Genomic DNA, 50,511 nt, shown 5'->3' with positions numbered 1-50,511 from the left:
AGGAAACAATTCAGTCTTTCGTCATTAAGTATGATCTTAGCTGTAGGTTTCTCATAGAGGCAATTTATCAGTTTGAGAAAGCTCATTACTATTCTTGTTTTGCTGAGTAGGAGAACCTCATGAGAATTCACTCCATTTCCTGGCCTAGAATCATTCTCTTTAGCAAGAAGCATGATAGAACTTATAGTGGAATTTTTCCTTTTCCCAATGTTTGATCTTTTTTTTAGCATAGTCTTAGTGATACCTGTCATACTCCAATGGATGTCTCATGACATGGGAGGGAAAGATAAAGGACAAAGAGGCACATATGTGGCCTGTTGTGAAGCTGATGCTTCCAGTACCTTTTTGTACTGATGGGGAGGGGGATGAAAGTCTACCACGAGAACTTGGTAGACAGTGCAAGGGAGAGGCTGAGAACTTGGGGTTGAGAGCCAGATCACCTGGTTAAAAGGAAAAACATGAGTTTGGAATTAAACCATTATTGTTGGTCAAATTGTGCTTATTTTTTCCCACAGAAGAGGAGAAAGAAACAATTTACAAATTAAAAGCCTAGAAGCTCTGGGAAAAAATCATTGACAATCTTCAAAGAGCTTTAGGTAAATGCAACTTGGGACCATCTTGGTGATAAGTAAATGTGGAAGATGGCTCCTCGTGCTGAGACTTCTTTTTCCCCATGGTATGAAGAAAACTAAAATGTCTACTTGAGGGATATGCGTGCCTGTGAACAGCTCTCTGAAAGAGCAGATAACTCAGTCCCTGGGTAGACCAGCTGTGAATCCCACAGGAGTTTCCTGGCGATTGTCAATTTGGGGACACCTGACTCATCAAGTCCAAACTTGGAGTCATGGGCCATGTATAGGCATCTCTTCTCCCTGCTCAGCCAAACATAGTAAGGGGCTGTTTCTCTCTTCAGGGAATAACTGTGACACTTGAGGCTGCTGTCACACACACACACACACACACATACACACACGTTGTGATGATTGCCTGCCCCTCGTGACCAGGTCCAGGAAGGTCCCCAAACTGCCCATCAGACCAGTCTCTCACTGCAGGCAGCCTGCCACGTAGGGCTGAGTCTCACATTGGTGGGGGCCCTTTTCAGACGTGACTTCCTAACTACTGAAGTTGGTCCACACATATCTCTCATGGCTTCTGTCCCTGGTCCCACACTTCTCCCCAGAACTTTCTAGAACACCTCTGAGCCTCTTCTCCAGACCAGTCCTTCTTCTGTCCTTCCAGCCTTTCTGAGGTAGACTTCATAGTCACATTAATGGTTCTAATCAACAACCTCCAGCATTCTACATACAACACATCTGTCCACACACCCTAAGACTGCATTGGTTCTGGGACACATCACACCATTAATTTGAAGCTAATATTAATGAAAACTTCTAACACTTGATAAATGGGCTTTTGCCATGCCACATGCAGTTGGCTTTTTGTAGATCCAAGTGCAGGACTAAACATTTAAACCTGGTCACCTTCATTCAACCTATAATGTTTACTTAGTACCCACCATTCACCAGGCCCTGTTCTAAGTTCTCGGGATTCATCACCATAGACACAGACAGCCCTGCCCTCCTGGAGCTCACATTCTAGGCGAGGGTCAGATGGGCCTCACTGTTCCCACCTGTTGGGAAATTCCTGGGTCCTGACTCTTCATATTCACTGATCCTCAAACCCCTGGTCATCCTCAATGAGGCAAGCCTGCCATCTTGTCCTTTGCTTAAATGCCGACAACGATGGAATCACAGACATGTCACTAGAGACCTCCCAGTTGTACAAGCTGTCGTCAAGCACAGGCCAGGAAATGCTCTGAAGAGGGACCTTCCCCACGTCAGACTTTGTGGAGCCAGAGTCAGTCCTGGGGCCTTGAAACCCCAGGCCCCGTGGCCTGCACCTCCTCCCACAGTAGGACCAGTTCAACACGATCAGACACGGAAAGGAGGGGGCTCAACCAGCAAATGTACCAACCTGTGCTGTCATCCAGCCAATTCTGCTGCTTTAGATGCAGATTTTAAGAGAGATTTCACCAAATTTCCAGTTCCTTTGGACTTGAGTATTCTGACATGAAAACAATAAACTTGCCCGTAACTCAAATGTCTAAAGACAGGGGCCTCTCCACTTAATGAAATTCCTGTAAGTTAGCCCAGCACCTATATGTTTAGGGAACTGGCGATGGAAGCTCCTTGAAGGGCAGTACAGAGCTTGAGTCCCCAGCAATGCTTGGACAGGAAAGACCAAAAATCCCTGACCTCTCCAATATGACATCACAGGAATGGCACCCCAGCAGGCTCCTCTGAGAGGAGAAGGAGATCACTCAGCCCAGCAAAGCTAAGAGAGCACCCCCAGCAGGTTTCGAGGCAGAATGAAGTAGAAATGAGACATTAAATGGAACAGACTACCTGGGGAGAACAGATTGCAGCCAGGCTGGCCAGATTTCTCTCCCCCCCACCATGTCCTCTTGTCCCTGTGACCACCTCTGCAAGGGTCCTCCCACCTCCTTGCTGGCTCCTCCTCCACCTGGACCTCTTGTTCCCCCAAGAACCTGCCAGTTCTCTCTTCTCTACCTCGCTCACTGCCAACCTCACTTAAACCCACATTTCCATTTTTCCCTCCATGCAGATAACAGCCGTGTGCGCCCTGGCCGTTCTGAGGTTTCCACCTTTCATCTTCAGCACCCTCTGCTGTCCAGCACCTTAAACCTGGAATGCCCTTCACCAGTGTCATTCCCCTACTCAAGACTCTCTCTTCTTCCATCTCCTTCCAGTCACCTGGCTCCTCTGGGGAAACTGAGAAGGTGACTGCCAGTCACTGAGCTTCTCATCTACATGTAGAACAAAAGGGCCTGACTCAGTGTGGGTGGAAGCTGAGTAGTGGCTCAGAGTGCAGAATTTGGCCTGACCTGGGTTCAAATCCCGATCCAGCCACGAATGAGTTGTATGACATTGAGGTGACCTTGGGCAATGACAGCAAACCCCTCTGAAGCCTCAGCTTCTTCATCTATAAAGCAGGATACGCAGAGCACCAGCCTCATTGGGGTGCAGGGGACAAGAGGTGTTTGCTGAGTGCCTAGCACCATGCCTGCACCCATACCTGTCCCTGGATCTGTGGGAGCGCCACACCTGAATTGACCAGAAGAACGCATTTGCTTTGAGTCAGGGACAGCAAAGGAGGGATTCCAACGCTGCCCCTACAGCATGGCCCGTTGGGGTGTACTCTTCACTCCCACCACCCCATCATCCATCTCAGTGATCACAGATATGGGTGAACCACAGGAGCGTCTGAAATGCAGGCTCGTGGGAACACCTAGAATTTCTCATGAAAATCTCTTCTTCCCAAACACGGAAGCATCTCAAGCAAAGAAGAATAAAGCATAAAAGTGTGTTCAAAGGAGCCAAACACCACTAGAGGAAAGAGAGCTTAAACTGAGAAACCAAGACTGCCTGAGGGGCCATCCACTCTCTCCCACACCAAGGAATAAAAACAAAACAGAATTACTAACCATTCTGTGTAAAGGAGAATCATTTTATTCCAGGAGTGCCACATAAAATGAACATATTTAAATATTAAGTTAGAGGCAATGTGTTTTTTTTCTTAAACAAACAAACAAAAAAAGGAAATGCAAATATAATTGAGCCTGAAAAATAAGAGTGTCCAAAGCTTGCTGTTGTCTAACAGGATGAGTTTTGAGGAAACATAACCTCAGACCCTGTCTAGTCATCCTCCAAAGAAACAGAACCAACAGGATGTACACATAAATATAGAAAGAGATTTATTGTAAAGAATTGGCTCACACGGTTATGGAGGCTGACAAGTCCCAAGATCTGCAGTCAGCAAGCTGGAGACTCAGGGGAGTTCATGGTGTAGTTTCAGTCCGAATCTGAAGCCTGACAGGCTTGAGACCCAGGAAGAGCTAATGTTTCAGGTCAAGACCTCAGGCGGGAAAAGATTGGTGTCCCCGCTGGAAGGCCCTCTGGAAGGAGGAATTCCCTCTTATTTGGGGGATTTTGGGTCTTATTTGGGCCTTTTGTTCTAGGGAGGCCTTCAACTGATGAGCTGAGGCCCGCCTGCATCAAGGTGGGCAATCTGCTGTGCTTCTTCTACTCATTGCAATGTCAATCTTATCCAGAACTAATCTCATAGAAACACCCAGAGCTATGTTTGACCAAGTAGCAGGGCACCCCGTGGCCCAGTCAAAATGACACAAAAGTAACCATCACATCCTGTGAATAATTCTATCCTGAACAGCCAGAGCCTACGAAGGCTCATAGTCAGCCCGCCAGTGCCTTCCTCCTGCTGCAACACCAGCAACATACACACACACTCACACACACACAAATACAAAGTATGCACACACACAGAATAAATTTCATTGCCTCGTGAAGGCTCCAAACACACGCTGTCATGCAGGGTGGCATGCGGTCTCTGGTCCCACTCCCCACATAAGAACACAGGACATGGTGAGGCCAAACAGGAACCCCCACGGAGCCATAGGTAGGGGAGTCATACCACTATAGTCTCGCTGGCGGCTGGGTTGGAGACACAGGAAACAGGAGCCACACGATCCGCAACCTGCCATCTGCTTCTCTATCAACCAACCAACCCCACTTGATAGCTGCAATCTGCCATGCTAACTGCAATCCACGCTTGCTAGCTCAGCCACCATTTTCTTGCTAGCCCCCATTTGCTGCTAGAGTAGCCACGGCAGTTATATTAGTGGCCAATGGCTCACTGGTTACAGCTGACGGTCAACGAGCCACAGCTGATGGCCATACGATCACAGTTGATGGCCGTTTACTACCTGAGCCAGCACCTTTCCACGTGAGGCGAAGAGCCTGGAAACTGCACTCCTGGCTCTGTCCCCACACACGCACATTGGGTTTCTGTGGTATGGAGACGGAACAGCACTCCAGGGAACACAAGTTGCTGACTCAGATGGAAAGCCAGGGCTGCCATCCCACCTCAGCATGACCAGGCTATTTACAGCCGGTATCTAACCTTAAGAGTGGTTAAATATTTTGAATATCATTGCTGATTTAAATCAAGGTCTCTACAGAGAAAAAAAGTTTTCCAATCCCTTGGAAATGACCCAATTTCAAGTAATTTTCAATGCATAGAAATTCTGGTTTAGCGAAATGAAGTAGGCTATGGCTCAGAGAAAATGGAAAGTGCTTTGGGGGCTGGCTCAGCCCTTGTACGAGTGAACTTTGTTACCAACAGTATTTTCATTGCAAAGCACCTTACCCATCAGCATTTTTTAGGGGGTGACAAGAACCTTTCTTTGAGCCACTGTCAGGGTTTCTTCCAAGTTTTCATATCCAAACTGGTTCTGGCTGTGGACAAGCGCTATCTCTGCTCAACCCACTGAGGAAGGAAAGTGTTATTTGGTTTAAACTGTAGGATTGCCCCATTTCTCCAGAAAGGCAGGTTTGGGGAAGTTCATGAATCTTAGAAACAACCATGGATAGATAACTTCTGTTTCTTTTACACAGTCTTAGGGATGGATTGGTATTCTTTCTAGAACACCATTTTTAAAGGCAGTTGGAGATTTAATTAAACTGTATATTTTATTTGTAATTGCTGGCTGTACACTCTTCTCAAGAGACACAAAAGTCCTACCCCCCCTTTCCCTTATGTCATCAAGTCATCTGTTAATTAGAGGACTGGGGGATTGGAATCAGAGAATATTTGTGCTGGAATGGCCTTGTGAGGGTTTTCATCCAACTCTGAAATCCCAGGAAAGTGAGGCAGAGAGGACACACAACTCACTAATCACTGAGTAAGTCAGTAGAGGAACAAGACGCAGAAATCTCCGATTCCCAACCCAATCTTATTTATACGAAACCATTCTGGAGTCCCTCTACCAATAAATGGATATTTCAGTGTTGTTATTTTGTTTTTATTTCTGACTTTACTCTTTTATTTGCAAACTATACATCTGAGAAAAGTCTTAAATCTAGTAGTTACATATTCTTTTGTTTTTGTTTTGGCTTGAGATTTGTTTCTATTGTGTTTTAAAATTATTTTTTTCAGTTACAGTTGACATTCAATATTATTTTATATTAATTTCAGGTGTACAGCATAGTGGTTATACATTTATATAATTTATGCAACAATTCTCCCAATTAGTCTAATACCTGTGATATACATTCTTTTAATGCTTGCCTTCACTATTCCTCTCTTACTAGACTCTGAAATACATCAGTACTTTTACTTCTGCATAGACAATGAAAACTCAATGGAATAGTTAACCCTTATTCTCTTTTCTACATTTGCCACCCTTTCTTCTCTTTGGCCTCTAATCTGGATGTGGCAAATTTGAAAAGGAACCCTTCCCCCAGTGACCACCCCTCACCCGGTGCATGGCGGGACAAGCAGTGGGAGCTGGGTCTCAGGCCCCAGTTGTGTCCTTGGACAGGTGATCTTGTCCAGCGTATAACATGAACAGACACATGTGGGGGCCCCAGATCAAGAGCTCAGTGACGACTGGTCAGCCTTGGCAAGGAGGCGAAGACATTCCATCTTCTGAGTAATCAGTGAAGGAAGAGAGAATGAAGATAAGACTCGAGGCAAAGGACGGTTTAGGGTCTGATGTGGAATTCCAGAGACACAGCTTCTGCTACCTTGCCCCTGTCCCTGTTCTCTGCAGAATGGAGGGAGATACTCTTCTCATTCCAAATCAGACTTAGCAGGTTTTATGCTTTGAGCTGTGTTGGCATATAGTTTCGCAAATTAAAATATGTAATCATGACATGTATTTTGTGCTGGCTTCTGAGTACAAGAGGCATAGTTTGTTTGGGAAGATGCTCAATCTTATAGGTGATAATCCTAACTACAATGTAATTTCAAGTTATTTCCTTTTTGCTTCTGAAACAAGTTAGAATTTTTAATTTTCCAAGAGGTTAGTGTTTTCTATTGTTATTTAAAATTTTTGTTATGGACATAGATTATCTAATATTTGGGGGGAAAGGGAGTTAAACATGATTGTTGAAATTTTCTTTTGGAAAAAATATGAAAAGGAGTTTCAATTGTATTTTGAAGTGTATTATAAAGCTACAGGGTATAAAACAGTATGGCACAAGAATAGACAGAACATCAGTGGAATGGAATAAAGTGTCCTAAAATTCTGATAGTCATGATGTTTAGTATATAAAAAAGGGTCATTTCAGATCTATATGGGAGGTTTAGGGGCAAAGGGTAAACTACTGGGAAAACATTAAATTTTATTAGAGCTTTAATACATACCACACAGGAAAACAAATTGAGATGAGTTAAATATTTAAATATCAAGAATACAAGCATTACAACAATGGAAAGAAAATATAAGGGAATTGTACCAGCCTGGGTCCAGTCAGTAATTTAAACAGGAGAACTTTAATATCAAGAATTACTAAGTGTGGGGGGCTGGCCCGGTGGCTCAGGCGGTTAGAGCTCCACGCTCCTAACTCTGAAGGCTGCCGGTTCAATTCCCACATGGGCCAGTGGGCTCTCAACCAAAAGGTTGCCAGTGCAATCACTCGAGTCTCGCAAGGGACGGTGGGCTCCACCACCTGCAACTACTAAGATTGAACACGGCACCTGGAGCTGAGCTGCTGCTGAGCTCCTGGATGGCTCAGTAAGTTGGAGCGTGTCCTCTTAACTACTAGGTTGCCGGGTTCGACTTCCGCAAGGGATGGTGGGCTGCACCCCCTGAAACTAGCAGGGGCAACTGGACCTGGAGCTGAGCTGCGCCCTCCACAGCTAAGACTGAAAAGACAACAAGTTGAAGCTGAACAGCACCCTCCACAACTAAGATTGAAAGGACAACAACTTGACTTGGAAAAAAGGCCTGGAAGTACACACGGTTCCCCAATAAAGTCCTGTTCCCTTTCTCAATAAAAAAAAAAAAAAAAAAAAAGTGAAAAGGTAATCTCCAGAAGAGGAGAAAATATTAAAAAAAAAAAAAAAAGAATTACTAAGTGTGATAGGACAGTAATGATAAGAATGGAGAGAGAACACTGAAGGGTACCTTAGGGCTGAGGGAGAATGCCCATGGAGGACAAACTTGGAAGGGGTCCTGTTCCTGAGTCCAGCATCCAGACTCTATGGAGAATATCTACCTGCAGGCCACCAGGTGGTGAAGTTTCACAGCCAGAGCTGGTCCCTAGTCGCAGGGCAGCAAGAAACAGCCCCTGGAATGGTGGTCCCCAAGCTGGGCTGCAAGAGGATGAGAGGCTGCACCCTTTCCTCACCACATGTCCCCACCACCTTGCACCACCAACAGAGCTCACAGAAGGAACAAGAAAGAGAACAAACAAAGCACTCTCAGACTAGGAGAGGAAGGTGCTGTCTTCCTGCCATATTCCTCCAGCATCTCCTGCTGCTGAAATTCAACACCGTACCTGCGACAAAGGAGAAATGCTTTATGGTACAGTGCACCATTATGGTACAGTGCATACCAAAGCTGACGCAATAAAGTGGTAAACTAGCACAGAAGTATTTCTACAATCTCAGTGTACTTTTCTTAGCAGGACTCCAAGGACAGAAACTATAAAGAAAAACACGATGCAAGATTTGACTACGTAAAACAGACAACTTTGGCAAAGTAAAAGGAGCCATACAATAGTTAAGACAATTCTTTGCAGCATAACAGAATTGATATTCTTAACTATGAAAGGCTCTTTAAAATTAACATTTACAAATAATCAAAGCATACCAATTGGCAACTCACAGCAGCAATACACAATATATAGGAACATAAAACACATAGATAGATGGTCAGTAGCAGCCTCATTAATAATTTTAGAAGTTAAAAAGGGCATGTCGGGCCAGCCTGGTGGCTCAGGCTGTTAGAGCTCCATGCTCCTAACTCCGAAGGCTGCCGGTTTGATTCCCACATGGGCCAGTGGGCTCTCAACCACAAGGTTGCCAGTTCGATTCCTCGACTCCCTCAAGGGTTGGTGGGCTGTGCCCCCTGCAACTAGAAAACAGCAACTAGACCTGGAGCTGAGCTGCGCCCTCCACAACTAAGACTGAAAAGACAACAACTTGTAGCTGAACGGCACGCTCCACAACTCAGATTGAAAGGACAACAACTTGACTTGGAAAAAAAGGCCTGGAAGTACACACTGTTCCCCAATAAAGTCCTGTTCCCCTTCCCCAATAAAATTTAAAAAAAAAGGGCATATGGCAGGAGCTTGATTGATGCTTGTTGAATGAATCATTTTTTCATATCAGATTCTCTAAACTTAAAAATATTACTAATACCCAGTATTGGCCAGGGTGTGGGGAAACGGGCACTCTCAAACATCGCTGATGGGAATGTAAATTATCCCAAATTTTCTGAATGGTAACTTGGAAATGTATGAAAAACAATTAACATGTGCATAAAATTGACCCAGAGATTCTACCTCAGAAAATTGGGCAAATATGCCAAGAAATATATTTAAGTATATTCATTGCACCATTACTTATAATTCCAAAAAATTCATTCGTCAATAAAGGATGGGTAAATAAATTATGCTACAGACACGCATTGGCATACTACATAGCTATTAAAAGAATAGTAGTGATTTCTATTACCAGCATGGAAAGTTGCCTAAACTTTAGTGAGTAATGACTGTGGTGAAGTGTGTGTAACATGATTCCGTTTTACCTGGAAAATCGTGGGTAGATTAATGTATAACTATACTTAGATATTTTGTGTGTGTGTGTGTGTGTGTGTGTGTGTGTGTAAATACATACAACATGCACTCTGAGTGATGCCACTTTCTGACAACAATGCCTCCGGAGGCCTTGACAACTGTAATTTTGCCTTCAAGAGAAACAAAACATCTCACAGCGATACCTCATACCAGGAAAAACTGGTAGCTGAAATTGTTATTCATTGCTGGTGGCAGGCTTAAAAATGAAGATGCTTTGCAGAACATTTAATAACCTATGTCTTCACAATCTAAAAATTCTTTTCACATCCACAATCTTGCCTGACCCTGACAACCGCCATTTTGCCAAGATAGGGTAATTTTTGTTTTCCTTTCATGAATGAGGAGACTAAGCTAGAGAGGCTGAGAGACACTGAAGGATAGATCATCCGGCCCTCAGACATGGAGAAAGGGGAAAAGATTGGCATAATGAGAGGGTGAGGTGCCCAGCGGCCGAGTCCTGGGCCACCCCTGCAGGATGGCACATGCACTGGGGTCTCCATCCTGCTCTGGCTGCTCTTGCCCTTGCTCCACAGTCACCTACAAACATTGCTCTCATGTTTGAAAGAACCAAGAAGGGGGTGTGAGCTTCTAGTGGAGTGAGATAAAAAGACAAATGCTCACACGTTTGTCTTCCAGTCAGAGACCATCTTGGGACCCAAGTGACAAGACCTTTTCGCCCCCACATCACCCCCTAGTAGTCTCTATGTTCCTGACCCGCACAGCCTCTCCACACAGCCTCAGTGCTCCTGCATCCGCTCACGTAAGGTCTAGTCTGTTAGACAGTGATGGGCAAGAGGAGTTTGAATTTGACAGCTTACTCATAATTCCTGTTATTTCATCAGCTGGTTAGGATTATGTTATCCTCAATAACAGAGAGTCCTGTCAGGCTAAAAGCTCTTGTTTCTGGAACGCTTCTTAAGGAGTAAATTCAACGTGGGCATTTCAGGAAGGGTGAGGAAGATGTTATAAACTTTAACCCTACCAGGTACGTGAGTCTGGTCCAGTGAGCCTGAAGACTGGCTCTGTCTGGAGGGAAGTGGGCCTCAGGGAGGCAACGTGGGGATTTCCTGGCCTGCTCTGTGGAGGGAGGTCCCCAACCCTGCCCGTGGGACCGCTGAAGTACACGTTAATAATAGTGATGACTCACTAGGGACTTTTCTCTCTGGTAATAACACTGGGAAATTAAGAAACCCGATGAAACATTTGAAAGGACTGCATGTTTGCCAAGTTAAAGGTCAAGGGGTCAGGGGATCACATGTCTCCAGGAGATCTCAGGAAGATAATCCTCAGGGGCCAGCAGGACCGTCCTTACCAGCAGCCCCAACCCTGGTGCCTCTGTCTTCAGGGTGGCAGGTACCAGACCAGCCTGCTTGGTTTCCTTTTTCTTCTTCAGGACTTCAACCCTTCCATCCCCAAATATGCTGCTATCACAAATATGCTTCTGAGTGGAACACAAGTCCTTTGTTTTTATTTTATTTTAAGGGCATTTGTACTCATGAAATAATAAGAAATATATATATTGGTCTCTGCCCTCAGTTCCCGGCAGACCTCCTAAAACCCTTGTAATTTCCTAAGTGATAAGAGCATCTCTTATGCTAAACCTCCACACATTTGGTGACCAGAAGTGTCAGAAGTGAATACTCTCTGTTAGGGTAAAGGAGACATACAGGGAAAAAACACACAGTAGGGAAGAACTGAGTTTTTCCCTACACAGGAAGGAAAATAATTTGAGATTTTTTTCCATTATAGTGCTAATCACTTTTTAACAAAATGTATAAGTAAGACACAGGACAATGACAATCCGTAAGATTCCAGAATCTAGGTGTTCTTTATAACCAAGATTCCTGGTCTATAGCAGGTCTCCCCTTTCTGAAAAGGAGCTGCCAAGTGCTCTCAGTTTCAGCCTGTGGTTTCATGTCAGTCAACAAATTTGTATTAAGGGCTTAATATGGATGGGGCTTTGTCCTGGTGCAAGGGGTACAGTAACAATGGAGAGAGAGTGAGAGAGAGAGAGAGAGAGAGAGAGAAGACAGGTAGAAAAAGAGAGGGAAAAACACAGAGAGACACAGAGAGAGCGAGGGAGAGATAGAGACAGAGATGAAGAAACATGAAGGACAGAGAGACAGACAGATAAATAGAGAGGGCAAGAGAGGGAGAGAAAGAGACAGAGTCAGAGAGAAAGACAGAAAGGGAGAGAGAAGGAGAGAGACACAGAGATGGAGAGAGGGAGAGAGATGGAGACAGAGAGAGACAATGAGGCAGAAAGAGGGAGAGAGACAGAGACAGATGGAGAGAGAGACATCCATCCCTTACTTTATTCAATAGAACACCTGACACTAAGTGGGAAGCACAGTATTTTCAGAGAAAGCTCTTCGACCTGCCTGGGGGTCAGAGCAGAGAGGCAACCTCTGAAGACAACTATGTCTGCTTTCACACTTAGAGCCACGGGAAGCAAGCTTCCGGCATGTTTGAAATCATCAAGAGATCTACGAATGTGGAGAAGCAGTCTCAGGACATGCTTCCTCACAAGCAAGATTTTTATCTTTCTTTCTTTCATGATTAAAAATGAGTAGCATTTACTTGCCAGGTTTTTTCATTTGGGGGTGTCAGGAAACTAAAATTCTAGACATCTGGAAACTCTCCTCCTAAAAGTCTCAAAGGGAGGAAAGCTCCTGTTGTTACCACAGTCATGGCTTTTGAAAGAAGTCCGAAGAGTCAGGTGCATTCGAATGGGTCTGAGTGGGGTGCTAAGGGAGCCTCCCCAGTCATGAGTGTCTACAGATTAAACCAGGACAGGGGTAGGGTGTCGCTGTCCTAGCGCCATAACAAGTATCACAAATAGGGGGCTTGAACGACAGGAAGTTATCTTCTCCCAGTCTACAGACCAGAAGTCCAAGATGAAGGCGCCGGCAGATTGGTTCCTCCCGTGGTCTCTCTGCAGCTTCTGGTGGTTGCTGGCGCTCCTTGGCATTCTTTGGCTTTTGCTCCATCACCACAATCTCTGACTTCATCTTCCCATGGCGCTCTCCCCGTGTGTGAGCATCTGTGTCCAAATTTCCCCTTTTTTTAAGGACACCAGTCACATTGGGTTAGAAGCCCATCCTGCTCCACTGTGACCTCATCTTAACTAATTGCATCTGCAATGACCCCATTTCCAAATGTCACATTCTGAGGTACTGGGGGTTAGAACTTCAACACACGAATTTTGGGGGGACACAACTCAACCTAAAACAGAGGGAATATGTGCCATGGGTGGGGTGAGAGAACCCTCTCGCAGAAGTACCCTTGGTTTCAAGAACTGAGTGGACAGCTTTGTGACAAGTCCAGAGAGGTGGGCAGGCCCCAGCTATAGGTACAGATTTTATTGCCCAGAGCAGAATTTCCAAAGCAAGGTGTGAGTACCACTAATGGTGGGAGCAAATTTGGAAAGCACTTGAACAAACTTTATTTTGTCATGTATTTGTTTAAATGGATAGGGAGAAAATGTAACTAGCACCGCAAATTCATGGATTTTTTTGTCAATGAAGAGGGCGTGAATAAGTTGGTAAGTTTTTAAAACTGAACTATTTTAAGAAAAATATTAATAGCACAGATCCTACATGGATATAAAATTCCAGATTGATGTGGTAAAAATCCACATGGAGATGGTATCTGAATGATCAAAGTTTGAGAATTTGTTTGCTATGGACTGAATGTTTGTGTCTTCCCCAAATTCATACCGATATGATGCTATTTGGAGGTGGGGCCTTATAGAGGTGATTAGGGTTAGATGAGGTCATGTGGGTGGGGCCCCCATGATGCCATTAGTGCCCTTATAAGAAGAGATATGAGAGAGATCATACTCCCTCCACCAAGTGAGGACACAGCAAGAAGGCAACCATGGAAAAGGGTTCTCACCAGAACCCGACTCTCCTGATGAAGAGACCCTGATATCAGACTTCCAGCCTCCAGGGGTCTGAGAATTACATTTCTGTTGTTTAAGCTAACCACTCTATGGTACTTTGTTATGGCTGCCTGAATAGACCAAGACATTCTTTTTATGTCCAATTTTAAGCAGATTTGCCTTCTTAAAAGATGGATCTGGCAGTATGGTGAGAGATGGATGGGAAGGGAGAAGGGACAAAGAGAACAGCAAGACTCTGGCCCCACTTTTATGCCAGAGTGAGGGTACCATCAGAGTGGGCTTTCCCAAACCCAGAAGCAGCTGTGAGTTGAATCCAGTTCTCCCTCCAAGTCTCACACCCTCCCCTTGCCTGGCAGCACAGCAAAGCCCCTCATTGGTCCTACTTTCAGGAATTAAGGACAGCTCCTTACTAAGGTGTACAAGTATAACCTGGGGCCCTGCCTTTCTCTCCGATTTCATCTCCCACGACACGCTGTTCACTGTGTCCCAAGTGTAAAAACAGCACTCAGAAGAGGCCCATCAATGTCTACCAAGTGTGTGGACACTTCTGTGCATTTCTGATTGGGACATTCCTTCAACTGAACCCTGCCCCATTTAAGTAATTCCTCACATAACACAATCCTTTTCTGGAAAAACACAATGCCAGTCCTGAACACAGGGTTTTTTGTTTTGTTTTGATATATTGAGTTTTGAGTCTTCCTGTTTTCTTTCATGTGTATGAATCATATCTTCAAATGCCCAACTTTGATAGGTTAAAGCGAAAAATTATAATTCAAACAATTGAAGAAAATTATTCAGTGACACTTGTTAAGGCATGGTAAGGCCGATTTTATTCAAGGGAAGCCATCACGATGGGTGTAGGGACCACCGCAATGGATAAGATCCCATTTTTTTGCAGTAGAGAGATCGAACTCAGTTCTGAATACAGCATGGGCAAGTTGGAATGTATAGCCACAGAGCAAGGTGGGTGTCCATGGATGGAAAATCACTAAAATCAATCAAAATAAAAAACATCAGCTAAACATCAGGGGTTCTGGCTAAACCGACCTGACAGGATTCTTGCTGAAGGCAGCCCAGGTGAGCAGACATCACCTGAGGGATGTGGGGGGATGAGGAACTTGATTAGATATCAAGGGTGGTCAAATACGGTGGGTGGGAAATTCAAGCTAAACCAACTTAGCAGGATTCTTGTTAAAACTGGACAGTGCAGAGATGAATGCCCACGTCCATAAATCGAGGCCTAGTTGAAATTCAGAGGAGCCAGATAGAGTTTGGTCAAGCAGAGAATCTTTGTCACTTATTTATGGTTGCTTTGTCAAATAAAATCAAAGGATGTGAGCTATGAATCTACTTTTTTTTTTTTCATTTTCTCTAAACTTTTTAGAAATAAGAGTCCTAAAGAAAATCTGAAGTTATTAATAAGAGTTGGGCAAAAGTTGGGACCAACCAATTGGAACACTGGCATTTGGAAGCACTCAGTTGATGCCCCCTGATAATTCTTATATCCACAATTATCATGAAACATATCTTAGGGATCCATCATCATATATATGTCGGTCTATTTCTGTACAGATACTTAAATATGTATATAGTCCAAGTAACCCTAAAAAAACAGAAAGTCATATTAATTGAAGAAGGATGCTCTCTAAAAATTCTATCACTATAACCTACTTTATTTTCTTAGGCCTTGAAACTGTGCAAAATAAATTCCAGGGTTAAAAAAAATTTAACAGTGGGTTGGAAACTAGGTCTGGATATTATTCTCAGCTCTGCCACAGGCATGCAGTTTGTCCTTGGGCAAGTTCCTTAGCTTATCTGTTCTCAGTTTCATCATTTGCAGAATGCAGGGTAAGGAAGGGTTAAGCCTTCCCTCTCATTACGGCTCAGAAGGCATGCTTTTGTCCTTTGGCAAAATGGGATACCACTTTCCTAGGAAAGGTGGAAGTCATTACCAGGGAGTAATATCTTAAATAGATAATTAAAATTAGCATGGTTTATACAAAGAAAAATGATTGAATTCTGCAGTGGACCAAGCTTGAAATGAGTTTATAGCATATTTTTACCTTTTTGGTCCAAACAAAAAAGTACTGCTTGAACTATTGAAATATTTTTTTTGCCTCATCTAATAGATTATAAACTACTGGAGAGAAGACATATTCTAAATATCATTCATTTTCCCATTCATTAATAATTGCTCACTGAATTAAGTACTTGCTACTTTTTCTATTATCTAGAGCATTTCCCAATGTGTTTCATTCACCATTGTACCCAACATGTTTGCTGTATGAATAGACGACTGTGTTATATGTTTGTACCGTAAGTTAATTTCCTTTTATTAGGCATTAGGTTTTTAATTTGTTTTACTCAAATTAACTAATGCTGCAATGTGCGATGTTATGCATATTTTCCTAGACATCTGGTTATCTACTTACAGTTGATTTACTGATTTAAAATTTTGTAAAAGAAAATAAAGCAACATACACAAGGAAAATAATATATACAAATCAAAGTATATGGTTAAAAAAGTACTATAAGTAAATATCCATAAACATGTGGACAAAAAAAGGGGGGTTCTATGGAAAGTAACCCCACAGGGTGATCTGATCACAAATTCCTAACTGGGCAGGTCATGGTGCATAGTCCAGCTCCCGGCCTATAACTTCTTTAGTGAAAGGTTTTAAGCCAGCCCTGTCCATCCGTTTTGTGCATCTAGGTTAACATCCCTTTGAAGTGCCACAAGAAATACCCCTGGAAGGGGATATTAACCCTCAAGAAGGCACATAATTTGTAATCCAATCCCCTGACTTATTTTTCCCATCTCCATGTAATCTTCCTTATGTTCCCTCCTTAGTTTCAAATGCATAAAGGAAACCGCAAAACTGTTATTATGAGGAGCCTTTGAGATCTTGCTCCCTGGCACATGTCAGCAATTTGGTTCAAAGTCTTGTAAAAATTCTCCACAGGTTTGGACGTTTCTTAGGGTGACAAGCGTTAATAGTGGTTATTCCTCCATAGTGAAAATGTTTATGATTTTCATGTATTACTCATAATCAGAAAAGATCTATTTTTTAAAAAAAAATGATTCTTGGTCATTAAAGGAGAATTTAGTATTTATTTCCTTACATGCAGCGATGTTTCTTTCTCAGTATTTTAGCTGTCTGTTCTGGCATACGTGCAGCCCACCTCCCCAACTATCAGGCACCCAAATTAGGGCAGAAAGTGGGAACTGATCCTCGCTCCGCAAAGAGGCGGGACTGGGGCCTCAGATCTTAAGGAGCAGCCGTCTCCCCCATAGGATTAACTTGAATTACAGGCACGTGGCCGAAACCGCCGGGGCATCCGGAATCCCGCGTGGGGGTAGATCACAAAACCCCAAACCTGAGGCTCCGGGCGCTTTTAATTAAGGGTTAGGGGTTTCTCCCCGGAGTTCACCGCCTCTGGACCGCCCCCGCGGGATGGTCAGGACACGAGGGGTCTGGGCAGGATCGCAGCCGGGAGCCCACTGGTTCCGCCCGCCCAGGGAAGCGCCTCCGCAAGGGCCCCCGGCTCCAGATCCGGCCTTTTCAGCCCAGCCGCCCCAGGCGTCTGCCCCATACCCGGCCTCACCAGGCCCTTCACCCTACTCCCGGCCCCACCCCCAGCTGCAGGCCCCACCCCGGCCGCCTCAGCACTGCCTCCAGCTCTTGGCTTCATCCCCCGCCCCCCGCACGCCCTCTGCCCCCGCCGCTCCAGGCGACTGCCGCAACTCGGGCCCCGCCAGGCCCCGCCTCCACTGCTCCAGCCTCCCTCCAGACCCCAGGTCTCCCGGCGCCAGCCTCCGGCCCGGCTGCCATAGGCCCCGCCCCGCCCCCGCCTGGTCTTTAGGACCGGCCGCAGCAGGCCCCGCCCCCCAATCCCGCCTCCTGTGCGCGCACCGCTCGGCAGCCGGCGGGACGCGGCGGCAGTGGCGGCGGCGGCAGCGGCAGCGGCGCTGCTCTAGCTCCTTTGTGCTCTGGCGACCGCGGCCTCTCGTGTCCTCAGCCGCGCGTTCTCTCTGCTCGCCAGTTCGCGCTCTTAGGTGACGGGCCATGTCGGCGGCGGGAGTGGGCCCGGGCGTGGAAGCCGGCTTCTCTAGCGAGGAGCTGCTGTCGCTCCGCTTCCCGCTGCACCGCGCCTGCCGCGACGGGGACCTGGCCGCGCTCTGCTCGCTGCTGCAGCAGACGCCGCGCGCCCACCTTGCCGCGGAGGACTCCTTCTATGGCTGGACACCGGTGCACTGGGCCGCGCACTTCGGCAAGGTGGGCTCGGGCACTTTAAGGCGCCATTTTCCGCGGCTTTTCTCTGGGGGGTCGGGGAAAATGGGGGCTGAGGCGCAGGGGGCGCGGGGCGTAATTGGGGTTGGCAGCGATTGTGCCCCGAAGGTTTCGGCGCGCAAGTACCGCGGCACAGGCGGTCGGGGCCGCGAGAGGAACCCGGGGGGGGGTGCCACGAGCGCGGGGCGGAAGCGGGCCCAGCGGCGCCCCGAGGGGCTTGGGGCGCATGTGCGGCGGCCTGAGTTTCAAATGGGTGGCCTCCCAGAGGCACCGGTTTTCCCGAGACTCCGCCCCTGGCCGAGTGAGGATTAGCGCCTACAGTTGGGCGGGAGGTTCGCGCCCACCCTTGGTCGCCTCCAGCGGCCGGCCGACTTGGGTGATGGTGAGGAGATGAGGCCTTCAGGGCGCGCGCGCTGCCCGAGTCCTGGTGGCTCGGGGAAGTGGCGAGGCGACGGGCTCGCGGGGGCCCTATGCAATTGCGAGGACGCTGTGTGACTGGTGGGCCTAGGAGGACTTTGCGATCGTTCCCTCTCTGACAGCAGACAGCCGTTGGAGGATTACAGGCACTGAGCGAAACCTCGCGAAATGCGGCTGATGGGGTGGGTGGGGTCAACCTCCCTAAATGCCGAGGGTTGCGGGAGCCCGAGGGGTTGTGCGCGTCTGCGGCCGTGGGAACCCCTGCCTTCTTGCCTCTCCCGAGGCGCCGGCTCCTCCCCTGTCCCCTCCTCCGCGGCCCATCTGCGCCCTGGTCCCATTTGACCGAGCGTGTCCACGAATTTTCCGGGGCCAGCTACACTGTTAGGTATTCCAGATGATTTCGGTGGTGGGAATAATCTGATGGAATTGTGAAGTCATTAGACCGTGGTGTAAGATGAATAGTAGTGACACTTTAAAAAAAAATGCTTTTAGGCGGTTTTGTGTAGAATGTTGTCTGTATGCTTTTCAGACTCTTCTTGCCCAGATATAGTAAAATCAGTAAGGGTTGTACTGTCTTGCATCTAAATCACTGTAAAGGTGTTAGGTAGAATTATCGTCTAGATTACCTGTCTCTGTTATCATTTTAAAAAGAACAGAGTACTGCTTTAAAATTTTAAAAGGTTAGATAACATTTTCCTCATTTATGCAGTAAATGGGAGTTATTTATTTTATCAGGGAAGTTAATCATAAAGTGAGATTCATGGCGCATTTCAGAAATGATTAAGATTTATATACCAAAACTTAAGGACATTTAAACATGTTTTCCTTCTGAAATGGTGAGATTAGGTTGAAATAGAGAGATGCTTTTGCAGAAATATGTGTAGGGTAACGTAAAAGAAATATCATTTCAAGAAGACCTGAACATATTAATGTTCTTATTACCAGCTGATGAAATTGCTTTATTTTGCTTTTATTGGTGCTGCATTCACAATATGGTTGTATCTTTTAGGAAAGTTTCTGATTCCCCTCATAAAACAATCAGATTTATTTTACTGAAAGAAATGAAAGGGAGTTATGACAGTGGAGGTGTGGCAAGTAAGTTAATTACCCATGGGCTGAGAGATCCCATGGTAGCAGTGTCTAAGGTTGTGCTACTATAGACGTTCAAAATGAGTCTCCATGGACAGTCAGTCTCTTAACGAACAAAAGTTAGAACCCTCTTTCCTGCCCTTCTCCCTTTAACCTTGAATGTAGATTTCCCAAGGCAATCAGTAATCTGAGGCATTATTTCCCTCCTGAGGCATCTTGTTCTGTTTTGTTGTTGTTGTTGTTTAAACTGTAGGTAACTCTCAAAGCATTGATTCTCAACATTTTTCATCCCTATGTGTTTTGGGGAAAGACACCCTTGTAACAGGCAAGGACAGCTTTTTTGAAAAAGCTTCGGTGTTGATTTGGATCCTCCCTACTCTGGTTTAGTATTTATTGTATGACAGTTGAGTACATTCTGTAGATTGCTTAAACCTCATTACAAGTGGTCATTTAAAATACATATTTACCAACCCAAGGGTGCCTTCAGATATCTCTAGGAATTAATAATGGTCATAACTGCTTTACAATGCTTAATATGGTAAATTTCATGTGTATTTTATGACGATTAAAAATAATACCAACTTTTTGAAAATCTCTACTTTTGTAGAGCACGAGTAGTAGATTAACATCAGAGGCCAAATGTTGTAACTAGAGGCATTTACTTTCGTATTTTCAGCTGTCATTAATGATTATGCTTGCATAGTCTTAGGTACAGAAAGGGCCATAGAAAGCATCATTCAGTCTGTGAGAAAAAGCCATTAGTGCAGAAATTAGGCCAGGTTTCAGGGCTACAGATTCCCAACGCAGCCCCCTACCTCTTGCAAACAGCTTCCCTTCCTTTATATACATAACCAATAGTTAACCGATTTAAGTCCAGGGGTCTCTCAATTTGATTTTAAGATTGACTGCTTCTGGCATGCCAGGTGATTTTCATCCTTGTTTCATTTTTGTTGGATTTGACACTTGTTCATCTTAACACTAATATTGGCATTTTGATTTTTCATTCAGTACATTAATACAGGTAATATATAAAAATATATCAAAGTTATCTCTTAATCAGCCATCACTCCCAGGTTCCAGTTCCTTGAAGACAGAGATCAGGTTTTAAATCAGTGTACTCCCAACTGTGAGAGTTCATCTCACAAAAATGTTGATTGCAGTAATCTGGCCTTTGCAAGGACAGGCTTAAGTTGCTGAAAGAGGATAAGAGACCTCCGGTTGAGATGGGTGTATAGCTGTTTGTTCGTCATTTGAGGTCTGTCCTCTGGAAGAAAAAGATTGTTGGCAGTTAGAGCTCTTTCACTAACTGCATTGCGCTTTGTGAGGGGAAACGGACAGTTTGGGATCCAGGATCTGAGGACACACCCGTTTGAACCTTGTAAGTCTTTGAGAACGCCGGGACTTCTTGAACAGTGCTTGACATATGGTAGGCACTTGCTAAATGTTTGTTCAGTGTGATGAATTCTTTTACCCAGAGGCTAGTATGATATCAGTACCTGGCGACAAAGTCATGTCTTGACTCTCCTGTCTTCCTTTTAGACACCTGCTACGTGCAGAGCTCAGCTATGCTCTACGCCTTTTTTTTTTTTTTTTTTTGCATTCCTGTACGATTTTAAAAAATCTAAGTCCTGCCCTCTCACTTACTCCACTTACTTTCTTTTCCCTAAGAAAATAATCTGGAGGGTGGGCCTCAATTGGGTATTCATCAAATGCGTTGTATAAAGCTGTAGAGTACAGTTGTGCAGACTGCAGGAAATAGTCTTTGACTATGAACAGTTGACTGTAGCTACACAAACTTTTTTTAACCCACCAATCACTTTAACATTTTTATTCTTTAGAATAGTTTGTGAAAGTGGCAAAACCTAGTTTTGACAGAAGTCTGAATACAATCTAGTCTTTATTTTGTCTTTTTCAACGGTAGGAAAAACAAAAGATTTAAATTTCTGTAGTGTCAATCTTTTTGACTATATATTTCTATGTGCCAACTTTTTTATAAAGAAAAATTTTCTTTCAGATGCCTTTTAAAATTTGTATGGTGTTGGGAAGGAATGACTTCCTTTGTTCCTTTGAACATAAAATTAGTAACAAAGAATACCACTTATCTCCATTATAGAATTTAGATTATTTGTGTAATATTTAATAGTATACCAATATTTATGCATGTTTCATCCCCTTCCTGCTGTTTTCGAAGTTGGAGTGCTTAATACAGTTGGTCAGAGCTGGAGCCACACTTGATGTCTGCACTACGCGTTATGCGCAGACCCCAGCCCACATTGCCGCTTTCGGGGGACATCCTCAGTGCCTCATCTGGTTGATTCAAGCAGGAGCCAGCATTAACAAACCGGTAAGCGTGTGCCAGTGATTGACTTGGTTTGTTTGGTTTTCCTTTTCCAGTTATAATTACATGGTGTTGAGTTTTAAATTGAGGCCTTAGAGTTTGATATTTGCACCTGTGGGCTAACTGGAATTTATATTTATTGAGTTAGGGCCTTTACATAGCAATGCTTCCTGTTTACAGAGTCCTCTCACCTCGTAGTGACTTTCGGTGATCCACAGTTAGCCAAGGTAATTTGCCCAAGGTTACAGACAGCTGGTAACTGAAACCTGGCCTCCAGCCCTGGTTTCCTGGCTCCCCTGCTCACAGCTGCCTTAGCTTCATTTCCACTGATAACTGTGAAAACAGCCATGCCAGCAAAAGAATGGCTATTAAATCATCTGTGGTTAAGTTAGCCTTAGCAGATTGACCAATATGAATTAATATTGCTTCAGATACAAGTTGGGGGTGATGACTAGATGCAGATAAGTAGCCAAGTGTCATGTAGCGAGTGACTCCTGGACACCAGATGCAAAGATTTTGTATTTAAGCATACAAACATGAACGTGAGAGGGCCAGTTTTTTCATGTTTTCAGTACTCTTTTCACTTAAGTGGACACACACACGCACCACACACAAAGAGTGCTTAGCTTAGTGGGAACTTGTTTGTATGGACAGGCTTTTGGTTGTAAGAGACCCCACGAATAGTCTGACTAGAGTGTCCCCAGACTTAGTACCCCGCAGCAGGATAGAGTTGGCTAAGGGACTTGTTGCCACAAGCTTTGTAGCTACACTTTATGCCTGTCTACTTTTCTCTTTTCCCTTTTTCCTATTTTTATATGCTTTTTCTACTAATAATGAAGGGCCTACTATGCAAAGGAACTGTATTTTCTCCTTTCTGCTTTTTGCCTTAAGATTTATCCCTTGATGAGAACAGGTATAAAGTAGTTGCGAGCCCCTCTCCTAAAGAAAAGTCAGCTACTCCACCTACTAAGCAAGTAATTGTGGAAAGGTGTTTTAGCAGGGATTTTTTTTTTTTTTAAGATTTTATTGGGGAAGGGGAACAGCACTTTATTGGGGAACAGTGTGTGCTTCCACGACTTTTTCCAAGTCAAGTTGTTGTCCATTTAGTCTTAGTTTTTCCATATTAATTGTGACGGGCGCAGCTCAGCTCCAGATCCAGTTGCCGTTGCTAGTTGCAGGGGGCACAGCCCACCATCCCTTGCGGGAGTCGAACCGGCAACCTTGTGGTTGAGAGGATGCACTCCAACCAACTGAGCCATCTGGGAGCTCAGCGGCAGCTCAGCTCCAGGTGCCGTGTTCAATCTTAGTTACAGGGGGCACAGCCTACCATCCCTTGTGGGACTCGAGGAATCGAGCTGGCAACAAGGTTCAGAGCCCACTGGCCCCTGTGGGAATCAAACCGGCAGCCTTTGCAGTTAGGAGCACGGAGCTCCAACCGCCTGAGCCACCAGGCCGGCCCCCGTTAGCAGTGATTTAAGTGGGAAAGTGGAGCAAGCAATAGAAGGGTAATTTTTCTCCACAAGAGACTAAGTAGAGAGGGTGGTAAAGGGAGAGTCCTGGATTTTGGGTCTGTTTCTGTTACTAAACCGGAACTCAGGAATTGACACAATATTTAGACTTGTGCTACTCCTTTCTCTTCCCTCCATCATCTCCATGCATGGATGCCTTTATGGATACAGACTTCTCTATAGCTTTGTTACTTTTATCCACCTATTTAGGAGTCATGAATTGGCAACTGTATACCATTATTGCATAGGTATTGCCTGTCTCTCCATTTGTGTCATTCCTGGTCCTGCATTTCCTCTCCTCCTCCTAGCTCCCAGTAGAAAGGGCACTGGGGCTTGATTCCACACTGCTTTCTCAGCTCTCTGGCCTTGGGCGAGTCATTTATTTGGTCTGTAGCCTTCAATCTCCTTATCAATAAAGTTTAGGTCATGCATGAATGGCAGTAATTAGTATTTAGTATTAATATGGAATTTAAGTACAGAATATTCTGTATGTTAGTTTTCACTAAATGGTTGCATAGCATCTAATTGACAGCTAAAGAAATAATCTAATGCTTCTTTTCAGACCTTTTAAAATCTAGCAGCCCCTTTTTCTTACAGCGTTTTCAGCAGCTCAGTATTTTCCACAGATAAAAGGTTTGCCCCCTCCCTTCCTCTGAGCTGCTCTAGGTAGGTAGCGCTGTGTGGAAATCTGTCCTGAACTCTGCTCCCAGGGCAAGGCTCGCCAGGTCCCTGTCTCTCCGCATCCTCCCTGTGTTTTAACTGACCACCTGGCTCAGTACCCCAAGTCCTCTCATGTAAGAGGGTGTGGCTTGGGTTTCTTGAGCATCCTGGCCTTGCTCCTGGAAGGAGCGCAGTCGGCTGTGGTCTCGTGAGCTTCGGTCTGAATTCCGTCATCTTGCTGTGAGGTAATGAGTGGGCGGCTGTGACAGGTACCCAGTGACCCCTGAGGCCCAGTAGCCCTTCTGTTGGCTTTTCCAACATACTGTGGACTCATCTTGAGGTAGACAGTTTTTCTCATTTCCCAGATGCACTGTTAGAAAACCAGATCTAGGTTTTTCTTGTGCTTTTTTGTGTGAATGTAATTTTTTTGAGCCTAGCATAGCATTTCTTAATAATATTTTGTTCGTTTTAACCCACCTTCTAGTTTTAGTCTTTGGCATTTTAGTGACTGTTGGGTTGATACAAAAGTAATTGCGGTTTTTGCAATTTTTTTTAACCTTTTAAACTGCAGTTACTTTTGTACCAACCTAATAATTGTTCTAAGTTTGTTTTCCTCAAGCTTTATAGACACTTTCTCTGCCATCTTTAAGGTTGGCATAAGGGGTTTTGGAAACTTAGAAGCTCAGTGTCTGAGTTTACACAAAGAGGAAGTGAAGTTAGTTTTCAAGTGATTAATTTTTGTTATAGTGACTACCCATGGGCATTACTTTTTGTGTTTGCAAGTCATCTCTTTAATATCCCTTCCAGAATTTTACTGGCACTTGATGTTGTCTTTATAGTTTCTTGTAACTACATTAGAAATAAGATTTTTCTTAAAATTCAGGGTGACTTGTCTGTCATCAAATTTCTGGTAACCTCTCCCCCCCAACTTTCTTATTCAGTTTGCCAACAGTATTTCTAGAATTATGCTACAAACTATTTGGTATTGTTAAAACGTGACTGGTCTGAGCTCGAGATGTGCGTAACCGTAAAATGGCTCTTTCCTCTTACTCTCTTAGCTTCAGTTTTCTTTTAATAGTGTTTATTCGTCCCTTCCCAGCCTGAAGATGTTCTTGTGTAACACAAAACAGGAGCAGCATAGTTCTGCTTTTCCTCTGTCACCTGTTACGGTCCCACCATCTTTTTGAAACAGTAGCAAAAACCCTTTATTTTATTCCAAAGATCACTTTAGAAAACCTTTTTTCTTCTTGAAGGTTGTTTTTTTTTTGGGGTTCTTTTTTTTTTTTTTTTTTTTTTTTTTTTTTTGAGAAACCTTACCTAAATCTCAGTTTTTCTTGGCAATAGTCATACGTAATTTTTATTTGTCTTTATTATGTACCTCCTCTGTCTCCCCCCATTTGGGGGGAGGTTTTTGTTTTTTTAAAAATCTGAGTTCACTAGATAGTTCCCTGTATAGACATGGTTTTCTGTGTCTTTCTTTAAAAATGGGATTATTCTGTTTAGAACTTTACATCACTTTTGAGCGTATTTTTAAATCAATGTACACACTTTTACCTCCACCAAGCAGTCAAGTCTTTCATATTTTTCTATAAAATAATCTACTACTGCTTTTATTTTAGCTCTCACCTCAGTTTTTCCCCCTGTGAGTTAATACGCATTGGTAAAGGAGCTCAACTATAGATGGAATTTAGGAACTGTTTTCCTAAGTACCACACGCTTTGAGCAGTTGCCCCACTCCTGCTTTATATCTTTCTGTCTTAATTATGTGGTAGTTTTTTTCTGCCAAGTTCAGCTTCCAGTGACGTTGAAGAGTGATTAATTCAGGAACTGTTGCTGCTTAGCCACGCGGAATTTCCCAGCAAAAGGTCCTAAATCAATTTTCTAACAGAAATGACTTCCTTCTCTTGATTGCTTTTTCTTTCTTTACCTCTTACTTACCTGAGAGCTTGTAAATGACACTGTATTTCAGATTTTTTTCCATTCACAGACAGGTAAATTAATTCATCTTTTTTTGGATGACGGCATTAATCTTCAAAGTCCTTTCCCTGCTGACTCGTTCTGCCTCTTAGCCACCTGGGATGCACATGCTGTCATTGCCGGAGATGCCCCATGACTTTTTTGTTCTTGACCTAAGAATTCAGGCGAATGGGCCCCTTTCCTGGGCTGCTTTTTGTTTTCTCTTCACACCTACATTTCTTCATGTTCTGCTTCAAATTTGGCTCACCCTACTGTTTTACTTCAAAGATGAATGCGGTGGTGCATGGTCTGTATTAATGATTTACTTTAAAACGTGGAGGTCTTGTTGGATCTGAATATTTGCGTGCTGCCTTCTGTTGTTTCAGGACTGTGAGGGCGAGACTCCCATTCACAAAGCAGCTCGCTCTGGGAGCCTGGACTGCATCCGTGCCCTGCTGGCTAACGGGGCTCACATCCAGTAAGTGTCTTTGTTTAGTTTTCCCAACCGACATGTAGTCAAGGATGTAGAGACAGCATTTAGAACTTTGTTTTGAATATTAGTAATATGATTTTGCTTTTTAGATCAGCTAGTGTTAGTGAGCAAAATTGTTGTGTGGGTAAAATTGACCACTAGCAGAAGGGGCTTTAATTTCACAGCACTATTAGAATTCTTGCCATGAGAAGAGAGGATAGTAGGGTGGAAAGAACAGTTAATGAATTAAATTTGGAACCTGGCATCATTGACTTTGCCACTAACTAGTTGCATCACCGTGGGCAAGTCTTCAAACTTTTCTTTGCCAAGTTGTAATTGGAAACGAGGGCCTTTGATTGGATTAGAATATTTTTTCAGGCCTCTCTGGCTCAAAAAAAAAAAATTTGCAGTTAGCTTTTCTAAATTTTTATCTCCTCATCTTTTAGCATTATGCTTTAAAGCCTATTGTGAGTTAATGATTTATAACTCCTTGTGAAATGTAAATATATACATTAAATACTTCAAACTCTTTCTGAGCTTTTGATACTGATGGCATTATTTTAGCATATCCTTGTTTTAGTCCAGTTTACATCAACTATAGCTTATTTATAGTTTGGTAGAACAGTATTGATATTTAAGTGTATTAATTAAAACATGTTATTTTGTATACAAATCATTAGTTAGCCATGCCATTGTACATTTATTTTAGGTATTAAATTCATTTGTATTAACTTTCTCTTAAAGATTTATATTATAAAAATTTTTCTTCTGCAGTTCACAGCATTAACAAAATGGATGCGGTTTTCACCCTTAAATGTTGAGTGTAAGCTATAGAGCTGGAATAACCAAAATAACTATGATAATACCAACTTTTTTGTTTTACCTTGAGTGTCTTGAGTATTTCATAAACATTAATTACAAACCACTTTAATTGGAAATGTGAAATTTTAGACTTCGGGAGAAATAAAACCCACAGAACTAATTTAGTTTAACCCTTTGGTTTCCACTTCATTGTTTTGACTCTGTATATAACAAATATTGAAAATAGATCCTGGACAGCAAAACCATATATGTTAATGCAAGGCCTATCTAATTCCAGGGGCTGTCATTAGGCTCTTAATATCTTAGCTTCTGTTTTATTAAGTATTATTAAGATTAGTCATTAGTTCCGGCTTTGATCATTTACTTATGTAGCAATTTAGTATTATAAATATGACCTGACCTGATTAACTGTTACATTACAGGGAACCATGTGACTTCATTTGTAGTTATGACTTAAGGTAATGTAAAAACAATTGAATATGTATTATACAATGTTAAAAGCATTGAGATGATTCTCAATGGATTGCTTTAAAGCAAAGTTATATATATATATATATATATATGCAGTTTTCTTAACTGTATTTAGATTAAAAACTCAAATCTTTAATAACAGAAGCTTTGATTATAAAATACAGAGTCATATAAAATAATTGATTAAATCACCTAATTGCCATTTATTGAAATAATAATTAGAAGTTGATCTTTTTAATGACTTATTTTTCAATAATATTTAAACAATACTGTTAATTGGTCCTGAACATTTTATTACTAAGATGTGAGTTTTATTCATTTTAATGGATAGCTTAATCCTTTAAGCCAGTAAATATCTATTGCTATGTCCTTTTAATAGGTGTCTTTTTAAAAAATGAGATCATTTTATTTACAATTCTGTCCTTGGTTACAGGACCCTCCAGTGTCTCTTTTCCACCAAGTGTGACTGAGCATGGCCTCGAGGGCCAGTCTGTTTTTCCTTCTCAGTATAAGAGCCACTCCCTCGAGACCCTGCATTATGGTGATTTCCCTTGACTGAACTTTGAGATATTTTGTAGAAGTATTTAGCCTGAGCCACCTAGCCAAAAGCGACTTAAAATTATAAGTCTTTGGCCTGGAGATGGAGCACAAGTAATCATTATTTATTGCAATTGTATATTGTGTTATTTATTTAGTTTTAACATCTAGATAAAATGTCAGTTTTGCCAGTAAGCTAAATTGTAAATTGCTTTTTGATATCTGTGTTTAACAGTTTTAGTGTACCCAACAGTTTGAGTCCCCCAAATTATGATACTTAGATCTATTTTACTTGTTTCCTATAATGCTGTTCATATGGGAAAGTGTAGTCCTAGCAAATAAATGCCTTTTTTTTTTTTAGGAGTATTAGGGGGCACATAATTGACTTACTTAAAGTTATTTTTTCCCACTTCAGAATGGGCCAAATTAGTAATTCCTACATATTACATGCTCTAATACTTAGGAGATAATATAAATTTTTCCTTTTCCCATGAATAGATTAAAAAGTGTCTCATATCAGTATTTTATCACACTTGGTGGTATTTAATAATTTTGTTATTAATTCCTATTTTGACTTTTATTTATCTGCTGCATAAAGTGGCCAAAGTCTTAAGTTGCTGCTTTTTGGTCGTTGGGTAGATAATGGTGAGGGCACGTGTCCCACACATCTGTGGGTAGAATGGTTTGTTATATAACTAACTTGTCAATGTAGGCTGCATCTGTAAGATAACGCATGTCAGCTGCTGGGCATCGTATTACATTTTCTAGCACCACACGTGAGTATATTGATGGAGTTTTTTTTTTCCCTCTTACTTTACGTCTTGAATTTTGGTGCCAAGTTTTCTTTTTCATGTGAGGTTTTATTTCTACTTACATGATGGTCATTTTATTATTTGCCATTATTTACATCTAAAAATAAAAATACACAAGATTAATTGTCAGTTCTGTGACCAGAATAAATGTTTGTATACTTTAAATGAACTAAACTTCTATAGATGCTTCTCATTTTTTCTCAAGTGTGTCAAGTGTGGAGTTTCTGTTACTTTAAATTGTCATCATCCTTTATTTTCTTGTATGGAAGTTCAGTTTTTCATTGCAGCCAACATTCGAATGCTGCTTGCTTCACACTTAGGATATTTGGTTGGAAGAAAGGTTTTTACTAACAGAAAAGTTGTTGCCTCATTTTTCTTTTGGTAATAATATAAGATTGTTTTAATGTGATTTCAGAAAGAGGCTTTTGAAAATTTGCTATCTGCTGATAATTAAGATATTTTTACTACTAACGTTGTAAAGTGCAGATTTTGAGCCTTGGATTATCTTTACTTGTAGTATTTTGGCACCAATTCATTTTGGTTACTTTGTATTTATTTTCTTGAGAGATTAAAGTAGAGAATGTTTCCATATCAACCAAATATTAAAGTAGCTTTTTGTATGCCTCAGTAAAAATAAAGGGATTTAGTGGGACTTAGAGTGAAACCAGAATTATTAATAATTGTATCTCAGGCAGATTTGCTAGTCCATTTTAATACCACATTATACAGGTGGTATTAAACACAGGTGCCTGTGTTTAATTAGGTTATGACATTATACAGGTGGTATTAAACACAGGTGCCTGTGTTTAATCAGGTTATGACAAAGTCTCGGCTTTCTATAGGAGAGCATTCCTGTAGAAGCCATTAATTCTGTTGTAACCAGATATTTAAATGGTATGTATTTTAACTTAATTATTTTTAACCCAAGAACTTAACTACATATGATCATCAAATAGCTAGAGAAGCATCTGTAGCCTTATATAAACAAGTTCAGTGACTCACTCTAAAGCTATCTTTCTTGCCTAATTTAGAAAACAGGCGCAGTTGGCTGTAATAACAAAAGTCTAAAATGTGATCTGAATAGACTTTAATGTTGCAAAAATATATTGCTGAACTTTTAGGAATTTTTCATTGAAATGGATTTGGTTTAGTTTGGTTCATAATTGGTGGCCATGTTTATAACCCATCATTGTTTACTCATAGGGCCCTATCTGGAAGTAGGATTTCCATTAGGGAAAACCATGTGATGAGTGTGTTTTTGATATTAGTTCAAGATGTTTGTTTGCAGCTTTTGCCCTTGGCAAAATGTAACCCAGATTTACTTTATTAGCCATTCATTCATGTTTGAAATTTATAGTTTCTTTGCATTTGTTCACTTTTTTGCCTTTCAGAATAATAGTCCAACTGTGAAATTTATTAGAATCATAACTGAATTAGCAGTTTCTGATTTTGGATCCTCTGCATTCCAGTCATTCTATCTCCTAGTGTTGCCTCCCTTACCTAATTGTCACTATGGCAGACTTGTCTGATCTTGCTATTTCCTGACTCTTTTTTTCCTTTTTATTAAAGTGTTAAAGCAAGGTAGAGGAATTGCTTCATGAAATAGTTGTTCAAGTTCTGCCTGCTGAGCAGGAGCAGATGGTGGACTGATAATATTCCAGAGTTGTTGACAAATTTAGTTTAGAATTTTGATTATTTTTTTATGCTTGAATAATATATAGGTTTTAATATTTGTTTAACTACTGTTTTTATAAATAGTGCTTTCAAATAAAACCAGTGATTTTTTTTTTTTTTTTGTATTTTATTGGGGAATGTTAGGGAGCAGTGTGTTTCTCCAGGGCCCATCAGCTCCAAGTCGTTTTCCTCCAATCTAGTTGTGGAGGGTGCAGCTCAGCTCCAAGTCCAGTCGCCGTTTTCAATCTTAGTTGCAAGGGGTGCAGCCCACCATCTCATGCAGGAATTGAACCAGCAGCCTTGTTAAGAGCTTGCGCTCTAACCAACTCAGCCATCTGGCGGCCCCAAAAACCAGTGCTTTCTAGATCCACATTTTTTCCTTTGCTAAATTATAGTGGGAGCATGTTAAGTATTTCATAAGACTATTTGAATGATGCACTTATATTTTAATGTATGCAAACATAATTGGGGTTCAATTGCAGCATAAAACTATCCTCACTAATGTTGAACTTGAAATGAAAACTTGGCACCAAATTTATACAGGTAGAAACTTTAAAAAATAGTTTCTTCCTATTGTTACCTAATGAATATAAGAAAATCTTCATAATTATTTAAGAGTTTGGATACCAAAGGGTTAAAAATACACGTTTTTCTTTTAGTAAAGAAAATTTGGATGTTTGCTAATGTTTTGTTTGTACAAATGGACATTTAGTAATGTTTTTTATCTTTTTTTTTTTTTAATGATTCCATGTATTTGCTTATTTCCATCTAGGAATAGTTACTAATGTATTTGAGATACAGCATACCAAATTTTAAAGTAACCAGAATCGTGAGTTAATGGTTTTTAGTCCATACTGTTAAATTTTGTTGAAATATTGACATAATTAAATTGGCTTCATGCTAAAAATTACTAGAAGTGATTGAGAAGGCAGTGTTTTAGAGCAATAGCTCTTGGTCAAGGAGGTCACATGACAATGGCTTACGCTCAATAAATGTGCTTCTGCACCTCATGTATGTATATGTATTTTTAATCCAAATGTTGCCTGCAAATATGTGATCCCTTATTATTTAAGTTTCCTGTTTTATGAACCATTGCCCGTTTTAAATCACATAGAAGATTCTGAATCTGTAAAAACTACACATGTCAATGTTTTACAGCTACGTAATTCGAATTGACTTGATTTTTTCAAGTAATCCTAGAAAGGGGGAGCATTCCATATAGAAACTGCTGAAACTGCCACAGGTGCTTCTCCGAAAACCTTACAGTTGTGGCATTGAATGTTCAGTATGGCTTCCTTTCTCCACACGAGGCATACTGTTGAGGTATTTGTTGCGGTGATTGGTTTTAATGCTAATCTAGGAATTCAGATATAGATTCTTATAGATTTGCATGCTTTGCTTACCCTAATTTATGATATCTACCTTTTTATTTGTAAACTAACAATAGTTAAGTTGAGATCAGAATTTTAACAGAAATATCATTTATATAAAATTGTGGTTATCTTTTATTGTCACATGGCATTAACAAAAATAAAACATCCTGAAAGTGATGTGACAACTCAGATTCTAAAAATTATATTTCAGGTATTTCCTGATCCGTGGTTTTTCAAATTGGAAAAAAAACAAAAACAAAAAACTGTCCTTATTAGAATGGCTTCTCATGTATTCTTATGTGACACTGTAAGTGGAAAATAGATGGGGGATTGGCTGGCAGCAGTGTGGATTTTTAAAGTTCTTTGGGGAGACATTCTTAGGTATAATAAATTTTAATATTCTATGTAGAATTTTATTACAGAAAATACATAAGCATTAACTTCAGTAAAGTTAAAGTACAAGTTTGATTTATTTTGTCAGTTATTCATCAGAACAAATATTTCATAGTAAAGATTATTCTATGCCTTCCCATGTTTTCATACTCCAATTTTGAAAGGATACTAGGTACTATTGGGAGAAAATGGGGGCCTGCTCAATGATGGCTTTTCAGGTTCTTGATGACTGTTACAGGAACTAGAACCTACAGATATAAGCACAGTCATCATAGCTTCCGTAATAAATGGTAGCAAATTGATCTTACCAACCTAAAAATATGATCATACCAACTTTCTTTTAGAGAAAATCCATTTTAAAACTTAAACTAGACCCCATTTGAACACCAAGTTGATTAATGTCTAATTTTTTAAAAATTTCTTCCCATTTTCAAAGCTTTTTAAAGTGGATATTAGAAAGGACCAGAGAGGGTGAACTAAAAGCTTTAGGATGACTTAGTCCGACGTGGGACTTATCTTGTTTTCAGAAATGGACAAAGGAAAATTTTACATCAGGTGTAGTCAGTGTTTGCCCAAGTGTATCAAACTGAAGATGCTAAATTCAAAAGTTTATGTTTTTAAAAGATTTAGTCTAAAAATAGTTTGCACTTTGATTACTACCCTAATTTTCATGCAAAATATTGTTATTGAGAGTAATTTTGAACATTTTATTCCAGGCACTGTAAAGTACCACATTCGAATGTGATGTTATTATAGAAACTGTAAATCCTAAGTCACATTCATGTGTCCAGCTCCCATTGAATTAGGAAAATAATGGAGGTAGCTTAGGTTTAATATCTACTTAAATGTGGAACACCAAATAGAGTTTGATGGTTTAATAAATTGATCATAACATTTTAACCAGAATTACTGTTTCAACTCTAAATTAAAACAAAATTAAAATTTAAAAAATCAAAATTGAAACATGTCTAACAAATAGAAAAGCTTACATGAAAAAATAATTTAAAGACCTGAGCCTCTTTTGTTAAAAATTAGTGTTTTGAGAATGGTACCATTTAATGATTATACTAGGTTTTACTTGGAAACCCATGTGATTTTCAACCTCTCTAATACATGTGAAAGTCCTCTCTACTTATTAAATATTAAAAAGTGGTCTGAGAAATGAATATCTATAAAGATAGTTTTCACCTTGTTCATATTAAACACATTGCCTTATTCAGTTGTAAGACTCTTAGAACTTATAACAGAAAGCACTCAAATGAAATAGGAAAGATTGTATTCTACGTGTTCTCTCAAGGTCTTTCATTTTACATTCTTCTAAAGTTTACCCTTAGATATTTTTCTTAGTATTTAACATTTTGTGATCTAACAGATTTGGCAACTTTTTGAAAGTTATTTTTTTGTTTGAATTTAGTAGTGCATAAAATTACTAGAGAAACTTTTTCAGGAACCCATAGACATCTGTTACTAAGAGTAGAGGACTAGTTACTGGTATCGCCTGTTGGTTGACTGTTACTCAATGTCTCCAGCCTGCTGCTTGCTTTTGAATGGCCCATAAACTAAGAATGATTTTTACAATTTTACATGGTTGAACAAAAATCAAAAGAATATTTCATGACACAAAAGTATATGAAATCCTAATTTCAATGTTCATAAATAAAGGTTTGTTAGTGCATAGCCAAGCTTAATTGTTTACATATTGTCTGAGGCTGCTTTCAGACTACAACGACAGAGTAGATCAGTTGTGATTGAGACTGTGGTCTGTAAGACCTAAGATACTTTCTAGCCCTTTACAGAAAAGGTGCCTACCCCTGGATTAGACACTCCTTTCCGGCCAACTTCTATAATATACACTCTATTGAACTAATTGATTGAGCAGCCACTTGCAAGTTTTTAAATGTGAGCACAGCAGAATTAGGAGTGAAACATTTCGCAGGGGCAGGATATGGAGGCGTGAATATAGGTAGGTAGGAGAGGAGATGGAAAGGAGAACCTTTGGAGGCAGGAGAGGGAAATGGTGGCTTGGTTGTTGTGTACCAGAGTCAGGTATTAACAGATCGTTTGCTTGAGAGGAGTATAAGTGCTATTAAAGTGAACTATATATTGTATGCATTCAGTCCTTAGTAACATGAAAAATAATGTAGTTGAAATCTTCTATATCTCATTAGAAGCAGAGAAGGGATACTTTATGTCTCTAGTTCCGATAATACTATAGGGATAGTGCCAAAATCATAATCTCCCAATTCTTCCAGTCATATGTCCGAAATTCTGATATCTGATATTTTCTAGAATGTTTAGATCTCTCTTTTGGGTCATTCTAACTACTGGTCCCCCAAAGTTATGTGAGGAATCAGTAGAAGTTCAGTTTGACTTGTGATTTTCTGTCTTACTTGCTTAGTCCATACATGGGGAGTACATGGCATGAGTTGGCTATAGTTCTTTTTTTGAGTTTTGAAGATAATATCTTACACAACTTGGACATATGGTTGGCTCTTTGTAAGCTGAGTGATGTGCAAGTGTTTGACTCCTTTTGGTAGGAGAGGAGGCAGGGCAAGGAGACGTTGGCAGTATTAGGTCTAGGCATGTACTCCCAGTCTAACATTTACAACCTCTGGTCTCCAGATATTGGCTCTAATTTGTTGCTTATTTTTCTTTAAGGCTATATTTCCTTGGAAGAACAGTAAACTTGCTGTTCTAACCAGAATTCAGTCTACTGTTCAGTTTCTGAATGAAGAGAAAAGGAATTGAGTGTATTTTGAATGTTATTCTTTTCAGCAACTTCAGAATGTTGGGATGCTCCTTACGCATCTCAGTTTTCCTTGGTGAACTGGCATTCATGGTGGTGAATGCCCTGTAAAAAGTCTATTGCTATTCCTTTTGTTCTCTGATCCACTAAGAGTAATCTTTACTGTCAACTTTATTTCTCCTTATTTTAAGCAGCAGCTTCTCATTTCTATATTCTTTGATATTTACCTGTAGAAATGATCATTTTATAAATTTTGCTTATGTTCTGGGTTTTCATCTTTTCAAATTTTGAAGACTTAGATTTTGTTTCAATTTTCATGTGGCAATTTTTATTTTTTTGTTCACATTTTTGACAGAGGAGACCTTTTTGGACCATTTTCACTTGTGATTATCTTCTGAAAATGAAATAACACCATTTAAAAATCTTCCATCTATACACTCACTTGAACATGTTTATAATTAAAAATCAAATATATGATCATTTTGTATACTCATAATTTGTTCTGCCCAAACTTTGGTGTTTCCTTTTCATCTAATTCATGTATCAAAATAAAAATACTAAGAAATTCTAAAATAATATTCATCAGAATTCACAGCCATGAGGTAAAATTAAAATGTCAACTTTAGTCCCCAGTGGTACCACACACAACTGCCTTATATATTTAAGAAAATATTGTTGGTTTCTGGGATTCTCAAGTCTTGTCTCTCTTGTATCTGATCAAATTGAGTTTGGGCTTTTGTTTTTCTTTGAAATGTATAACACATTTCTTTATCTCATGCTTTAAGAAATGAAGATATCTTTAGTGGTTGTCCAAAAATACATAGATTTTTCATTTCTGAAGTTGGAGCTATATGAGTATGATGGCAGGAAATGTGAACTCAAGGCTTATTGTTGTCTTTGAAATGAAAAACTCCTATTTGTCCCTGCTTCTGTAGTTTTCATTCTGAAAGAGTCCCCACCCCCTTTTTTTTTGCATTAACATTAACCTGGGAAACAAGTATCAAACATTCTGCATTGGTTATTTTACTTACACAAAATAAGGCCTGCATTTGATCATACCTTTGCTCTGTCCATAGACATAGCTTGCTGAGTAGGTATGGGAGGTATCTTTGCTGTTTAATACTTCTCCAATTTCAGTTTACCAAGTAGCTAACAATCTGTTTTGCTTTTTTTTTACAGATTTATTTCACACAGCAGAGTATTTTCTTGTGTTTCAGGGGTACTTCAACATGGACTTGCTTTTGTTCCTAAATTTTCATTGTTTCTTAAGGTTTACAAGCTCAACTGATTCTGTTATATTCGTCTTAATTCAGATCCTTCACTTAGGTTCTGCCACCACTTCCTCCTTTAATTTGACTCTAAGCTACTGTAGAAGACATTAGACCTTTACTCATCAGTGTTATTAGCCACATAAGATGTTGATTCTTTTCAGGGTTAGGGTACAAGTTCCTATAATGGTATTAGAAGGCTTTCACAGGAAACAGCCACTCAAATGCTCTAGAATGCTGAAATGTAACATTCCTACTAGTTTTCCTAGGCAAGGCCAAAAAATAAAAGAAAAAACTCAGCTTTTCAGATCTCCAGTCTAATGATAAATTATTTTAATATCCTTCCAAACCTCCACTTATAGTGTCACATGTTAGCATCTGGCTTGTCAATAAGCCAATTACTTTTGTTTTTAGGAAGCCGATTGTTAATGAATGCCATGGACAATTTCAGTACATGTTTGTTTGTTATGATTTTACTCAAGCTAAAGGAATGGATTATTAAAATTAAGTGCAGATAATATAGAATTCAGGTTAAGTCTGAAGTTAGCATAAATTTAGGTTCTTCAGACTTACAAAAATGATTTTGAGAAGTTAAATAGGAAGATGCCTTTTTTTTAATTTTAGTATATTGAATTTTAAATTACTATCTCCCAAATCTTGCTTCGTAATCAAATGTACATAAGAGAGAAGTTAGTTACAGAGCTAGGATGAGTAACTCCTTCTTTAATGAAGACTTGCTGTAAATCTGTATACTCTTTCATAACACCTTCAGATAGTTAGTCAGTTCAGCAGCAGAGACCAGATGAAAATGCTAATGGGATGTAATTCAGTGTTTTTGTATCGTACAGCCTGAGAAATGCCAGTGGCCTGACAGCAGCAGACATTGCTCAAACCCAGGGTTTCCAAGAATGTGCCCAGTTTCTCTTGAACCTCCAGAATTGTCATCTGAATCGTTTCTATAATAATGGCACCTTAAATGGGGGCCATCAGAATATATTTCCTAATCATGTTAGTATGGGAACAAATCGCAAGAGATGCTTGGAAGATTTGGAACCCTTTGGAGTGAAGAAAGCTAGAACTGAAGGTGAGACTACTTTGTGGGTGGGAAAGAGCGGACTTGTTTCCTTTCTTTAACATGTTTTCTTTTTTATGGCTGAAAGCACCTTCAAGATGAGACCTTCACTAAGGTGGTACTGTGCCCGGAGAACTCTGGTGCAGGGATGGTGGAGTTTTTCCTGTATTGCCACTTTGAAGATTGGCCATTTAACAAAAGGGAGGATATAAGGGCAGGGTTGACAGCTCAAATATAAATGTGTGTCTGTCACTTTTTTGCACACCCAGGTTTGCCTACCGTGAATTAGAAAGATTTTTCTCATTCGTTGTACCTGTTTGAAATATAACTATTAAAAAAAAAATCTGCCACTGTGCCTGATTTTTTTTTTTTTCTTGTAAATGTTCCTGAGCTTACAACAATTGTTGGTCTGGTAGTAGAACATAGTTTCACATCTGGGAAGGTAGGTGGTTGCTGTACTGTTCCACTTGCGCTGTGATTTGGCCTCAGCTGACGTCCATACTCCGTAGGGTGGTAGTGTGTGTATGTCACAGATCTGGTGTGTCACTTTGACACTGGGGACTTAAATCTCTAAGGTAAGTTATTTAAGTTTCAAGTACTCTTCCACCTTTTTACTTTTAGTTTTGGAGTTTACAAATAATCAGCTAGTCACTTGGAAAACAACCTCCCTTTTATCTAGGAAGAAGTGTGTGTGTGTATAATAATCAAGACAAATTAATAGCATGGCAGGAATATTTAATGAACTTATACAGAAAGAAATTTAGAGATAACAGTGAAAAGTAATCACTCTGAGATTATGTACTCAGATCTAAGATTTGCTGAAAATAAATACAAAGCTGTGCCCTTTGGCTTTAAAAAAAGAAATCAACTATCTAAGTATAGTATGAGAAAACCCTGACTGGCTAGAGGTTGTAGTTGACTTTAAATTTGATGTTGGTCAACATTATCTTTTCTAATACACTGTCTCTCTACTTTAACTGGAGTATATCCAAACACAAAACGTTTTTTTCTATGACGTTGATAAAAATTTGTAAATGTGTGACTTTTTTGTAGAAATGAATATATAAACTTAAAGGTAATAGTTTATAAAATTCACAGCTCTTACAAGTTACCGGCCTAATCTAGAAAGGTGCTATAATAATCAGCACTGCATGGAGGTATGTCTGAACTCCAAAAGTGGTGTTTTCTAATGGTGAAGTATTGCTCAATATTGTCATTTATTTGTAACATGTTTCAATATATTTTTTCTAGTGTATTTTAAAAGCATCCTTTAAGAGCATCCACTTTTAAAAAATACTCTATTTAATGCCTGGTTAATGTTCTGGAATGATATTGCTAGCTTCATTGTGCCCTCAGGCAAGAACTGTATATGTATCCATGTCGGTATATATAAGCTTATAGGATAAATTTTACATTCTCTAATTTTTGTAAAGGATTGTCACTTAATATCCTAATAAGACTCAAAAATGTATCTAAAGAATTTTTAAAACTAGTTTCTGAAGGTTTTCTGATCAGCTAAAATGGCCAATATCTTGTTTTCTGTCCTGAAAGCCTTTCCAAGGATTCCTGAAACTTGAATTTAAGTTTCTTAGACTCTGTTACTACACAGATTTGCTTTGAAGCATCATTCCTAATGCTCAGCCTGAGGATGTCAATTCAGAAGAAAGTGTGGTTGGAGCCTGGCATTCGTTTAAGTTGGCAGGTGATACGCAAACCTAAAGTTGAGCACTGCTCCACACGTACACGAGGCGACAGTATCCCGTCACCACCGCAGGACAAGTCTGCTTGACACCAGATGCACCTTCCTTTTCACACCTCCTCTTCAGTATTCATTTGTCTACTGAGCATTGTTTCGATTATTTACTCTCTAAACTTTCCAATACTCCAGTCCTGGAGGTAGTGGTATCCTGAGATTGTCCTATATGTCACTTAAGAGTGTGTGTGTGTGTAAATTTATATTTGTAAGCAAAGAGGTGTCTTCATCTCACGCCCACCCCCACGCCTGCCACTGCTCTCTTTTCTCTATGGGAAAGGAAGAGGTGATTTTTCTTTCATTTTACTATTCTATACTCACTATGAGTGGGGTATTGAGGCAGTAATTCTCAATTACTAAAACAAGATTTCCCCCCAACTACCTGAATGTTCTAAATGAAATTGTTCTTGGCTTCAATGGCCATATAGTTATTTCCATTCTTTGACCAGTTTTTTTTTAAGTGCAATTCAGGATAGGTTGTCTTAGTTCATTTTCATTTATTTCATGTTTTGATTTGCTATTTAAATGTGTGAGCATATTTTTTGCTCATTCTGAATTACTCATTTTGTAGCGGAGATTTTAGTTCTTGTGCCAAAGCAAAAGTATTTTTTTTTCATGTAACATACACTTACTAGAATGTACTACTTTGAGTAAATTGCATGTAAAAGTATTTAGAAGTGTTAAAAAAAAACTTTTTTTTAAGTACAAGTGGGGCTTTTTCTTATGCGCACCTGGAATATCTTGGCTACATAAATGCATACCTTGAACCAACTCTTAAAGATGTGCCCTGTAAAATTCACTATTTAATTCTGTTCTATTTTCAAATACAAGGTAATTAATTGGAGTGATGTTTTCCTTGGAAACTACATTGATGTAAAAGAACTTGAAGAAGTAATAATGCCTTGGCCTTTTTGTACTGCTCGAATATAAAGTGTCCTTTGGAAGCAAGTTGTACTACAAAAATTCGTACCTTAAAATAACTGTCATACAGTCATTCACACCGGTATAAAATGCACTTTGGTCGGAACAGACATTATAGAGGTGGCCATGAACTCTGAAGGGTGAAATAATAAAATCCAAAGTTATTTGAGCAGTTGATTTTGATCAAAAGTATTTTAGGGTAATATTTTCCTTAATAGGGGATTTGTTTGTTTATGATGGTACAAGGAAGTATCTATAAATTAGCTTTGGTTTTTTTACCCCCATTTGTCAACCATTTGCTCACAGTAGAATAGATGGACTTCAGGACTTGAGCTGCAGCTGCTTTGTAAAATTAGTTTAGTTTTGGTAGCATTCCTAGTTAATCTTAAGGAATAGCACTCAATACAGTTATATATATATATATATATATTGAAAATTTGTCAAAATTACCAATGGCCCTGGTTAGAAAAGAATGCCGTTTCCATCCATAAGAGAAACCTCCACCTTGTTTTTAGCCAGTAATTGTGGATACAGCTCCAGTCTTGAGTACGGAGAGGCAGTGTAAATTACCAATTGACCCGGTAACCTACAGTTTTATTTATAGGAAACAATTGCTTAAGAAATACGCTGTGTTGATGACCAGATTCAGATGTTAACTCCATGGTTTTGTTTTAATCAAATAGATATATTACTGATTTTAGCATTTCATACATAACATAACATGTAGGTATTTAATATAAAAATACCTGTGAGGAAAAATACCTTTAACAAAGGGTTTGTTTTAAAATTAGCAGTGAGAAGTTTCTCAGCACACTTTCCAGGATGAATTTAACATAAGGAGTTTAACTTTCTGTTAATTGTTCATGTTGATCTGGTGTCATCCTTAATGATTAGTAAAGAGGGGGAAGGAGGGTGGGTGTGACTTCACATGTTTGTTAAATTATGTTCACTAATTACTTAAAACATGAGATTCGAGAAATCATTTTTAGTGTAGTTCCTTCTAATTCCATATATGATACATAATATATTTGAAAACACTAAGGACTCCAAAAACTAAAGTCATAAAAAAGGAGGTGGAGTCTTACATAATGCTTAATTTTTGGTGTCCTTAGTGGTCTCTTACTTGGCAGTAAATAACTGTTTGTTTTTTAAAATTTGACCAGAGAGAGAACACTCCTAATTGTGTTGGAAGAACAAATGCTTGTTTTGTCTTAATCCCTAAAGACAACATTTTATAAATATGATCTGAATGGATTACCTTAAAATCAAGCGGTTTCTGTCATTTCCACTGTAATCTTGAATTCAGCTCCCCTCATGTTCCTCATTTGTTCCTAGCGGTGTACACCTGTGGTGGAATCATCCAGGACTGCCAGTCCTGGCACAGCTTCAGGACCATCTGTTTCACGTGCACCTTTCGTTCCGTGTTCTTCAACAAGATCCCAAATCCCTCTTCAGTGTTCACAGAACTGTCACTGCTGCTCCGTGTCCTTGGCATCTATCTCCCCACCCCACCCCAGATCTGTTACAGTTGGGGCTGTGAAAGTCTCACGAAAGGTCACGTTACAGTAGAACCACCTTTGCATGGGCATTAGATACTATTTTGATTTTAACGGGACCTTTAAAAAGGCATTTATTTGGATAAAATGTGCTCAATAGTAGAACAGAAAATAGTTCTAATTAGAAATGGCTGGTGGGAAACCACCAAGTATTTCCTGGCTCCTTTTACGGGGCACTGAGGTCAGAGTTCCCCTGTCCAGTGGAAAGACCACAGAAGTGTGCAGGGTCCTGGGCCCTTGGCCACTGCCCCCTTATGTTGTGCATTGTCACATGGGAGAGACTTCCCACTCGCACCGTAAGATGCACACAGGAAGGTAGATAACTATCTTATAACCCCGAGCTTCGCAAATCCACTACATGAAACTACTTGGCAGTTTTTGCACATGTCAGATAGTATCTTGTATGGGGTGTGTCCAGGAAGTAAGTACGGCCTTTCTTACAATTCAAACTGCTTTATCATAGTTTATGATAAACTTCTCCCTGAGGACTGGTTTCAGGGGTTTTATTCAACTCGAGTATTAGATGAAAATACAAATGCAGGCTTGTGCAGTGTCCTGGGCATCTTCCCAAGTGGGGCGTCTTTCCTCGCCTCTGACAGGTCAAGGATGGGAGAGCTTGGGCAGTGGTCACACTTAGTCTTGACTCCACTTGGGTTTATTTGGAGCCAATCCTAAATGGTTTTCCATCAGATGTGCATTATCTGATGTGTACTAGAATATCAACATGTACCAGCTTTAGCAGTCGAAAGATAAGGACACTACAAAATGTCCAGCAATTTTTAACTGGCAGTCTATAGGAAAGGTGCTTTTCCAAAACTTAAATAGAATAAAAATTTACAATTTCGGAAGAATTTTCTGAAATGTCTACAGGCCACCTTTCTCAGATGTAACATGTAATATTGAAATTGTTCCTTTGGCAATGGCAATAGGTATGTGGGAGAGAATGCCACAGATGACGATCTGTGGTTGTGGGTGAAAGGAATCAAGTTCAGATCCAATGTACTTAAAATTCTGAGGCCAATTTTAATGTCACGGCTTATGAAATACAATTTTAAAAAGCAAGTGCAACCCCATCCAGCTAATTGAGCACCTATTTACAGATGCTAGGAATAAAGTGAAGGCATGAGTATAAAATACATTCCCCAAGGTTGGGGCAGCCAAGTTAAATAATTTATGGGAACCTCTCACTACAAAGGTTGTGTATCTACAGAGAAATGCTAAGCTGGCTATATTAGCATAAGCTTCCCACGTTAAAGAGTTTGCCAAAAAATGAAAGCCTTTAGCCTTTCATTTTTCTGCTCTTAATAAGAAACTACGCGTTAACAAAAGACATCTGCAAAATGGGAAAGTTTCAGAGTAGAATTCCTAGTGCACTGCATAGGTCTCTAGTTAAGAGATTGATTTTTCCTTTAAAGGGTATTATGCACGGCTCGTCTTCACACATTCTTATTTTGAACATCCCCAAAACCTTTACAATCAACTCTTCTGGCCCCCTAGTGGCAGGTCTGCCTTCATGTCCCACTTCCACTTTGTATCTTTCGATTTTTATTAGTGGTTACTCTAAATATTTTTCACTTCGTGTGTTTGTGCTTTTTCTGGCTAGAAAGTGGACTTAGTTGATGCGAGTACTATTCTTTCTAGTTACTGGGCTCAGTGAATTGACAGCACTGTTTTTATTATGAAGGGTTGGGGGAGGGACTTCATGTCTTATCTGCCAGGTTTTTTTAACCGGCTTTTCAGATATCTAAAATTACAGATAAAACCCAGTTGCCACTTTCCCCAGGGAACATTGGCACCTGAATTTCAAAACAGCCAAACGTTAAGAGTATGGATATTTAAAGCTGCATTGTATCCCCAAGTGAAGTCTTTCTTACCAGGACGTTTGTGGTTTTGCCGTGATAACCTGCACTAGTTCTCAGGAAACTACCTGATTTGGCTTATCGGGCATTGGAGACTGGAAAAGGGGAAACCAGACCCCGTGCTGACTGCAGCTTCCTCACCTCAAAGGACTGGCTAGGAACTCGCTGAAGGTGGTGAGGATTTTGTCAACTGGTGCCAGGAACACCCCTCCCCAGCACCCCCGCCACACACACTTTAAGATGGCCTATTTACCACTGATTTCTTGAAAGTACCTTGTTTCATAATGAAAAAAAATCACTGATTTGGGGTCTGTGGAGGATTAAAAAAAGCTTTGAGTGGAAAAGACACCTTTAGAATGCTTTTGGCGCCATGTTTAATGTAGGCTTGTTTTTTCCCAACTACACAAATCAGTTTCAATTTCTCACATGCTAATTCAGAGTTTTTGCTTCTCTTAAGACTGTTATCTTTGGTTTTAACAGTTGGAATAATCTGGGTCGGGTATACTCATTTCTATATTGAAAATGATTTGTATTCCTCTAAAATTAGAAGTAATTAAAAGTAAATTAGAAGCAAACTAAAGATGGAAAGTTCACAATTGCTTTTAAATGCTTACTTGAAAGAATTATTTAGCACTGAAAGTTGTTGTTTGTTGTATCCTTTGACCCCAAAATTCTGGGTATTTATGTGAGTAAAGAACCAGAAATGCACACAAAGGTGCCTTTATAAGGATGTCAATTATGGTATTCATGATAGAAAAGGAAACTGATGCAACCCAGACAGCAGTGGGGAGTTTGGTGGTGGGTGAATTATAATACAGCCCTACAATGGATTATTATTCAATTTTATATATTCTTTTGAATTTAGTTGATAGAATACATTCATGCCATGATCAATGAATAAAAGGAAGGCATAAAAGTGATTTTTTGGATCTGGTTTTGAGAAAAATGCATGCTTTTTAAGACTAGAAAGCCATACATCAAATGAGAATGGCTGCTCCTGAGAAGTGGGAATTACTAGTGCTTGCAGGGAGAAGTTTCTGCCCGGAGTATGTAATACTTGGAGGACAAGTGGTTAAGTGTGCACATTAGCTTTTCTCCCAGATACAGAATGATTATAAGAAATGTACATACATAGCTTCAACTCCAAATATCTTAGAACTAAGACTTAAAAAATGTTTCCAATTTTTTTGTATCTTGAAGCACAGAGCTAGTACCACACTGGGACAGTATTGACAAGCCTGTCTTGAGTCTTGGCTATTGCCTTATTTTCTGTTACTGAAATTAGTGATTTTTGTACATTTGAGGATCATTTTAATGGTTTTTAGGTTATTCAAGAATTGTCCCAGTATTTCTTTATGAAAAAGAACTGAAAGAACTTTTGGGGGCATAATACAGAGTATGCTGAATTTTAAAAAAGTATTTATAAATGTCTCTGGGTTGAATAACTGCTTTCTCTTGGCCAAATGACACCCTTAAACAATAATTTATGCCTTCAAGCAACTCCAGAATAGGTATCTGAAGTTCCATGACTTTTAATTGAAACTACACACTTTAGGAAATACTTATTGTGGAAAAGTCTCTTGGTATTGTACTAAGTTCATTAATAATCTGTAATTATGAAATTATTTGACAATTTTGGAGTGCTCTGACAAAAAGGAATGACAAACATTTGTCTTACAGTCATTATGTACAGGGGATCTAAAATTGCCTTTGTCTTCCATGCAGCTCAAAGCTTGGATTACTCCATGCCACTAGTGAACGGCGAGCCGGAAGATGATGCTGACAAAATGCACGTCGATAGAGAGTTTGCTGTTGTAACAGGTGGGAGTGGACAGTTTCCCGTTAGCTGCAGCAACAGTCCAATGGTCGAAGACACCAAACAGCAGGAGGGTGGTTCTGTTGGACCAAAAGAAATAGAAATATATACTGTTTCAGCAATGCAGACCCCTTGTCGTTGCAAGAATCAGTATGCATATTATTTCTAACATAAGTTTCTCTCAAATGAGTTTCGCACTTCGTTGTCCAGCATTTTAAAGAATGTTATAATTTGCGTATCTTGGGCAAGTTTGTAGATACAAGGATAAGTGTTTTTGGTGCATTCTATGGATGTGAAAAATATAAGTGCAATCTTCCTCTTGATTTTAAACTTTTGCTTAATGTGCCTTGTTTAATTTTAATGAGGTTTTGCATTTTTAATTTTTGGGTGAACATCTATTGCTAGTAATTTCAAAGAGATAAACAGCAAAAAGTGACTCACTATAAACATTGAGAACTAGTAAATGTTGTGGTTTTGACTCGTAATCAGTCACACCAATGGGGAATTTTTCACTTGACACCCTTGATCTGGTTTCTGTGGCATTCACTCTAGGTCTAGTAAAATGCTGAACAATGTGTCTCACAAAACACATTTTATATGCTAAAATTTTTAGTATATTAAAAATTTAGTATCAATAGTCATTCTCAATTGTAAAATGCAAAGGCTCTGTTTCTTTTAGCATTTATTATAGAAAAAAGATCTATCCATTCAGTGCTTTTTTCTACCATTATTTTATTTAGGTGATCGTGAAAACATTTTAGCCATTTTCGTAACATGTTAATATATTTAGAAATAGATACTGGTTTTTAAAAAGTTTTACTATTATGTCTTTATGCTCAGTTCTTCACTAGAGATAAAAGATTACGTATTTTGTTTCCCAGATTAACATGAAAAAACATGTACACATTTTCTTTTCATCTTTCTAGAAGCTATAGAATTGTTATGGGTGGAGTCACATTTTTGCCAAATAATTAAATGAAATGAGTATATTTTCCAAGGGAAATTCTCGAAATTCTCATTGGATAGTACATTTAAAGACCTCAGCTAAAAATAAATAACAAAACTCAAAGCCAATTTTTTAAAAAAAATACCATTGCTACATGCTTTTAAAAAGGCAGAAGTAATCACTCTTTAATTTTCAAACATTAATTCCCTGGGTTTTCAAGTTAAATTTAATGCCAAGCTGGTAACATTGAAAAGCCCATCTTTTCAAGCTCAGCTCATCCCATATAACAGATGCCCAGTAAGCATTCCCCATACTTTCCATCATTTCATTTATAACACTATCTGACTGAATAAACAGTTTCAGATCGCTAGGAATTTCTTGCAGTAGATAGGCAAATGGGTGAGAGGGAAAAGAGTCCCAAAAGGCGGTTTGGAACAGAGTAAAGAGCATATTGGATATGGCCAGTGGGATGCGCGTCCCAGCCATGCTGGGTGATGTCTTAGTGTCTAACGTGCCTGCTATCTTCCTGCTCAGTTTTATTAGATTTTCCATAGCGATGTGAGGTTATCAATTAACCTTGGTTTTGAGATTGCATAATGGAACTAATTTATACCTTAACTGGGCACTAAAGAAAAGCGGTATATACAGTGAACGTTAAATGAAAAAGTGAGTTTTGTTAACTCAGATTTCTGAGGCAGAGTTTGTTTACTTTTGCAGGCCCAATCACCCGGAAATATAATTTTCATATTTGTTAGTAGTATATCAGTTATTTGTCTTAATAACTATCAAGGTTGCCATCATATCCATGAGTTTTATCACCTAGAAATAGTGTTTATACTTTATTTTTGAGAAAAAGCATTAATATAAACATTTCCCTGGGAACAACTTGTTCTGTTTCTTTTTATTTTACGTCATGTTTAGTTCTTGAAACATTTGTTCTCTCGGCCTGAGTTTAAACTAACTAGAAAAGCTGTCATTTAATTAAAAAAAAATTCATAATCCTCTGAAGAATTTATAGCAGTTATTAAACTACAATTGTCACTTAAATTGCTAGAAAATTGATGATTACAGGTGTAATGTTTAGAAGATGTTCTTGTTCACTAAACAAGCTGTTGGCAGGGAGATTTGGAGGACACACAGAAACCTATGCCCGTGTGCAAATCAGACGGTGAACCGGAAAGTCAGCCCTTTCTGGGGCTCGTCACATGGTGGGAGACATGTTAGGATGCTCGATGTACAAAATAGAACTCAGCGCTTCTGTGTTCAGTATCATACCTTGCTTTTAATAGCATAGCACCTTGGGATAAAGTTTAGTATTATCAAACAAGACACAATGTTAGATCATTCTCTATACTGTTCTGTGAATTCCTGTGAACATGAATATTAACTCTAGTTTCCTTATACAGAAAAATAATCTTGTAATTGCCTAGTCCCATGTGCCCAAATGTTTTGTGATTGACATTTTTTTTGTAAGACATCTCCTCTTCATGGATGTCTATATATGCATATTTAAGCTATCAACATTTTTCCAACGTAAGTGGTTTCTGAAAATAGCCTAATAAAGTGGAGCCTTGGATATCATACTCACCTTAATTGCTGGACTCAGAAGAAACTCTTCAGAACTGCTGGTGGCCCAAGACCGTGTGCCTGAGAACCATTAGTAGCCCTAGTTCCTTCCTGGAGTCACTGCACTCTGCTTTCTGCAGTGCTGCTCTGTGGCATTTTGCAGAAGTACTGTGTAGATGTGAGTGTCACTAAGAAAAACCGGTTCCTGTTCATAGTCCTGTGTATGCTTCCCTGACTTGTGGAGTGTGACACTCGCTGCCTCGCCTAGTCCGAGGGGCTGCCTTAATTCACCTGCTTCATCAACCACTTTCCTTTTGGTGTTAAGAGCTGGAGAAGTTTGTGTTCTATTTTAACCCTTATGTGAGAATCCTTACATTCAGTTCTGCTGGACTTTTTCAGGGGTGATTTTTAAAACCGCTCTGAGAGTAGTCTTAAAATGAGAACAGTTTGGGTTTTTTTTGACGGCTTTTCAGTACTATTTGTCTTTTTCATGCAGTATATTTGTCAGCTAAAGTTTTTAAATTTGGCTCCCCAGCACTACTGAAATTTATAAGTGTTTCCTATTTTACTAGTCAGATGCTACTGTTGAATTTTATCTTTAAATCCTCCTATGCACAGTTTTTACTTTGGAAAAGGAACTGGTTTGTTTAAAAGAAAAAAACAAAAGAAACTAAATGAATTCTTTAAATTGTAGCAGCCATGAAGCATTGTATAGTTTCTCCTCCCCTCTGGTTCTGAATTTTGGTGACAGGTGTATTTCTTAATGCAGATATGAAAAACAGTAGCTCCGTATCGAATACATTGACAAATGGATGTGTCATCAATGGACATTTGGACTTCCCTTCCACGACACAGCTCAATGGGATGGAAAGCAGGAATGACCAGTGCTTAACAGGATCTAATGGAATTAGCAATGGATTAGTTCCAGGACCACCATTTCCGAGTAGCCAGGGTTCTCTGTGTGTTAATGGAACTGAGGAGCCAGAAAAGATGATGAGTGTTAACCCTGAGATGTGCGGTTCTCTGCACCTGAATGGAAGTCCAAGTAGCTGCATAGTTAACAGACCTTCCTGGGTGGAAGATATTGGGGAAAATTTGCACTATGGACATTACCACGGGTTTGGGGACACTGCTGAAAGCATCCCTGAGCTTAATAGTGTAATAGAGCATTCCAATTCTGTGAAGGTGGAAGAAAGATATGACAGTGCCATCCTGGGCACCATGCACCTTTACCACGGCTCTTAAAAGACAAGTGGCCGGGCTCTGTCTGGATGCATTAATCCTTCCTGGTAACCAACTCAGAATGCTAATGTAACATCAACTTAAAGGAATGCCACAACTTGTCCTATTTTTATATATATATACTTTAGCTTTCTGAAAAAAATGAACTTGTATTTGACAAGTTCCTCGTGAGTCCCTAGTGAATGCTCGAGTAGGGCTTATTTAGTGCATAGGTGTTTCTTCCACAGGATAGTGGGCCTCTTACACGATGCACTTTTGGAATTTAATTTTTCTGCTGCCAGTCTCAATGTTTTGAATCCTGTCACACCATAAGTTGCCATTTTTCCTTTTGTCAAATTATATCTGATGAAGATAAATTAGAGGCAGTAAATGAGGTACCTGCTAATTTAACTCTGCACATGGGCATCATTTTGAAAAGCTTGCTTTTACTCCTTCCTGTCGAGTTTTTGACAGAGACAGCTATTTCCCTATGCAAGGTCCAGCCTTATAAAGATTACTTGCAGTGATTTGTATGAAGAAAAGAACATTTGTCTTTTTCAAAGTCTTTTCATTGAAACTTTGCAACTTGTCATGTGGTGAAGGTTTTACTTGTAGACACACAGTGGCTTGGGGCATAAGTGGTCTCTTCTTTAATGATGTAACTCACCCCCTGGATTTCATTGAAAACATGTGCAGCCTAGGACTGACTTCTGATTGTTTTTATTACACATTTCTTACTTTGTCTCTAGAATTTTTACCACAGGTAACGGTTTTCTTTATATGTAGCAGAAGTTACTATTCGTAGGAACTGTCAGGTCAAAATACTAACTGACTATTCTGACTTACATTTTTTTTTTCCTTGTTTTTGTTTTTGGGGGGTTTTCTGCTTTAAAATATATACCACTATGTATATCCAGTTAACTGAGAGAATTTTAAATCTCTCTTAATAAAACTGCATTAAGTTTATGGTTTTATAGAAATTAGCTTTTATTTAGGTGACTGACTAGTGGTTACACTGTGCAAATATTGTAATACATTTTTACTTTTCTGATTTTTGTAATAAAAATTGGTGAATACTGAGAAAATGTCAAATGAACAAACCAATGTTCTAAGAGTGTTACTAACATTTTGTTTTTAAACTGTCCTTTACAAATTGAATAAAAAACGCTTACACACGATTTGTTCCTAGGGTGTGGTTTCTTTCTGGGCCGTGAGGATTGGGGGTGTCGGTGGAAGGAATGGGAAGGGAGGTACCAGTTAGTATTGCCTTTCATTTTGCTTGACTCTTCTGATTCTCCCTGTGTACTACTTTTTAATCACTTGATTTGTTCACATACTCTAGTTTTATGGACACTTTGCCTGGCTGGATCTGGGTAGGGGTGG

General features: G+C 39.9%; 1 protein-coding gene across 2 annotated transcripts; it reads left to right on the top strand.

Moving 5' to 3' along the window:
- The first annotated feature begins 17,467 nt into the window (after positions 1-17,467).
- On the top strand, positions 17,468-50,300 carry ANKRD10 (ankyrin repeat domain 10). Of its 2 annotated transcripts, XM_033103744.1 has the most exons (6): positions 17,471-17,867; positions 21,580-21,732; positions 26,237-26,328; positions 37,267-37,502; positions 45,305-45,400; positions 48,677-50,300. In XM_033103744.1, exons 1-6 carry the CDS (start codon positions 17,658-17,660, stop codon positions 49,150-49,152), a joined length of 1,263 nt encoding a protein of 420 aa, XP_032959635.1. In that variant the 5' UTR covers positions 17,471-17,657; the 3' UTR covers positions 49,153-50,300. The 2 variants fall into 2 exon arrangements, with proteins under 2 accessions (XP_032959636.1, XP_032959635.1); XM_033103745.1 differs by lacking the exons at positions 45,305-45,400; positions 48,677-50,300 and adding an exon at positions 36,330-36,420 and having other exon boundaries at positions 17,468-17,867; positions 37,267-37,380.
- Positions 50,301-50,511: the final 211 nt, after the last annotated feature.

The sequence above is a fragment of the Rhinolophus ferrumequinum genome, chromosome 4 (genome assembly GCF_004115265.2).
Source record: "Rhinolophus ferrumequinum isolate MPI-CBG mRhiFer1 chromosome 4, mRhiFer1_v1.p, whole genome shotgun sequence".
Classification (NCBI taxonomy): domain Eukaryota; kingdom Metazoa; phylum Chordata; class Mammalia; order Chiroptera; family Rhinolophidae; genus Rhinolophus; species Rhinolophus ferrumequinum.
Note: the sequence above shows the minus strand (reverse complement) of the source record. Positions and strands in the feature narration are given on the sequence as shown.

What these genes read in the sequence shown, in the direction of transcription:
- ANKRD10 (XM_033103744.1), top strand. Translation starts at nt 17,658, where the DNA reads ATGTCGGCGGCGGGAGTGGGCCCGGGCGTGGAAGCCGGCTTCTCTAGC. An exon ending in GGGCCGCGCACTTCGGCAAG is followed by an intron (nt 17,868 to 21,579) that starts GTGGGCTCGGGC and finishes CTGTTTTCGAAG; the next exon opens with TTGGAGTGCTTAATACAGTT. An exon ending in GAAGAAAGCTAGAACTGAAG is followed by an intron (nt 37,503 to 45,304) that starts GTGAGACTACTT and finishes TCTTCCATGCAG; the next exon opens with CTCAAAGCTTGGATTACTCC.